This window comes from Talpa europaea (assembly GCF_964194135.1).
Source record: "Talpa europaea genome assembly, chromosome: 2".
NCBI classification, from domain to species: domain Eukaryota; kingdom Metazoa; phylum Chordata; class Mammalia; order Eulipotyphla; family Talpidae; genus Talpa; species Talpa europaea.
Genome location: NC_140068.1, coordinates 142,155 through 210,120, shown reverse-complemented (window position 1 = coordinate 210,120; position 67,966 = coordinate 142,155). Strand labels below are relative to the sequence as shown.

Below are 67,966 nucleotides of genomic sequence, written 5' to 3'. Positions count from 1 at the left end.
GGCCCAGCGCAGCCCCCAGCCTGGGGGCGCCTCCCCCACGAGGATGCACTGGGATCCTCCACGATCCCGAAATGAGGCTCATGGTGTGGCTTGAGGCCAGTGTGCTGCAGTGGACACGGGGATGACCAGCGGCCGGCCCACCCGAGCCAGAGGGTTCAGGCGCAGGTGGGGTCTTCACCCTCCGAGCGTCGGCACGCTTCCCGGACGCCGGCCAACCCTCTCCCCGAGGCACGTGGCCGAGAGCGGAGCTGCTGGGACAACAGACCAGCCCCCGGCCTTTCGGCTGCACCCCAAGAGTCAGATAATTCACAACGCTCTCCAGTGAGCACGGGGGCCCGGGTGCTGAGGATGCGCCCGCACGGTTCAGACATGCGGGAGGTGTGACTCTCCACTCGGTGTGCAGCAAATGGGGGAGGGGAGTAAGTGTCTTGCCCCTTAAATGGCGCAGCCTCGCCCCCGCCCACTGCTCGGCCAGACCCCTCCCCACCTGGCATGGCTGTGAGTCTTGTTCTCGTCTCCACACGTGTCATCCGCCTTCGCCCCCTCCCCCAGACACACCCCGTGAACAGGTGCAGCACCCCCTTCGCACGGGAGAATAAGTGCTGCCTGGGCCCAGCCTCACTGAGGAGGTGGCCCAGAGGGGGTCAGGTCCTCCTGTCCCCGGAATGGAGCCCCAGGCACCGAGCTTGACCCGCGGCCTGGCACTGGGGCAGAGCCGGGCCCAGCCCACAGCACCGGGCAGGGTTCCAGCCCCGTCTGCCCGGGACCTGGGGGCCGGCGTTTGTCCCAGCAGCTCGACACACCCGCACTCGGGGCTCAAGGAGGCCGGGGCTGGCTGTGACGGAGCCATCCCTGGGGAGACCGGAGCCCCTGTGGGGTGAGCAGCTGCTGGCCAGAGACGCGTCCACAGCAGCACAGCCCCAGGAGAGGGGTCCCCAGGTGTCCCGAGGGCCCGGGCAGCTCAGCACAAGACGGTGTCCCAGCCGAAATGCCAGAGCAGAGGGAGGTGCTGACGGTGGAGTCCAGACACGCTCGTCTGGGCTTTGCAGGACTTCAGCCCCAGCCTGGCGCTGCCCACTCCTGATGGGGCCAGCTCGCCACTGCAGCTGGTGGGCAAGAAGCCCCTCCGTGGACAGGGGCCACTCCAGGGTCTGTGGAACTGGGGCCGAGGACACGGGTGTATTCTCCCCACCGGTCTCCTCTGGCTCCGGGTCCGAGGCCCACGTCCCTAACTACGTATTTCCAGGGGGCAGCAAAAGCTCCCGACCCCACAGAGGCCGCTGGTGTCCAGTTTCTGCCGGTGGCCTCCATGTTGTGGCAAGGGGGGCAGCCAGCTTTCTCCGGTGCATCCATCCCAAGTGGACGGCGCGTCCCCACGCTGTCCCTGGTGGCAGATCGGGTGGCCACTCTGTTACGGGAGCTCGGCTGTGCAGCCCTCGGAGTCACGCTGATCGCCTTTTCCAGAGGAATCCTGGGTCACCTCGACAACAAAGCAAAATAAACCTGCACTGGGCACCTCCTGAGGCGACATCCCATCCCTCGTGGGCCTCCCAGGGCTTTTGTTCCTGTAAGAATGTGGAAACACTGAAACAGCCTCCTGGAGACAGGGCGGGGGGCTGGGGGCGGGGCTGGGGGGCAGAGCAGGGTCCCCAGCCAGCACTGCCCACGAAGGTGGCCGCTGGGCACCACCAGCACAGATGCCCGGTGGCCTCCAGCCCTCTCCTCTCCAGAGGCCAGCACCGGAGCACCCAGCCGAGAGGCCCAGCCCGGACGGATCCAGAAGGCAGGCACCCTGGTCACAGGCCTGTCACCCACAGGGACACGGAGTGACCACAGGGACACAGGCGGGGATGCTGCCATTCAGCGCTGATGTCTGGTGGGACTGGCTGACCCTCCATGCTGGAAAAGCCAGCCCGGCAGCGACCGGGCAGCTGGGCAGAGGCTCTGGACACGCTGCTGTCCACGTGCACAAGAACGTGTCTTCTCCCTTGTGTGGAGTTAGAGGGCAGAGCCCGGACAGACTCTGTGGGACACAGGACACCACCGTCCAGGCTGAGAAGAGGCGGCACCGGGCCACTGAGGGGGGGCAGCCAGTGGGCATAGCCTGGCCCGAGTGGGCGTGGGCTGTGGGCAGGGCCCAGCACAGGTCAGAGTGGGTGTGGCCGGCTGCTCGCCAGCCTCTGGGCGCCAGGTTCAACAGATCAAAGAACAGGGGCAGGAGGACACCACTGAGCAGCCGAATTTGGGAATGTCCGTGCGTCCCAGCTGAGCCAGCTGACAGGTACTGGGCAGGTCAGCGCGCGGCCACCTTCTCTGCTCTCTGGACTGTGCTGCCCCGGTGTGCTGACGCCCGAGGGCAGGAGAGCAAGGTCCGGGCAGCGCAGGCAGGTCAGACGCCGGCCAGGCCCTCTCATGGGGCATCTGCCCGCTGCGCAGCGCGGGGTGGAGCTTGGGGGCCTCCCCAGGAGAGGGGAGAAGCCCATGGCCCTCATGCGGGTGACAGCGGAGACCGAAGGGTTCGGCCCCGCAGGAGCCGAGCGCCCCGACCCCAGAAACAGGGACCCTGCCCCCCACCCGCTGCCTGGCGTGGCCCGGACAGGCCAGGCATCCACTGAAGCCCGTCCCCTGAACAAAATTGCTCTGCTGTAGGGACTTGCGGCTGGCGCCAGGCAGCGCCCCTCCTCCTCGCGCTGGCCTTGGCCTTGCAGCCCCAGCTCAGGCAGCAGAGGAGCCGCTGGCTGAGAAGCCCCAGGCCGCAGTGTCCAGTCGCCCTCCAGGCCTGTCCACGCCTGTGCCACAGGTGGTGCCCCATCAGGGTGGGGACTGCCTGGGTTTGCCGCCCCCAGGGGCCCCCCATGTGCCTCCACGGCAGTGCCCCCTGTGTGCCCCCGGTGTGGCAGTGACCACGCAGCGGATCCCCGGTCTGGGAGGAGGGGGGCGGAGGTGGCAGACCAGGTGGGCAGCCCAGAACCCTACAAAGCGCAGACGGGCCTGGGGCAGCAGGGGGAGAAAAGGCAGAGCAAGAGGGAGACGGGGCGGCCCGGTAGGCTGGCGGCCTGGGCGAGGGTTCCTGCATGCGTGTGGGCCGGCCTCGCCTGAGGCGCACCCGAGGGACCACGGCCCTGAGCTGCCACTCAGGACGGAGGGGCGGCGGGCAGCAGGCGGCCGGTGGAGGCTGGGGACGGCTGGGGCCATCTGCCCAGCGCCCTGGGTCTGTGCCCAGAAAAGACCATCGCAAACGGGACAGCCCCGAAGCACCGCCTGCAGCTGTGTGAGGGACAGAGCCCGGCCGGGCAGGGCCCCAACCATCGTCCCCTGGAACCTCAGAGACACAGCTGCTCCCCTGAGCTGCTAGGGACCCGAAGACGGACAGGCCTGAGGAGCCCGACCCGGGAGAGCCCCCGACCGGGGCGGGGCCAGGCCCGGGCTGGGGCCCGCACGGCGCCTCCGGTCTGTCCACTGTACATCAGGGCCGGGAAGGGCCGCCAGCGGGTCCTGCCCCAGGCCCTGCGGCTGTGCGGGCCCCAGAAGCCGGCGTGCTCAGCAGGCCAGATGGCCCGCGGGGGAAGCCAGGGCGTGCAGAAACGCAGGCCCCGCAGCCCCCGCCCCTCGGACTGAGCCCGGTATTTGCTTTTGAACCTTTTAGAGAAAAAGTGACTGTGGGTCTAAAACAAAATACAGTTATTAACCCCGGCGGCGGCTGGAGCCTTTACAGCCTGAGTCACTTAAAACCCAGCGATACCGGACCCAGGGGGTCCTAAAAGGACGTGACCCGAGCCCCCCACCTTCCCAGCTCAGAGGGACCGAGGTCCAAGCACTGGCCGCACCCCTCACACCACCAGAGCCTCACTCCCGCGGGACGGGTGGCCTTTGGGGCGCCCGCGGGGCTGGGGTGGACGGGGCACACTTGCCGTGGGCAGCTGCATCACTGGGAGACCCACAGGGACCGGAGAGGGCACAGCCAGCAGCTGGAGCCGCTCAGAGGGGGGGCTGTCCGCGCCCACCTGCACTGCTGCCGGGCCCGGGAGGATGCTCTCCAGGCAGCCCCGCTCCTGTCCTGCCTCCGCACTGGCCCACCAGCCCCTGTGGCCCGCAGGCTGCGCCTCGCCCGCCCCGGCGCACAGTCGCCCGGCGCTGGGGATCAAGTGAACGCGGGTCAGTGCTCTGAGTGGACAGCGGTGGCGGCTGGCACGGGGCAGGACGTCTGCCCACGGGTATTTCCTCTTCTCCTGCAGCAAGGATGCCTGCTCCTGGCCCGGCCACCGGCTCCAATGCCAGATGGGCTCCCCCGGTCTTCCCCACCTCCACCCCCAGCTCAGCCCAGGGGGCGGCCTCCCCCAGAGAGGGGCTGGCCTTCTCAGCTCTGCAGAGACCTGAGGGCTAGCGGCTCGTGAGCGCCGCCCAGGGCGCCGGGCACAAGGTGACGCAGCACACCTGCCTGGGCGGCATCCTGGCCGCAGGTCTCCCCTGCCCTGCATTCCCGCCCTCGCCTGCAGCCTCACATTCCTGCATGTGGCTGGCAGGGGCTCCCCACAGGTCCCTGGCCCAGGAATGCACCTGCCTGCCAGGGCCGGCCTGCGCCCGGGGCCCCACAAGCCCCGTCTGCTCCCCAGGTAGCTGTGACTCAGGGGGACGTCCCTGGGCTGCAGACACGGAGCAGAGCCCGGAGGCGCTGGCACCCAGCTCTGAACACAGGCAGGGAGAGGCAAGCTCAGCACGCAGCGGGAGGGGGGCCGGCGGGGGGCTGGACGCTGGCCTCGTGCGGGCATGAGGGAGGGAGGCCGCGCAGCTGCCGACGTGCAGGGATCCATCGCCCGCAGCAGTCTTTGCTGGGAAGGGCTGAGCTGGCACCAAGTGCCCGGCCGTCAAGGGGCAGCCTCCAAGAACAACACCCAGAGGAAGGCGGCTCCCGCGGGCGCAGCCACGCCCTCCCCCCAGGTGTGCAGGAGGCTCACCTGGCTGGAAACTCACCTGTCTGGTCTGCGCCCAGCAGTGCTGGCAGCTGACCCACCTGCTCATGGCAGAGGAGGGCCCGGCGGCCGGCTCAGCCCTTGCAGGACATGGCCAGGCCAGGCCAGGCAGCGCTGACCGGCTATGCAGACGCTGTGTATTGCCGCTTTGTCTTCCGCTGTGTGTTTGGGGATCACACCCGGGACCCCAGCACCACCTGCGGGCACTCCTCCCACCCGCCCACCCATGCCCAGGCCACCCCAGGGGCCTCAGCAGCTCCATCCCATGTGCCCTCAGGGTGTGAGGACTAGAGGGACAGACTTGCAAGAGGCAGAGCCACCCCGGCCACCCCCGCAGCCATGCTGCCAGGCGCACCCCAAGTCTGGGGCTGGCTCCCCACCCCCACCCCCATGACCACAGCCTCATGCCTGGGGCGTGAGTCACCGCCCGGAGCCAGGTTCCAGCAGGTTGCACGGGCCTGGCTTCCAGGCGCCGACACGCTCACACACGCTGCTGAGTTGGCACGTGCCCCTAACCCTGACCCTCACCCTAACCCAGCAGGGGCCTGAAGGGGGCAGTGCCGCCCCCACGCCCGGGCCTCAGCCCCAGGCTCCCTCCGGCGCCCTTGTTGGCCGGCACAGGCGACCGAGGCACACTGGGGCCCACCTCCGCCCGCCAAGCCCTGCGCATCCCGTCCTCCTGGCAAAGCGGGTGCCCAAGACATCACACTTCTCCGCTGTAAGGGGCAGCTGGGGTGGCTCAGCAGAGCCCCCAAGGCAGGCTGAGCGGTCCTGGTGTGGATGCCTGGCGCCTGGAAACACCTGGCCCTGGCCAGCACGCGGCCCTTTCTGGAAGGCCGCTCTCTGGTGTCTTGCCTCCTGCGGGCGTCACAGCACCGAGCTTCTAAAACCTCGCGCAGTTGCTGGTGCCGGAGGAGGCAGCGCAGCGCCCTGGGCCCCGAGCAGCAGACGGGCTCACGCTGGGGCCAGGCCGGCCGCCACTCCCACAGGCTTCATGTCGAATTCCTGCGATGCAGCCACAGGCAGCCAGCCTGAAGGGCGCGCCAGGCAGCAGGTTGGGGGCGGGGCCATCATGCATAAACATCACCCCGATTGTGCTTGCTTTCCCCCAGGGCTGGGCTGCAGCCGATTTGGCCCACCCCCAGCCGCGCAGACCCTGCAAGCGCCCTCGGGACATCTGCCGGCTCAGGCCCGGCCCCCGGCAACCCCAGGGAGGGCGGCGTGGGGGTCAGCGCACCCCACACAGCCGAGGGGCTCGGAGATGCCTGCGGCCGCCTGCCAGAGTTCCGAGGTTGCCATGCCGCTCCCCTTCTCCCTCGCTCCCCAGAGGGTGTGGGCTGGCACGCTTGGAGGCAGGGGTGCCGGCGCGGCCAGTTTCCAGGGCAGGACCTCAGCAATGCCTGGCGCTGAGCGGCAGCCGCCATCTGGCACCCCTTTCCCTGCCGCGGGGCTGGGGCCCAGGGCTGAGCTGGGAGGGCCTGGCGCAGATTCACCCCACATCTGCTCTATCTGAGACAGGGAAGCGGAAGGCTCTGTGGAAAACAGGCACACGTGTGCACACCTGCACGGCACACACGGGCACAGAGGGCAGGAGGGGGGTGCAGAGGTGGCACTGAACAGGGGACAGACCCCCGCCTGCAAGAGCAAATGGAGAGAAGAGGACTGGGGGGCGGCGAAACAGGGGAGAGACGGGAGCCAGGCCCCAAGTTGGAGACGCGCCCCGTCCCCGTGCCCCCCACGCCCCCGCAAGCACTGGGGCCCCCACGGCCCCTGCCACCCCCCATGCCCCAGCCCTCGTGCCCCCTGCGAGCCCCGGGGTACATGCGCCCTCGCCCTGCCCCACCCCCCCGCGCGCCCCCGCACTCCCGCCAGTGCCAACCCCTCCTCTTGGCCTTTTCTTGAGAGTCTCACGAGCTGAGCTCACACGTCTGCCAGGTGCTCTGTGACCCAGAACCTGGCCTGAGGAGCTGGGCAGAGACAGTGGCTGGCAAAGCAGGGCGCAGGGGTCGGCTGGCCGGGCTCGGCAGCCCCATGGCGACTCAACCCCTTGCCCTCCTGCGCTGCCCCTCCAGGCACGGAGCCACCGCCGGACGCGCCGTGGAGGAAGCCTCTCGCTCCGCGGACACAGAGCGGCCCTCCCGTGCGGGAGCCCAGAGAGCGGGTGGGAGGGGACGTGGCAGCCCCTTGCTGGGCCTGGGCTCCCCTCGTCCACGCCAGAGCCCGGGTGCCACGAGTCCGAGGGTCCCAGTGCTCCCGGGGCTCGCTTCTTCCCGCCAGTCCCACGGCCTACAGCGAAGACTGCGCCGGGGCTGGCCCGAGCTCTGGGGGCTGCGGCCTCTGGGCGGGAGCAAGGGCCCGAAGTGCACATGCTTCACCCGTGCAGCGTGTGGCAGGCGGCCCCGGCGGCCCCCGTGCAGGTGGCACCCCCCCCCCTTTCCTCACGGCCCTCGGCACGTGCCCCTCCCCGGGCCCTGGGAGCCGCCTCAGAGCTCCGACCACCACTGACCCCTGCCCAAGGGACGGGGGCTCCTGTGCGTCCGCCCCACGGGGCCTGAGGGCCAGGGCAGACCTCCCAGCCCCCAACTGCAGGACTGCCTGTGCCTGGCACGGTGCCCCCCGTGTTACCCCCCCAGGAGCTCACTCCCTGCTGGCTGGCAGAGGGGGGACCCCGGCCCCCACGAGGCGTCTCCTGGGCTGGGGCCCGACTGCAGGGCTGGCCTCAGCCTCTGCACCTCCGTGGCCTTCCCCAGAGCCAGGCTCAGCGCTTCCGGTGATGTGGCCCAGGAGCAGCCGTCACTGGGCGGCCAGCGTGGGGGCCACACACCCCCACGGGCAGGTGCAGAGCCAGGTGGGGGGTCCCACGGGCAGCTACGTGGGCACCTCCAGTGAGGAATGGCCACTGGAAATTTAAATTAAGAGGCTGAGCCGCGGCCCCTGGTCAGAGGTGGTGGTTGGAGAAGGCCAGCGTGCCTCTGCCCTGCCCCGGCTCTGCCCGGCAGGACCCGTTCCTTGAAGGGCCAGCTGGCCTGCGGGCCCCAGGGTTCTGCTGCCCTGACCTCTCTCCTACAGAGTGCCCCAGGCCGGACAGCAAAGTGCCCAGAGGTGCAGGTGGCCGAGGGCTGCTGCCCCTGCTCCGGCTCTGGCCAGGTGACCTTGTGACTATGGGGCCGGCAGCCTCGCTGCAGACCAGAGTGGACCCAGGTGATGGACAGGGCTGTTCCAACACTGGAAGTGCCCAGTCAGGACCCAGGACCACGCTGGCCGCCTCCACGAGTGCCTTTCCTGCTGCCACCCCTGAGGGGGGAGGAGGGATGCTCGGAGTAGTCTCGGGACGTGGAGGAAGGGGCGGCCCACAGAGGAGGTGGGGGGACCCGGAGGAGACTGGAAGGGGGAGGGGTGGGGCATGGAGGAATCTGGAGGGGCCGGAGGAGGCGCAAAGCCAGTTGCTGACCACCTCGCTCCCCCTCCCTATGCTGCTGGAGTGACAGACCAGTGGCCAGGTGACACCCACCCACCCCGGGAACAGGCCGGGGGTGCGGAGCCCTCGCTGCCACAGAGGGAAGGGAGGGGTCGCCAGGCCCGCTCCTCGCAGCCGGGGGTCGCAGCGCAGCCAGAGGCCCTGGAGGTCAGCGCCGGGCAGGGGCTGCTGCAGGATTGCCCCCCACATCCTGGTGCCCAACTGGCAGCTGATTCCCTGCGCACTCGAGCCTCAGCCCGCGTGTGGCCCTCGGACGCCGAGGCACCCGCGCCGTGCCCTCTGCGGTCTCCTCACCCCACACCTCAGCTTCGGGTCAGCCCCAGCGCCGCGGCCCCGTTCTGCGCTGCAGTCCGGCTCTTTCGGCCCTGGGCACAAGCTGGCCCTGTGGGACATGCGGGCTCGGCCTCGGCGGCGACCTCTGCCAGCACCTGCCGGCTTCTCTCCTCCCGCGCGTGTCCCCAGGCAGAGGGGCAGGCCCACGGCCCCGGCACTCCCTGTGTTGGGGGGTGGCCGCCAGCGCCTCAGCAGCCCGTGGGCAGTTCTCAGGTCCTGTCCTCAGAGGAAGGCCCTGCCCATAGGCAGGCACCCTGCGCTCCCTGTGGCCAGGCCCCTCGCAGGCCAGCGCCTCCCACACAGGGGCCGCCCTGCAGTCCTGGCCTCCCTGGCCCGAATGCTCAGAACTCGGCAGCTGCTCAGAGATGGCGTCGGCTCCTGATTCAGGAGGAACCCGGTCACGGATGTGGGGACGCCCCGCTGTCGAGGACCCCTCGGCCGCCGCCCTGCCCCCTGCGCCTGTGGGCAGCCTGTGGGCTCAGCCGGCTTCCCCAGAGCCCTGACTCTGACTGCAGTTTTAAAGGGTGTGACTGGCCACGCGGGCGTTGGCGCGGAACTGAAAAATCCCTTTAAAGCGATCCAATTGATCTTTCAGCAAAATTAGCTGAATTCCACGCTGACCCTCCCCTGGCCCGGGGCCGCCGTGGGCCTTCGGTCCCTGCGCCCACAGATGTGCCGGCCGGGGCAGCCGGGCCAGATACCCCTCCACGAACACAGCGGCCGAGAGAAGCTGGCCAGGAGCGCCTGGAGCGGAGCGCCCGGCCCGGCTCGCGGCCTCTTCCTCCCCTCTTCAGGCTCGCCAATTAGGTGGACTTAAAACCCAACCAGGCATTTTTTATTCAAAGAAGGCCATTTTACTTGAAGAGGAGAGGCTTTAGAGCAGAGACTCTTCCCTGCTGTGCCTGATCAGCTATTGATTAGGGGGGGCCGGGTCATCGGGCCACATAATGGGCTGGCCCGAGGCCTGGCTGCCCCTGACAGGCGTAAGCCGACCTTTGTGGGACGCAGAGGCCGGGCTCAGGAAAAGAAATGTTAATTGAAAAATTCCTTAAATGGGGAGGCTCTGAGCTGCTTTACATAAAAGGTGCGAGCGCGCAAGCCACGGCCGGGAAGAAAGGGCCGCCCGGAGTGGGGGCGGCCTGGTCAGCTCCCGCTCACCCGCCCGCCTGCTTTCAGCGAGGGACACCGGGGGACGCCGGGGCTGCCCACTAATTGGCTCCTTGACGGGAAATGAAAACAAAGAGACGTCCCATGGGGTCAGCGAGGAGCCCGCGGCCGCCATGACACCGCGAGCCGCCAGCCTCGCCTCGGCTGGTTAACAAGCTGGTTAACAAGCCACGCGGCCGCCATCGCAGTCTCCCAAGTGGGCCTGAGGGTGGCCCTGGGCCGCGCCGGCCCCGCCAGGGCATCTCTGCATCCCCGGCCTCCCGGGGGAGGGGACGGCCACAGACCAGACGCGCAGGACGGTGCCAGGGGCCCTGGGTGGGTGGCATCAGGGCAGCGACGGCCCCTGCTCAGCCAGGCTCCCGCCTCTGTGACCCTCTACGCTGGCAGCGCTGGCGGCCGAGCCCACGGAGGGAGGGCTCAGATTCCCTTTGCCCCAAGTGGAGCGTGAGGAGGCCGAGGAGGTCGAAGCTCCAGCCTCCAGGCCTGAGGTGCCTCCCAGCGGGCGGGGTCTTCAGCGGGCGGGGCTGGGAGCCTGGGCTGTCGCCAAGCGCTGGCCGCACTTGGTGGCTGCCCCCCTGCCCGGCGCCGAGAACAGCCAGCAAGCCGGGCAGCGTGCGTGGAGCCGGGCCCTGACCACAGCCGGGCCCTGACCTCAGCCGGGGCCTGACCTCAGCCGGGCCCTGACCGCTGAGCTTCTGAGCTGCAGAGCTGCACAGCCCTAGGCCACGGAAAACTGTCCCTTCCCAGCCGAACATAAAACACCTGCCTGCTAGAATGAAGTGAAATGCACAGAAGCTGCCCCTTGGGGTGGCGGGGCCGGGCATGTCGCCTCCCACAGAGGCTGAAGGTCTTTGTAACCGCCATGGACTAGGTGCAGGTTCTGCAGAGGCGAAGAGCTGTGGGGGCGGGGCCTGGGGGGGGACGGGGCCAGGCGTCCCCAAGGCCTCCGGCCGGCCGGCTCTCTTCTCCCACGGGCCTCCTCCTTCCCAGCTTCTCTCCCAGACGCACCTCCAGGAATGGGGCGTCTTCACGCCCCACGCCTGCCCCTCCCTCCCCTGGAAAATTAACCTGAGAAAATAAGGTGAGCTACTGGGGAAAATTTTATTTTCAAAGCAAGTCACACTGCGCAGCTAGGACCAAATTAATATGAAAAGAAGAAACTCTGAAAAGTGCCTTTGTCTAGTCGGTGGCTGTGCGCGGACAGCGTGGAGAGATGCTCACCTCTTCACGAAAGCAAAGAAGTCAAGATCTGCACTCCTAAGTGAGGGGCGGCTGTGGCTCTCGGGCGGGACACGCGGGCCCCACGGGGCGGTGGCGGCCTTGGAGCTAACGCGGGGGCTCTGGGACCGCGCTGGGAACCGGCCCACACCCTCGCGTAAACGCCAGCCGGATTAACAAAATGTGCAGCACATGCTCTCCTTGCACCCTGCCTGACCCGATGGGCCCGGAGCAGCCCGCCCGGGGGCGCAGGCGGAGGACGGGCCTGGGGGTGGTCGGGGCGGCCAGCGCCTCCCTCCCCTCAGGAGCGGTGACCAACGCCCCCCGCCGCGGCCGCGCTTCTACCTGACCCTGCCGCCGGCGAGCCCTGCTGCCACCATCTGCTGTTTTTAATTCCTCTGCAATATTTGGGCTGCGGCCCCGCCACAAAGGGGCCGCGCGCTGCTGCTGGCCCGGCGGCCGGAGGCATCTGTTGCGCGGCGTCCGGCAGCATCTGCTGCTATTTCTCACTTTCCCGCACGCTGCGGGGTACGGTTTCTCCCAAAGGTGGTCTCCGCACGCTGTCAAAGCGGCCTTTGTGCCTCCCACGGCTGCCCACTTCCAGGCTGCGCCCTGGCTGGCCGCTGTCTGCAACCCAAGAAGCGCGCGGCGCCTCGGTCAGGCTGGGAGGGAGACTGAGCAGAGGGCGGCTGTGCCCGGGAGCCCGGCGCAGGCCACACGGGCAGGGCAGGGCAGGGCAGGGCAGGGCAGGGCAGGGCAGGGCAGGCTGGCTTCCGAGCGGGCAGACGCCCCCAGGGCCGCCGCTCCCGCGTCCTCCGAGCAAGGGCTGTGAAAGGACACATTGTCTGCCCGCCCCACACGGCCGTCAAGCGTGTCGTGGGCGTGTGAGCGCTGCTGTGCGGCTGCGGCCACCACACGCCTTCTGCCAGTGGGCGCAGCCCGAGCCGTCAGCTTCCCTGTCCTGCTGCGGGTCCGCTGGGGGGAGGCCGGTCCCCACAGGACCGCAGGCCGCAGCTCGCGCTCTGGTGAGGTCAGGACCTGCCAGATCTCAGATGGCCTCAGCCCACGGCCGGGCGGCCCTCAGAGCAGGTCTCAACGTGGGCGAGAAAACAAGTGCGTGAAACAAGCTGGGGGGCCGGGGTCCGCCTCGGGGGGCACATAGGGCTCGGCCATCCTCGCCCTTCCCTGGGGGTGCCGAGGCCAACACAGCAGTGCTGGCCGGGCCTCCCCAGGGTGCGGGACTCCGCGGGCACGGGGCGAGAGTAGGGGGCGCAGCTCCGACGAGCTGGGCCACAGCCTTGCACGCCCACGTAGTGCCCGCCGTGTGCCCGCCGTGCTGGTCACTATCTGCAGCGTGTCCCACCCACCCGCAGGCTGCGCCCTCGGGCCAACCCTGAGGCTGTGTGTGGGGCTGCCCCAGCGCCGCTGCAGGCCCCAGCGGGGCAGGCCCCAGACTGTCCTCAGCGCCCACCCAGGTGCGGGGCCGCGGTGCTCGCGGGAACCCCCAGGAGCTGCGGAGCCGGCGAACCCCGGGCGGCAGGCTCTGGGCTCTGGCTGTGTCCCGGGAGTGGCCCCGCAGACCTCGCGCATTCACGGAGTGGGAGGACCAGGGCAGGGGCAGCGGCCCACGCCCATGGGCAAGAGGACGCCGTCAGGCCTGTGGGGCAGCCTCACACATGCCCCGGCCCAGCCTCTGGCCACCGCGCCCTGGCATGGGGCAAGGAAGCCGGTTCCCATGGAACGTGGGGGTGGCGCCTTAACCACCCTGCGCTCGAGAGACGGTCACCCCGTCCCAGTGGGAGAGCCCTGGGGGCAGAGCCAGCGTCCACCACCCTCCCAGGCCCGAGCAGTGCGGGGTGGACCAGCCCGGCCGGCCTCCCGCCAACGCGCTAGGTGTGGGGCAGAGCGGCCTGGCCAGGACCACGCAGACTCGAGGAGCGGCCGCCTAAGGCCCGGAGAAGGTGGGGTTCGGGTGCCAGGAATGGAGGTGCTTCCCTGCGGGCTGCACCACCCACTCAGCCAGGGAGCAGGTGATTCTCCCGGAGTAGGGACAGGACACGCTGCTGCACAGGACACAGTGCCTGGAGGGCCAGGCCCACCCTTGCATCACAGGAGCAGATCTGACCTGGTCACCTGCACCCCGGTCTCACCTGCACCCCGGTCTCACCTGCACCCCGGTCTTAGCTCTGCTGGTGGATCCAGTCCCTGGCAGATTTCTCAGCTCCCAAGGTCCTCACTTGGGAGGACCAGCATCCAGCACCCAACACACACACACACACCACACACGCCACACACACCACACACACCACAGACACACAGGCACTCCACAGACACACACACACCACACACACACACACACACACAGTTTCACACTCTCCTGGACTGCGGGGGGTCGGGGGGAGCCCAGCCACCCCTTCTCAGACAGCTCAGGTGCCCACAGCGCCTCGCCCAGCGTGGTCATCACCTGCACAGGGCCCGTCTCTCTTACCCGCTAGCCCAAGGGGATGGGGCAGGAGGGGCTGATGAGGCAAAGGATGGGGAGGATGGGGGCAGGGAGGGCTCTGCCCATGGCTGCTGGCTCTGACCCCCATGGCCATGCCCTGTCCCTCCCCGGCTGGCCAGGGCTGCAAGCTGCCCAGCACTGGCGCGATGGACCTGGCCTCCTCTGTGTGGGCAGAGCTGCCGCTGTCCATTGTGGGGCTGGAGGCCAGCCCAGGCCCAGCACATCCATACCACGCCGTCCAGCCTTCTCTCAGAAACAGATGGGGCACAGACACCGCTGACCACGAGCCGCTCTCCCAAGGCAGCCTCCCCAGCCCTGCTGGGCCTGTGTGGCCCTGAGCGGCCAGGGCAGCCTGGCGTAGCAGAGGCCCACTGTGTCCAGCAGTGGCGCCCGCTGCAACCAGTGATGTTCAGACAAACCAAGAGGAGGCGGGCGGCTGAGGCCTCGCTGACCGTCACGCTGGGAAGCAGCTCACCAGAGCCCCCCTTCCGCGGGCCTGTGCTGCGGCGATGGGAGGCAGAGGCCTCCCCTGCGCGTGCTGCCCCCTCCCCAGCCTCCTGCCGCTGAGGGTGGGCGGAAGGCAGCTGGTCTCGGGGAGGGGGTTCCAGCCCTCAGCTCACCCCGGGCCCCAGGGATGGGTGTGTCCACCGCGGCGGAACCTCACTGACCCGCGGGGCTCAGGCTGAGAGCGAGTCGGCGGGAAGGGAACGGCCAAGGCGCAGACTGTCCCCACTGAGGGTCCTGCCGGCCGCTGCAGGCGGCGCAGGGTCAGACGCTGGGGTCACAGGGTCACCGCGGCGGGGACTGCCGGGTCACCACGGGGGTGCTGGGGTCAGGGGTCAGAGGGGCCAGCGCGCCACCCAAGGGAGCAGGGTGGTGTGGGTGAAAGGGGCCGAGGGGCCTGCCTCACAGGGTCCTGGGGCGGAGGGGCCTGAGTGAAATCGGTGACCGTCTTCTCCCCAAGCTTGTCAGCTGTGGCCTCTGCCTGCGGCTCCTCACCCGCCCTCCTTGCCCTCCTCCGTGCGTGCTGACCCCACGCCTGGCCAGTGCCTGGTCGTGCGGGGGTGGGGGTGGGCGGGGAGCCTCGCTGGGCGAGCTAGAGCGCTCCGCTGTCCAGGCCCGCCATCGACTGTGGTGCTGGCCGAGCAGGTGGCCGTGGGCAGCAGGCCAGGTCCCCATCCCCACGGCCACGCAGGGCAGAGCTGAGCAGAGGGCGGCCTTGCCCGCGGCCACCCGGGGCGAGTCCGTGCAGGAGCTGGGTGGGCGGGGCCGGTGCCCCCACCAGACCCCTGCCTCGGCTGCTGCCCTGCTCGGCTCCTTGGGGCAGCGGCCTGTGCGCATGTTTCCTCCTGACTCAGCCTTTTTCTCTTCGCACGCACCAGCCCCGACCGCAGGGAAACACCCAGAGCTGTGACCGGGCCTTGCTGCAGGGCTCGGTGGGGCCATCGGCCGGGGCGGCCCTCCGCCGGGGCGCAGGCCAGGGTGGGGCTCCTGCTCAGCGCTGGCCCCCAAGGCTGCGAGCCGGGGGTGGGTGTGGGTTGCATGCCCCCGGAGGACGCTGGGCACCAGGGGAGGCCCCACCAGGCTGCGGACAGGCGCGCCACGGTCAGTGCCGGCTTCAGGCGCGGGTCTTGACAACCGTGCCCGCTCGTCGCTACCAAATGTGACCTCCGGGTGCTTGTTGAGGCGGGAAGATTCTTGCACATTTACAGAGTTTGCTCCATCGGCTCAGTGTCCGATGATTCTCATTTAGTGAGTGGCTCTGGCGGCTCCCCGCGGAGCCAGGCAGACCCGTGCAGGGGACAAGGCCACCGCCAGCCCCACCCGCCGGCCCCGCCCACCCCCGAGGCTGTGGCCCCAGCGGGCTCCACTCCTTCCCGCCTTTCCAGCGCTGGCCAGGAGCGAGTGCTCAGCGCAGTCAGTGCTTCTGGCCACAGGACTCCCCAAAGGCCACTGGGGAACTCCTGGGAAGGGGACGGTCCCCACCCTGTGGAGGACCAGCTGCTGCTGGGGGCGCTTCTGAGGCCACCACCCCGGACCGTGGGGATGCCAAAAATGCCTCCTGGAGATGCCTGGCCACTTGGTGCTCCTCCCTGGTCCTGCTGGGCTTTGCCATTTGGACCTTCTTTTCTCACGATGCCCCTGGCAGGAGGCCCGGCCACGCCCCAGGCCCGTGGCCAACTAAGCTCCAGCCAAAGGCGCTCAGAGGGCATCCAGCCGAGGCCACCTGGGCAGTGTTGGCCATGCGCTGCCATGCGCTGCGCAGCTAATCTGACGGTCAAGCTGCACTGACCACTGTCCCCGGTGCCTGCCCGGCAGCCTTCCAGCCCCTCTCCTCAGCGGGCCTGGACACATGGTGGCGCCTGCAGCGGGAGAGCACCGCCCAGCCCACAGAGAAGTCCAGCCGGGCCAGGGGCCGCTTCTGAGTCGGGGACAAGCACAGGGACGCAGGAAGTGGCCGGGCCTGGACAGGTGCAAGTGCAGCGGCCACATTTGTGGGCATTAGAGACCAGGGGCCCTGGCCCAGCGCCTCCGGGGAACTCGGCCCAAGGCCGCACTTCCCAAAGTGGAGAGACCCACGGCTGGCGTGGCGCTGGGAGCAGACGCACCCTGGTCCAGCTCTCCCGCCTGCAGGCCCATCCCACTCACCTCGCCCGAGTCAGCTGGGCTGGCACCCACACCAGAAGGCCTGGAACGTCTCAGAGAAGCGGCCTGCGCGTGGTGGGTGGAGGCCGGGCACACGGCCCTGTGGGCCACACATCCAATGCCAGGGGCCGGGCCGGCTCAGGGTCCTCCCAGAGAGCGGTGGACTTGGTGTCCCTTGGCCACTGGGCTCCATGAGGCCTGCAGCCACCTAACGGACAATCCTCCGACCATCCTACAAAGCGTCTGCCCGTCACCGCTCTTCCCCTGAGGCAGGGGCCCGGAGCACGCAGCCTACTGTGAAATAGCCGGAGGAGAATAATTCAGACAGAAAGCCCCTCTCCGGGCCCCCAGGGCCCGTCGTGACGCCAGCCTCGCACCCCACAAACAGGCCGTCTGCTCGGGCCGGGCGGTCTGCTCAGGAAGGGTGCATGTCCTCGCGTGTCACAGCCTTCCGCCCATGGGGCTCACCAGAGTCGCAGTGCCCGGTGAGGGGCCAGACACCAGAAGAGAAACCCTGGCAGAGGCTCTTCCGAGGCCCTGATTTCATCAGCGGGTCTGGGCCCCGGACGGCAGCCCCGGCCCTGGGCAGGGGGAGCTGCAAGTGGACGGCGACTCGGGCCCACACGGCAGGGAAGAAGCCGGGGACGTCCGACGGGCCGCCTGAACAAGGTGGAGGTGCAAGAACTTCTGTCCTCTGGGATTACGTCGGAAAGAAGGCAAAGCGTCGGGCCTGACTGAAGTTCAGTTGTATCCTGGAATCACACGCCACTGGCCGGCCAGGGACAGCCTCCCAGAGGAGGATGAGGGCCGGGCAGCCTGCACACCCTCCTGGACACCTGCCTCCTCTGTGCCCTTTGCCATCCGGCCCTGCTCCCCCACCCCTTCCCCCTCTGGCCTCTCAATGTTCTTTCTGTAAAAAGGAGCCAGAGGCCACCCCTCCTCGCCGCCCCCCTTACTGGCATCACCCCCACCCTGTCTCCAAGGCCATGCAGACGCCCGCTGATGTCGGCTCACACAGCGGACACCCCGCAGGGCCGGCTGCGGTGATGTCAGCAGTGGACACCCAGGCCCTCCGCACCAGCTGCTCCCGTCCGTCCAGCCCTGGGCACAGCGGGCCCCGCGGCCTGTCCTCAGTCCCTCAGCTCTGCCTCTGCCCAATGTGGCAAAAATAAAACCTCATGCCAATAAGTGACCAAATCAAAATAGAATTTCTTTTTTTGGTTCATTGCTGCCACACAAAGGCCTCTTTGGGACCCGCCGCGGAGCCCAGAGCTGCTCCGCCCCTGGTCCACGATGGGCCCCAAGGACAGTACAGAGGACTCCGGACAGCAGTTCAGGTTCTGCGGAGGGCGGCCACCTCCCCAGATGCCCACGAGGGCGCTGGGACCCGCCGAAAGAGCTGGCCCAGAGGCAGCTGGCCCCTCGGGCCTGATCTGGGCCTGGAAAGCAGACGGAATCGGACACAGCAGAAGGCGCTCTGGTCTGGCGAAGGCGCGGACTCGCCAGCCAGGTCATGGCCCGCTAACGCCGTGCGGCGGCTGCGCCCGGTCAGGCCCCCGCGGAGGAGGAGGCCCCTCCAGGGGACACAGCGGCCAGGGTCTCCTTCAGCCCAGCGGGGGCAGTGGACAGCTCGGAGGCCTCCATGAGCTCGGGCTCTGCCACCGGCACCGGGCACTCCTCAGCGCAGCTCCATGGCAGGCGGGACACGGCCATGGCAGAGCCGAAGCGCAGGTGCTCGGGGAACCGGAGCCCCAGGAGAGGCACCCCAGGCTCGTCCCCGGCTCATCACAGTGGGGACGCAGGGAAGGCGGCACTGAGGCCTCTATCAGGGACCCCCTTCCCAGAAAACGGTCAGAGCGCCGATCACACTTTTCCAACGGGGTGATCATTGAAAGTCTCCCAATCACAGAAGCGCGAAGAAAGGAAATCCCAGGGTGCAGGATGAGCTGCCTGGGGGGTTGTGGAGGGGGCCTGGGGGGGCGGGGACGGGGCGGAGTGGGGCAGGGCAGGGCGAGGGGCGGAAACACGCAGGCACCTCTGGGGCGGCGACCCCCTGGGGGCCAAGCGCTTAGCCGCAAGCGCTGGTTTTCATCTTTCTGACTCTCTCAATTCTTTGGAGGCAGAAAAGTTACCTGGAGGGTTTCCACGATTCCCCAAAGCTCTGAGTCCGACCGTGTTTGCACAAGTGGGTGAATTCCTACTCCTGCACCCAGGCCTGGGGTACAGGCTAGAAGAGCAACTGAAAGTCTGCCTTCCCAAACCCTGGCCCAGGGACAGGGCCTGGTGCCCCGGCAGTGCCCCCAAGTCCATGAAGGCCAAGGACGGCCCGTGGCCGGTCTGCAAGAGGGACATGGTGACGCAGACCCAAGCCCCGTGGCAGATCCACGCCGTCCAGGCTCGGCGCTGGGCCTGGTCACCAACACACAGCAGCTGCGCCCTGTCAAAGCAGAGTGTGCCTTTGTGGGCAGAGAGTGAGACGCAGCAAGGGAAGGTGGGCGGCGCTGCGGGCTTGATGGCCACAGAGGCCACCGCGGTGGGGCGACCCACAGGCCACGCTCAGGCTCTAACACAGGAGGTGGGAGGGAAGCCCCACGCCGGGAATCCAGCGCCCACTCTTGCCAGCGCCCTGCGCGCTGGGCGGGGCCCAGGCGGCTTCCATGGGGGTGGAGGCCTTGTTCCCTAAATGCAGGCCATGGGAACAGGCCCCCACTCCTAGACACAGCGGTCAGTGGGGAGGGGGCGGTATTGTGACCGCTTGCTGGGGCGGTGGGACTTTTCGGATAAACAGGGGCTTCCGGAGCGTGGGGCAGTCTTGAAGAAGGGCTGGGAGGCTGGGTGCAGCACAGACGTGGCCAAGAGTGGGGTGAGCGCTTGCCCAGACTGCCCAGCTCGCCCCGGCTTCCTCAGGAGCCCCTGGGCTGGGCAGGCCCTTTTGGGGTGCAGGGTCGCGGGCCCCGCATCCCCAATAGTCTGTAAGTGGCTGAGTCGATTTGGAGTTAGAGCTAAAATCCCCTAGCGCGGCTCTTCTTGATAATAAATCCTTAAAACACTTCCCTGCTTGCCTTCTCTTGCCCCTCTTGTGGCTCTTTGAGAACTTGACCTTCCTGAGCTTGCTGAGATTAGTGCAGCGGTTGAGCGCTGGGTTGCGGTGCTGCCCGCGGCCTCTGCGGCGCCGGTTCGATCCCCGGCTGCTCCCCTCAGCAGTGTCCCTCGGTCCTTCTGCCTGCTCTGCTCCCCGCTCTGGCTCTGGTGAATCCTCTCGCCCTCCCGTGCTTCTGACTGTACCCAGTGCCTGTATAAATACATAAATAAATCTCTAAAAAAAAAAAAAAGAGTAAGCGAGAGGGACTTGTGGAAGCAAGGGGGACAGCCGCGGCCGGCCGAGTGTGGCCCCGGGCGTCCAGCCCCATCAAGAGTACCCAGAGCCCCTCCCCGACCCCACGGGGCCTGCGGAAGTCCAGAGGTGGCGGCTCCCTGGGGCCGGGGCTTCAGAGGAGGACCAGGCCGTGCGCAGGTGGACCCGGTGCCGGGCGGGCCGAGGGCGCCGGCGGGCAGGCTGGGAACGTGGCGCTGCTGCCACGTGCTTGGAAGAGAGTCTCCGGAGAGCCCCCGCCTGCCGGCCCGGCCAGCCCTGGCCGCCCGCAAGCTCCAGCTGCTCGCGGCTCCTGTTAACGCGGACAGCGCGAGGCGGGTGGACAGGCGGGAGCTGCTTCCACCACCTGCACCCGCCGCTGTGGACCTGCGCCCGCAGGACTCGCTTCTGTTCTGGTTTCTGCCCGCATCTCCCTCTGGTCCATGCGACAGGGCCGCTCCCACGCGCACTGGGCGGGAGACCCGAGCTGGTGCCAAGACCCGAGCCTGGACTCTGGAACCCGGCTCCCTCGCCCACCACGGCCCGGGCTGCTCCTTCGGGCCGGCTGGGCCCCGCGGCAGGGACTCCACACCTGACTCGCCACTTTTCCAAGATGAATCAGGGACGTCCCCAAGGGGGACCCCGGGCAGAGGAGGAGCCGGTCTGGCCAGGCGTCTGCCCGTCTGCTGGGAAACCCCGCAACCGCTATGCCCACTGGAGGTAAGTGGAGACCCCACAGGTCCTGGCTGGCAGCTGTGGCCCCCCTGAAATCGGGAGTCCACCCGGGCGTAGACTGCCCTGGAGCTCTGTCCTGGGGGGACTCGCTGGCTCTCCCCTGCCCGTGGGGCCCCCAGGGAAGGGCTTTTCCACGGGCTTCCGAGATCTCTGCCATCTGTCAAGGTGGCTGTGCAGTTCCAGGGCATGGCCCCATCCCTGGAGAAGGCTGTCCTCTGAGCTGGGGGCCTGCCCCTGACAAGCAGTGGACACATTCTGCTTGTCCCACTCGTGTGGCCTCAGCTGACCACACGTGTGCCGGGCCCAGGCCGTGGTGGATGCCGCCCCATGGGGACATGTCCCGGAGGCAGGGGCAGCAGTGGCCCGGTGCCACCTCCGAGAGAGGCTCCCCAAGCGTGGACACCGTGTCCAGCTGCCCTCTCTGTGCATGGCCTCCGACCCCCCAGCGTCTGGGAACGGGCGGAGCGGCTGTGACATTTCAGAGAGGCCCCGTGTCAGTGTGTGTTTACTTGACGTTGTTTGTCTTTTTATTTTTTATTTTTAAACACAACTCTTTTTTTTTAAGATTTACTTTTTATTTATACAAGAACCGGGGTACAGGCCAGAGGTGTGGGGGGATTCAGCAGAGACAGAGCAGGAACAGAACAGGTAGACTGACGAAATGCTGCTGAGGGGAGCAGCGGGCGCCACAGGAGAGGTCTGCCGTGCCCGGTGGGGCCCTCGCCGGCCGGCCGGGATGGGACCGGCGCCGCAGTGGCTGCGGGCAGCTTCACAGCGCTGTGCCCAACCGCCTGCGCCACCAGGGAGGCCCTATTTGTCTTTAAAACTGACATCCTGAGCCCCCCAACTCTCTGTGTTTGGGACCAGGGGGCGGGGCCGGCCACAGGCCCCAGGACCGGCGGCTGCTGAGGACTCGCGTCTGCCCCTCTCCGCTGGGGCCGCGTTGGCGCCAACGTGAGCGCCTTCTTGTTCATTTTTCAAAGAGGTCAAAGGTCGGGGCTGTGGGATGAAGCCACGAGGCTTCTGAGATTTGGTTTCTGGGGAAACGCAGCCCCCCCAGGAAAAAGTGCTTCTGTCACGAAGTACCGGAGCCGACCAGATGTCACCCGCGTCCTCCATGTGCCCCGCAGCTGGCAAGGACGTCGCTGAGGAGAGGACTCGCCATAAGCACACGCTTTTCTGTTTGTCTCCAGATAAAGGGATTTAAATCCTGTTTGTCAGGAAGGGCCGGTGAAAACTGTGGAGTGGATTTTTCTAGGCCCAAAGTGAGAGCACTTTCTCCCCTGCCTGGTCCTGCAACAGGGGGCGGGGGGTGTGTGGGGGGGGGTGGGTTGTGCTGGCCAGGCGGGGGGCGGCCTGCACCCAGCCCCTCCGGGTGCTGCAGTGCAGAGGAGCCTGCCAGCCGCTCACAGCCCCTTGGCCAGAAGCACACGTCCCGCGAGCTGGCCCTAGGCCTGGCCTGTGCCGTCCTATGAGACAGTGGGCCTGGGCTGCGGGAGGACACCTCGGGCTGTCCGCAGGGTCTGGGCTTCCCGCTGCTTCTAGGGCCTCCCCCGCCTCCCATGCCCCCGCAGGGAGGCTGGTGCCCAGCTGCACTCAGCGTCCCATGGCCAGGGCGAGTTTCAGGGGCTTGAGTGCTGTCCACCAGGACCCATGTCCCCCTAGCACGGCAGAACCTGCCCTGTGGAGATCACGCTGCGGTCATCGCCTGGCTGTGGCTCATCCTTGGGAAGGGGCAGGCGTGCCCTGCAGGCACCACACCCTCCTCACCATACCCCCCCCCCAGGTGAGCCTGGGGGCCACCCGCCAGCCTGCCGGGGCAACTGGACCCAGGCCTGGGGAGCCCCATGCTCCGGAGGCCAGCCTGCCGCCCAGCCCCGCATGTGCACCAGCAGCAGCTGGAAACCGTGGAGACCAGCCACGCGCTGCTCGCTGCTGGTCTGGGAGGCGCTGGGGCTGCGCACCCCAGCCTGCAGGCGCCTTGGCACACACACCAGCACCCCCAGGGAGGCGTCCCCAAGAGCAACTGAGCGTGCTGTGGGATTCATGGAGCCTTTGCCTTTCCCAGAGAGTTGATGCAGCAGGGAAAGGTGAGACCAGTGCCCGCCCTGGCAGGCAGGGTCGGAGATTCCATCTGCGGGGCCTGCTCTGACTTGTGGGGAGGCGGATGGCCCTGCCCCAGGGCTGCGGGGGGGGGGGGGGGGGGGCGGGGGTGTGGCCTGCACCCTCCCGGGGGACATTCCTGGCTAATCTCAGGTCTACCTGCTGCCAGCCAGAGCAGGTCAGGACACAGGGGACAGCCATGCCGTGGCCACGCGCCGAGGTCCTGCCCTGGACGCGCTGCCGCAGGGCCGGGCACGGCTGAGTTCCTCCGCGCGGGGCGTGCACAGTGAGGGCCAAGCGGCTGGTGGGCGGTGGCTGGAGTCTGAGCCCGACTGAGTCCTCAGGCAGAGCCTCCTTCCCGCTGGCACAAGGGCGTCTGGCGGCTCCAGGGTGCAGCTTGCCCAGGACGACGTTTGTGCCAGCCCCACCGGCACCCCGCAGCCGGCCGGGCCGTCCCAGGAGGGCACTGGTGACTCAGCCCTTCCCACCGCCTGGCCCTCCGCAGGCTGCAGCTCGTGACTCAGCTCCAGCCCGCGGAGCCGGTGGCAATAAGAAAAGGCACATTCCTTGAATATTTCAGAGCAAAACGCCTCTGAAAGCCCCTGGCTCCCCCACAGAAAGCATATTTAAAAAGAAGAGTCATGAACGGCAGCAGCTGCTCCGGCACCTGTTCCGTGTTCCCAGCACTGACGAGGCCGCGTGGAGAGCTGAGCCTCCCCGGAGCGGCGTCTGGGCCGTGAGCACGGCTCCCGCTGTGGGCAGGCGAGGGCGCGGGCGCGGGCACGGGCGCGGGGCTGCCCCAGACCGCCCCACAGCCGCAGGGAGCCCGGCCGTCCCAGCACACAGTGCCGAGAGCCGAGGGCCAGTCGGGGGCATCTGTATCTGGGCTGCACCACTGGCTTCACCCCTGCCCCCTGCGGTGCCGGGGGCACTAGGAGCATGGGGGGCCCCCTCCCGTCTCAAGAGCCCCAACCTGACCCACCTGCAGGTCCTGTGGCCGCAGGAGACAGGGCAGGGACAGGCTGGGGCGGGAGGCAGAGCTGGGCCTGGGGAGCAGCCTGCCCTCCCCACCCTCCAGCAGCCATCGACCTGGGCACTACCTGACGTTAGGGCCACAGTGCAGCCAGTGGTCAGGGCCCCGAGTGGACTCTCCTGGGGGCAGCCAGGACAGGCTAGGAGGGGGCCACTTACCCTACACAGGCTCCAGAGGGCGGCCGGAGACCAGCCAGGGTGCCTGAAGCTCCCACCCAGAGGCAGGCCTGGAGCAGCAAATGCCCCCGGGCAGCCTGGGGCCGGGCTGTGCTGGCCGCTGGCTGGCCGCCCCAGGGTGGCGCCGGCAGTCTCCCATGCACAGCCCGGCCCAGAGGTCCTCGGGGCCGTGGGGAGACCAGGGCCATGGGGAGACCAGGAGGAGGGACATGGGAGCCTCAGTGGCCAATGGGGGCAAGTCCAGCTGGACAGCCAGGGTCTCTGGAGGCTGCACCCAGGGGGGTCTGGTCAGCTCAGCCCAGCTGCCGCCCTCACAGGGCCAGCAGCTCAGAGCTGGGGTCACCTGGGAAGGCCCAGGCGTGCGGCTGCACTCAGAGCCTCTGCGGGGAAGAGGACTGACTGGCAGTGGCCGTCACGCCTGCCGTCCTACGGGAGGAGCAGCCCCCTCTGCTCCACCCCGACTGCCCGGCCTCGCGGCCTGCTGCGGCCCCCGCCTTGGCTGCCCTGAGGGTGCAGGCGCCCACAGGTAAGTGGGAGCCTGGAGGGGAACTGGGCAATTCTAGGGGTTGGGCGGGCACGGGGCACACTGGCTGGGCACACACATGCTGTCCCTGTCCCTGGCATCCAGCACAGACGTGACGGGCCTGACATGCGCCGGAGACAGGCGCGAGGTCCTCTGAGGCACCCAGAGCGGTCCTGGGCTCGGCCGTCTGGCTCTGTCCCTGGGTCATGCGCTCTGGGGGCTGCATGGGCTGCTCGCCCAAGGAGGTCCAGCATGGGGATAGCTGTGGGGACCCCGCGCTATGGAGGCCTTGCCCCTTCCCCCGTTAGCCCCCAGCACTCCCCGGCGCGGCCGCACACACTCTGATCCCGATGGGCGTTTGCGAAGAGGACACACTCAGCGTCACCAGGAGATGCCCGCGAGTCGAGTGTTTGAAGCGCCCGATGCCAGCAGGGCCTCGGTGCTCCAGGCCAGGCGCGGGAGGGCGTGAGCTAAGGGCAACGAGAAGCCTCCGCAGCGTCCAGCCAGAGGTGGGCTGCGCGCCGGTGTTGACCTCAAGCAGCAGGCGCCGGGTTTCACCAGCAAAATGGGCTTTTCAGAAACAAAGAGTGACGGGAACACATGGCCCCGGGAGGACGCCGCACCCCGGAGCGAAGGGCTTCCTGTCCCGAGGGCGGGGGCCATCCACGTCCCCTCCGGCCAGCACGCACCGGGGCCTGAGGCACATAAACGCGGCCCCCACGTTTGATATCACGTTCGCTTCTCCAAGCAAATTAGCAAATGAACCTTTAAAGCATCAAGCGTGTTGTTGGTGAGGAGCAGCTGGTGGAGTCATCAATTGGTGCAGACTTTCTAGTGGGAGCTTATTAATACATCAGCGTCTTTAAATGTTTGCTCTTGTTGCAAAACAATCCCACTTGCAGGAATTAGTGGAAAGAGGCGACACGGGTCTTTGTACAGGACACGCGATGAGTTACCACCTGGGCTGTGAAGACGGGGCTCTTCACGTGTCTGCAAACAGGGGAACCCCGAGCACCAGGGCCCGGCCCAGGACTGACCCCAGGGTCCCTGCGTGAGCCGTGCGGTTGTGTCAGTCCTGGGGCCCCGTCTGTGCCTGTTCTGTTGCCAGATCTGCCCCCACGCTGCCCGTCTGGCTTGAGGAGCCTGACCCTGCCCTTGGGAGAGAAAGCACGGGCTGCAGCGGGCAGCCGGAGGGCCGAGCCGGGGACAGGTCAGGTCACTGCTGGCGGGTTCTCACCTATGCAGACACTCAGGGCAAAACCCACAGGGCTTATTGACAAAGGGGAGTGGGGGGGGAACGAGTCTAAGGACGCAAATGGCCAGTTGTCCCATCCAGGGAGTATCCACAGCACCCAACAATCCAAAACCGAAGCCGACGGGGCTTGGAAGTCTGCGGGGTCTCTGCGGGGTCTCTCCGGGAGCCCCTGAGTCTGCTCTGCAGGGTCTGGCTGCCTCTTCCTCAGGGCTCCCCATTTTGTGTCCGATGGGTCCATTTATACCGCCAGCTGTGTGATTATCAAGCTCAGATCAGATCGATCCAGCTGTAACTCTCAACAGCCTCAAAACCCTTGAACGGCCCCGGGGAGCGGTCCGCGTGGCCGGCCTCCTGGCCAGTCTGTTCAGTCCTGGCACCATGTTCAAAGGGGAGCCCCAGCCGGCCTGCCAGCCTGGGCTGCCCAAGCTGGGCAGTCGTGTCGTCGGCGGGTGCGGGGGAGCCGGTGAGGCCGGCTGAAGTGGGGCCGGAGGCTCGTCTGAGCATCCCCAAGTGGGCGCTGCTGGCTCAGGCCTGGCCCCCTCGCCTGGGCTCGGGCGGCTCCAGAAGCAGCTCTGGAGGGCGGCGCCGGAGAGCGGGTGGGGATCTCACCACCTGTTTTCATGTGGCCTCAGCAGGGCGGGTCAGCCACTCCCGGTCGCAGGGAGACCTGATTGGATGGATCCAAGAGCAAAGGAGCTCTCCAGAGAATGACTGCAAATGGGGAGCCCGGCCAAGGGGCCACACGGCTTCAACTGCTTCCCTCCGCAGGGTTTGCAGGCCAGTTTATCAGAGTGACCAAGAGGCGCGTCGTCACCCAAAGCCAGACGCTGTTCAAGAAGGAAGGAAAGACCTGCCTCTGAGCCTGCCCACAGTGCATGCCTCCACGCACCCACACGCACCCACGCACACACACATACACGCACATACACATCCATGCGTCCACACATGCACACGCACCCACATCCACCCGCACCCACATCCACTTCCACGCACATGCACCCATGCAGCCGCACCAGCATACGCATCCATGCACATGTGCAGCCACACACCCCCATGTATGCACACACGTGTGTGCGCACATATATGCACACATGCACACAGGTGCATCTCTGCACCACTACAAGTATAAGCACACAAACTTATGAATGCGCATGTGCGTGGATACACATCCACGCACGCGTGCACATCCGAGCACGTGTGCACACGCGCACGCGCACACACCCATCTGGAGGGACCCTCCTGACCCCCACAGTCACCCACACCGCCTGGGTCATGGAAGCCACCGCGGGCGGGGGCGCTTCCTGGGCTCCAGGCGTCCTGGGGGGAGGGGGCCTGGCCTCATCCTGAAGCTCAGCGGCCCAAGCTCCCTGACCCAGAGAGAGAGGAAGCGGGCAGGGCCACACCCTGGAAGCGCAGGAGGGGGTGGGGGGCAGACCGGGCCAAGGCCGCCGCCCAGCGACCACCGCCCTGCAGGCCCCGCGGACACAGCTGCCTTCTCCGCGACCCGCTTCTCCACCGGCCGGCCTGGGGTGTGGACTGTGGCGAGACCGGGCCTCGCTCACCCCCGCTGCCGACCTGGCCTCTGTGGGGAGGCCTCCGGAAATAGCCATTAAAGTAAAAATAGCGCACTCAGCGCTGGGAGCTGCGCGGTGGGGAGGAGAGGGCAGCGCGGCTGCCCGCCCCACTCTGCGGGGCCAGTTTGTCAAAATTAGCCCGTTCTCCCAGGGGGTCATCGCCCGCCCGGCCAGCACCAGGGAGCCCGGGCCTCCCGACCTCAGGCAGAGCCCCCGGCGCATGGCCTGGGCCTGTCGCCGCTGGGGGCCTCCACGGTGTGGGGCAGGATCAGGGAGCGGCCCTCAAAGCCCGAGGCCTCCCCAGGGTGGACTGGGCACCCCTGACCTCACTGCCTGCCCTGCCCCTCGGCCCTGCTGGCCGGCCCATCTCCCTGCACAGCCTCCTCAGACAGAAGAGCTGAGTAGCCACCGAGCGGAGTGAGGGGCGTTTCCACCTTCACTGCAACGCCCAAGGTTAGGGTGTTTCCCTGCCAAACACGCCCTTTTTAATATTGCAGAGAAGTGACCTTTCATGCCAAATTTTTTTCTAAGCTTCTAAGAAAGACTGAAATTCACAAAGTCAGACAAAGCCACGTACTCTCCTGGCCCCCCGAGGCCGCAGCCCCAGGCCAGGGGGGCGGACACTGAGGGAGAGCAGCCTGGAGGGGCTGGGGTCCACCAGTGCTGCCCCAGGGCCAAGGGCCTCAAGGCCCAGCCCACTCTGGTCAGGCCTCAGAGTGGCTCCTGGAGCGTGCCCCGCCGGTGTGCTCCAGGAGCCACTCTGAGGCCTGACCAATCTGTGGCCTGTGCACGCTGGCCAGGAGGGAGGCCGAGCAGGGCCGGAGGGCAGAGTAGCACGCAGGGCACCAGCGACCGACAGCCCTGACCTGCCGCCCACCACTCACCGGCCAGCACGATCCACCCAGCTCTTAACCACATCAAAGTGCCTCCTGCTCCCCGCCCGCCCAGCTCTGACAGGGTGACGGCGCCCTGGTCGCCCGCCCTCACCCGCAATCCCAAGGCTCGGCTCTAACCCGCCCGTGGCCTCTGCAGCCTCAGAGCCCCCTCCCCCGCCCCGCCCCGCCTTGGCCAGCCTGCCTGCTGCTCTGCCCTGGGTCCGGGGCCACTCCACGGGGTCCCCAGAACCTGGGGAGGGGGTGGTTAAAACGGGAAGAAGGAGGAGGAGATGAGCTGGTTTTAAGGCCTATTAGCCAAGAAAATGGAGGACGCCGCCAGGAAGGACGCGTGTCACGCAGGCGCCTCTAGGATGTGAAGATTTGTTTATTTGAGCAAATGAAGGTGATTTGTTCAAGATTATTCGGGGGAAATGCTAATCTCTGCATGGACACAAATCTCTTTAAAAAGATTATCACTGAATTGCTTCCAGGCCACGAGAGCCTGGCACTGCCCGGCCCTGCCCGTGGCCCTCCGGGCGCAGGGCCCCCTGGACCCGAGGACCCCTGGACTCAGCTCTGCACCCCCCCACCCCCCGCGGCTCCCACGGGGTTCTCGAGCTGGAAGCTGCTCTTCATCTGATGTCGCCACGACATTCTGCCGCTTTTGAGGAAAACCCTTTCGCTCCTGTGCTTTTCTGTCAGTCCCCGGAGCCGCTGTCTGCATATTGCTGTCTGCAGAAGCAGGCAAACGCCGCGCAGCCGGCAGTGTCCGGCTTGCTGTGGCAATGACTGGAGCCCCCGCTCTCCGCTCGGGCCCAAGGATGGGAGGCGCCAACAGAGCTCCCTGGCCGTGGCTCCCACTGGAGACCGTCCCGCCCCAGGCGGGCGCCCTCCCACAGGCCCTGCCCGGCAGCTGCGGCCTCCTGGGACACAGGCCCTGGGGGAGGCGGGGAGGCTCCCGGGCCTGCTGCCTCCGAGGGGGGTGGCCAGGCGGAACCCTCCTTCCGGCAGATGGACAGTCATGTGGGAAGAAGTTTCAGGACTAGGGAGGTCCAGACACCCAGGCCAGCGGCGGCGCCAGGAGCTGCAGGGGCCCGGAGACCGCGGGGACCCAGCAGAGACGGGCCGGCTGACGCCAGGCCCAGGCCGGCAAGTTAAGGGCTTTGAACTTTATGTTTAAAGCATTCGAAAGTTGTGAGCTGCCCTTCAGCAGAGAGTGACAGGCTCAGATGCCCAGCTGGGAACAGCCCCGGAGCGGAACACGGGGTCCCAGCCCGCAGAGCCCAGCAGCTCTGGCACCCCTGCCCTCCCGCCACCGCCCTTGCTCGGCTCGGTCCTGCAGGATCCTCATCCATGTCTGGATGTGCATGTGTGAGGCAGGAGCAGCCCGCCACACCCACACGGCTAGCACTAGCCGCTCCCGCTCCCACTTATGCGAAGTCCGCTTGTGGAGCCAGAGGAGACAAGAGCAAAGTTCCGGCTCAGACCGCCCCCGCCCCCGCCCCGCGCCCGTGGCAGGTCAACTCGCAGCAGAGCCCAGACGTGGAGGCATTTCACCGCCAGCGCCCAGAGTCTCTCTCCCAAAGACTCTCAGTGTAGCTGCATGATGACCACTCGCACATGACCAGCTAACAAGACACTGCGTCATGGCGTCCATCAATGTCCATGTCTCCAGGCGGCTTGGGGACCTTTCAAGCTGCTTTTTGGCTACGTCTTCTCTGATGCACAGGCCCCGACCCCATCACCCTGCACCTCACGTGCTTGCTGAGCTCCTGGGTCCACGCGAGCAACCAGGTCAGGGGCCGTCCAGCATGCCGTGCAGGCAATGCCCTCTGTGGACTTGGGTGCCCGGGCCAGGCCGGAGCCTGACCACACTTAGGCCTCGCCATGGTGGACTCTGCATGGCACCCTCGCCCTCAAGCATTATTTCCAGGAGCAGCCCCAGGAGGTGGTGGCTGAGCAGCGCCAGGCGCAAAGCCCAGCCGGCTGGTGCTGTGGCATCTCGTTTTCACACACAGGACAGCACAGGTTTGAGGGCAGCTCATCACCCACACTGTGTCCCCTCCTGAGCCTTCCAGAACTTCCGACTGCCCTGGAACCCAGGCACAGGCCGGCGCCGTCACTGGACAGGGCAGTTCCTCAACTCCTCCTCCGCCTTTGCCGCCCAGCTCTGCCCACAGCCCATGCCCCTCCGGCCCTGGGGGTCAGCACCTCTCAACAGGCACCTGTCCTGGCTGCCACTGACTGGCAACAGACCTGAGCCCGGGCCACGTGGGGCCTGCGTGTCCCCCGCTGTGATGTGGGGCTGCAAGGGCCCTGCCTGTGCTACCCCCCCGATGGTGGCCGCAATCTGACCCCACAAAGAGGTGGACAGAGGCGACTCGTGCTTTGCCATCAGCCAGAAATGACCTACGAGCCGGAGTCAATAATCACTGTCCTGAAGTGGGCGGTGTCCGCCAGCGATAGCCGCGAGGGGCCGCTGAGCTCCCGGTCTCTCCGCAGAGGAGGCTGGCGGCCCTGGCACAGGCGGCTGGAGCAGGACCCGACAGCCCAGAGGCTGGCGCACTTGGGAAGCCGAGGGCCACGTGTGCCGAGGGGGTGCGGCCTGCAATCCACGCCGGCGTCATTCATAATATTTATTTTGGAAAAATATTTTAAAAAGGAATTTCTTCGTTAACAAAACAGTAAAAAACTCAAATAACATTTGCACAATATTCCATAAATACATTTATATACAAAAAATATAGTCACAGACCCGAAGTGCCTTTGTACATATTTACCAAAAATTTAAATTATAAAAAATGAACATCACAAAATACTCAAGCTTTACAGATATCGTGAAAAATATTTTTACAAATCCAAAAAATAACACACATTTTTTTCATCTAGAAAAAACACATTTTCGTATCAAAAGGACGATAAAGGCCGTGTTTGTGATTCTAGCTCGGAGGAGCGGGCGCCGGGGCCCGGCGGCGCTGGCCGCGTCTCCTCCAGCAAGTGTCTTAGTGCAGCGGGCGGCGCCCAGCGGCCGGGCCGGGCCCTCCTTTCAGCAGCATTCGTGGGGGCATAGATCCTTGGAATTTTAGTCATTTCAAGAGAAGCGGGAGTTTCGCCGAGTCACCTCCGTGTCACACCTGAGGGCCACAAGAGGGAGGGTGAGGCCCCGCCCGCGGCCCGGCCGCCCGCCCCGCCCGCACTGACCTCAGTCGCTACGACACACTCGTCCTTCTCAGAGATGACGAACACCGACTGGTACTTGGTGTCCTTCGACGCGGGGTACACGGGGTCCGGCCTCCTCCTTTCTGACACTTCCCCACTAGGAGGGAGGCAAGGGACCCTGATGACTCTCCAGAAACGCTTCTCAACAGCCCGCGACCGGAGCTCTCAGGGGGACACCGGCTGACCTGCCGCCCACCTCACGGCCCCCAGGGTGGGCGGACACCCTTCCAGTGGGCCTCTGCCCAGCCCTGAATGTGGGGGTGCCACGCCCGCAGCCCCTGGGTGCCAGCGCGCCCCCCCCCCAGGCCACCCTCTGCGCCCCTCGGCCCTCAGCACACACCCCCTTGTCGTCAGGCTGCCCTTGTCCTCCCCGGCAGAGGCCTGGCTCTGGCACTTGGGGTCCCGCTGGCTGTGGGGGTCCCTGGTGGCCGGGTCCTCGCCCTTGAGGTCCTGCACCAGGTTGTAGTCCACGGAGGGGTAGCGCGCCTTGAAGCCGGCCTTGTCGGGGCCGAGGTCGCCGTGCAGGTCGGCCTTCTTGTTGGTGTTCTTGATCTGCGGGGCCCCGATGACGCTGACCGCAAGGTCCTTCTCGCGCTGGCAGTTGGCCAGGTTGTTCATGGTCTCGGCCTCGGCGTGGCCGGGCTCCCCGGGGGGCCGGCGCTTCTGCAGCCGCAGGCGTGCGCAGACCACGGCAGCCGCACAGCCCAGCAGCAGCAGCAGGACAAGCAGTACGCCCGCCCCGACGGCCGCCCAGGGGAAGGGCCCGGCCTGGCCCTCCGCGTACTTCTCGCTGAGGTCCACCACCACGGGGCCGGGGGGCTCGGGCAGCAGGAACTGGCAGTTGGGGCCACCGTAGCCGCGCGCGCACTCACACAGGTAGCGACCCTGGCGCTCGTGGCAGGTGGCCCCGTTGTGGCAGGGCGCCTGCTCACACCTGCGCACGGGCGCGCTGCAGTTGAGGCCCGTGTACCCGGGCGGGCAGGCGCAGGAGTACGCGTTCACGCCGTCGCGGCAGGTGCCCCCGTGCGCACACGGGGATGAGGCGCAGTCGTCCACGTTGTCGCTGCAGTGCCTCCCGGAGAAGCCGGCCGCGCAGCGGCACAGGTAGGCGTCGCCCAGGTCCACGCACTGCGCACCTGGGACACGGGAGCCATAGTCAGCGCGCTGCCGGCCCAAGCTGGTGCCCACCCCGCCCCCAGAGTCCAGTCCCGCTGGAGTCCCCGGGCACCGCCCATGCCCTTGGCGGGCACGTGCCCACCGCTCGGCCTCCGTCCCCCCGCAAAGGACCCAGCTCAGAGGAGGCCGTGGCGCTGCCCGGGCTGTGAGGGGGACGAGCTGGGCCCGGAGACGGAGGACAGGAGGGGCGGGGAGGGAGCTTCTCTGTCAAGTCCACTCGCTGCTCTGCCCCTGCCCAGGGCCTGCCCCTTCTGCCCAGAGCATGGAAAGCAGGTGGAAGCGTCCAGAATGGTCTGGCCGGTCCCGGGCCCTGGAGGTGGCGGGGGGGGGGGGGGGGTGCCCTGCCTGGCCGAGGAGTCACCTCCTTCAGGCCTTGCTCCTGCCCGCCAGACTCGCCCGCCCGGGGCTTCCAGACTCAGGGCCTGATTCCCACAAAGTCTCTGGCCTCCTGCTGCGGGCGGCAGCAAGGCCAGCCATGGCATTGCCAAGGCCGGCCAGCGGCGCTGTCCCAGGTGCCCTTACCATTGGCGCAAGGGGCAGAGCTGCAGGGCCCCGTCTTCTTCTCACAGTTGAAGCCCGAGAAGCCCGGGGGGCAGCGGCAGGAGTAGCCCCCCTCTGGGTTGTCCGAGCAGCGGCCGCCATTGAAGCAGGGGCCGTCGGCGCAGGCCATGGCACTCAGCTCGCACACCCTGCCGTAGAAGCCAGGCGGGCAGGCGCAGGAGTAGCCGTCCTCCAGGTCCTGCAGGGCGGACACGAGGGACAGCTCCGGGAGGCTGGTCGGGGTGCCCGCAACCCCATGCTCCACCGGCAGCTGCCCGCCGCTCACCGTGCAGCTCCCCCCGTTCCTGCAGGGGCTGGGGGCACACTCGTCCACCTCGGCCTCGCAGGTGGCGCCGGTGAACCCGGGCCGGCAGGAGCAGGTATAGCTGCCCTGCCCCGTGTTGGTGCAGGTGGCCCCGTTCTGGCAGGGCTTGTGGTGCGTGCAGTAGTTGAGGTCTGCGGAGGGAGGGAAGAGCGGGAGAGGGACGCTCGGTGTCACACGCAGGAGACTTTCCCAGAGGAGCAACAGAGGGAAGCCGGGGGTGCCGGGGTGGGGCTTACCCTGGTTGCAGAAAAGGCCCCCCCAGCCCTCCTGGCAGGTGCACTGCCAGGGCTGCTGGCAGGTGCCGTGGAGACAGCCCGGGTAGCGGATGCACTGGTCGCAGTACCGGCCCTGCCAGCCCACCCTGCACCTGGGGAGAGAGCAGGACGGTCAGACTGGCGCCGTGCTGCGGGGCACGGCGGGGCCCCCCTTCCCGCGCTCAGAAAGGATCTTCCGGCCCCACCAACAGCTCAGCTCAAGTGAGGGACGGCAGCGGCTGCAGGTGCTTTCACATGTGGTGCCCGCAGCCCGCCCCGCGCCTGCACTTCCCGCCCTGTGCCCCATGGCACTGCGGAGATGCCCGGGTGACGCTCGGGGGCGCAGGGCCCAGCACCCCTGGAACAAATGGCCACTTTTGTGCCACATCTCCTTAACCCGCGCTCCGGGAGGTCGCGCCACGGAAGGGCTCAGGGAGGGACAAGCCCAAGAAGGGCAGCGGCTGCAAACTTACTTGCACTCCCCTGGCTTGTCACAGAACCCATGCTGCTCGTCACACCCCGGCAGACAGATGGCTGCAAGCGGAGAGAACCAGGGTCAAGCCCCGCCCGGGGGCGCCCGCCAGCACGGGCGCTGCTCTGCGTGGACGCGGCCAGGGTCGGGTGGAGTTCACCTCCGGCGGGGCCGCCTGGTAACCTGGCTCCCCTCCGCCAGGACAGCATTCTTCTTAACACAGCGGCCCGGACAAAAGGGCGAGGAAGCCCCTGCCCCCACCCACCCCCTTTTCTTCTAAGAGAGGGTCAGAAGTCCTTCCCCGCCTCCTCCCCCACTTCCCAATTCTAAGCACAAAGCTCCACCTCTTAATACCCAGAAAGTGTGTGTGCAGATAAGGGGACAGCTGGTGTGCAGAGGGGCAGGGCAGACAGCTGCCCTATTGTCTGTCCTCTCCCAGCAGCTGCCCCCGTGCGACAATACCAGCCTCCCACCCCGTGCCCCCACCTCCACACGCCCCGGGTGCGCGCGCACTCCCCTCCACCAATGGCAGCGGCGTGTGTCCCTGCCACCTACCCCCAGAGAGAGCTAATCTATGGCACGCGCGAGCGGGGGGCGGGGAGACACTCCAGTGTTTGAATAAGAAGAAAAAAGTTTTAAGTTTATGGCTACCCCATGGCGAAGAAGCAGAGGACAGTGGAGACGAGAGGCAACAGGCCGGGCCCAAGGCCCGGGGCGCCGGCCCTGAGGCTGCGGTGCAGGCAGCTTCCTCGCCTGGTTATGCGACTCATTAACTGCCAGCTCCTGGGTTCTAAGGCCTCAGAGCGCTCAGGCCAGGCGAGCCTCAGGAGGGTACCAGCGGGTGCCGCCCCGAAGCCACTCGCAGGGCGAGAAGCTCTGACCTGAGGGAGAAGAGCAGGCGCTGGCCCTGCTCAGAGCAGACCGACCGGTCTCTGGGGCCTGGGGCACTCCTGGGCCAGCCACCGGCCGCAGGACCTCCAGCCAGGTGCCCGCTGGGTGCGGCTGAGCCACCCCGGCGGACCTCTGCCTGAGCGCAGGCGCCGCGCGGGCCGGGGGGGCCTGTGTCACTTCTGTGTAGGTGTTTCCTTCCCAGGCGAGGCGCATGCGAGCACGCAAAGGGGCAGAGGTCCTGGCAGGCCCAGCCCACACCCTCCAGTGTCCGAGACCCACAGGTGGACGTGTCGCCAGCAGAGTCGTCAGGCCGCAAAGGCCCGACCGAAGTGCCGGAGGATCCCCTGCCCAGCTCTGGGGAGGGCTGCCCCTCCACACCCTCTCCGGCCCTCCCTTCCTTCCTCCACCCCCTCCAATGCCCACGCCGGGCAGCGCGGGCCTCCTTCCTGACCCCTGGCCCTGTCTCCAAAATCCTCCCTGAGGATGAAAAGCAGCTTCCCACAGCGGAAGTTGGGGCGTCTCGGCCGCCCCCACACATGCCTGCCACCCGCAGGGAGCCCCCAGGCCTCAGCTTCCCCCCAGGGCGCCCTGGACTGAGCCCCAGGAAGGCCCGGGCCCGGGCTGGGGCAGGGTGGGACTCACGCTCTGTGCAGTACGGGCCTTTCCAGCCAGGGTTGCAGACTTTCTCGCCGCGCTCCCCGCAGGTGAAGTGGCCGAAGGCGTCATCCCGGGGGCGGCAGAAGACGGAGCAGCCCTCCCCGTAGTAGTGCTCGTCACACACGAAGCGGTAGGAGTACTTGAGGTCGGTGCGGCCGCTGCTGTGCAGGTCCTGCGACCACTCCTCGCCCACGGCCAGGTGCCGCTGCGTGGCCAGGCGGCTGATGAGCCGCTCGGGGTTCTCTGCGGGAGAGCTTGGCTGAGGACCTGCGGGCGGGGGCCAGGCCCCTGCTCTCCCCAGGCCCCGAGGCCGGGCTTTCCGGGGAGACACGGAGTCACAGGTGTGTGCGCAGGGCAGGCGGCGGCTGCCTTTACCTGTTGTGAGGTCCTCGGGGGAGTCCGTGTGCAGCGCCTCGATGATCAGAGAGAAGGTGCCCTGGGGGGGGGGGGGCGGACATGAGACCAGCAGAACGTGCCAGAAGGAGCCCAGCCCGGCAGCCCCGCGGCCTGGGGAGGCGGCCCCTCTGCCTGCTTCCACTTTCCCTAAGGAAACAAGAACTTCTGGGAGCAGCTTCCTGGCGTGCTTTCCAGCCTGCAGCACAGGATATCACGTTTTTAAAGGGAAAAAGGCCGCGCCGGCGGGCGGAGGCTTGTCCCAGCCTTCCGGGCCAGGAGGCAGCGGACCGGCGGCCCGCCCGGCGCGCGCCCGCCCGCCCGCCGAGGCCCCGGCCCGGCCCTGCCCGCCCGGCCCTGCCCGCCCGGCCGCCCGCGGAGGGAAGGGGGCGCGCTCACCGGCCAGGTGAAGCCGAAGGGGAAGCGGATGGGGTTGCTGAAGGCGGAGTCGGCGCCCGCGCCGTCGGGCAGGCTGAAGGAGCCGACGCCCAGCACCGGCGTGACGGCGCTGCCGTAGGTGCAGGGCGGCTCGGGGGACACGCTGGCCTGGTAGTGCTTGAGGCACACGCGGAAGAAGGTCCTGCAGGCGCACGGCGGGCCCGCGCCCCCGCGGCAGCAGTTGCGGTTGCCCAGCAGCCCCTTCTTGTTGACGAACTCCTGCAGCCGCAGCTCGAAGACCCCCGAGCTGCACACCTGCGGGAGGCGGCCGTGGGCGCGGGCGGGCGGCCGGCGGCCCCCGAGCCCGAGCCCGAGCCCGCGCCGGCCCCGCCCGCCCCCCGCGCGCCCCGCGCCCCGGGCCCCGGGCCCCCACTCACCTGGCACAGCAGCGCCGACACCACGGCCAGGGCCAGGGCGCAGCGCCGGCCCATGGCGCCCCCCGGGCGCGCGCCCGCGCCGCCTCCCGTCCTCGCCGCCGGGCCGCGGGGCGTGCGCAGGGCCGGGGCGCCCCGGAGCGCGGGCAGCACGGCGCCCCGCGCCGCCCCGGGCCGCGGCGGCCGGGGCCTCTCCGCGCGGCCCGTCTCCGGCGCCCGGACCCGCCTCCGGCGGCCGCGGCGGGCGCGCGGGGCGACTTTCGCTTTCCTCGCCGCGCCCGGGCGGGGGGCGCCGCGCCGGCCGGCGGGTCCTCGGCGCAGCCCCTCGCGCGCGGCCTCGGGGGCGGCGGCCCGGCAAGCCCGCGGCCGGCCCGGCCCGGGAGCGGCGGGGCGCGGCGGCGCCGGGACCGGCCGTGTCAGGCGGCGGCGCCCGGGCCCGGCGGCTCGGCGGTCGCGGCGCGCGTGTCTGCGCCGGGGCCGGCCAGGGCCATGCACGCCGCGGCGGGCGGAGGCGGCGGACCCGCGCGGGCCGGTGTGCGGCGCCGGGCCGGGGAGTCGCGGGTGCGCGCTGGGGCTGCGCTCGCCGGCGCCCGCGCCTTATATCCCGCCGGCCGCCCGCATGGCTAATGAGATGCAAATGCGCAGCCCCCCAATCTGGCGAGCGCTGTCACAAAGGAGCCACTTTTCCAAGCCCTCCTCTCAATGGCTCGCCAAATGGTCAGTGAGCTGTAAAATGTGCAACCCTCTCCCCGCCCCCACGCTCCGCCGGCCCCGCGCCCGCCCCCCCACGCCGAGCGCGCTCATTTACATTCCTGCGAGCGCCGCGGCCGAGCCCCGCCGCCGGCCCGGCCCTGCCCGCCCGCCCGCCCGCGCCCCGCGCCCCGCGCCCCGCGCCCCGCGCCCACGGACGCGCCCCGGGCCCGCGGGGCGGGGGCGCCGCGAGAGGCCGAGCCCCGGGGCCTCCGCTGTCCGGCCGGCCTCTGCCGCGGGGCGCGGGGCGCGGGGCGGGGGCGCGCTCGGCGGGGGCCGGCCAGGGGCGGCGAGCGCGCGGCGGCGGCCCCGGGAAGTTTGGGGCGGTCGAGCGCCGCGCCCCTCGGGCGCAGGACGGCCCCTCGGCCCGGGCGCGGCGCCCGCCGGACCCCAGGCTGCGCGCGCCTGGCCCGGGCCGCGGGGGCCGGCGAGTCCCCGGGGAGCGCGTCCCCCGCCGCAGCGCGCGAGGCTCCCCGCGCCCCGGGCCCGCGCGCCCCTCCGCGCCCTCCGCGCCGCCGGCCTCCGGGTGCCCGGCCTCCCGCGTCCCCCGCCTCCCGCGCGCCCGGCCTCTGGGTCCCCGGCCTCTGGGTCCCCGGCCTCCCTCCGCGCCCCCGGCCTCCCTCCGCGCCCCCGGCCTCCCTCCGCGCGGCGGCCCGAGCTCGGTGTGCGTCGCGCGCGTGGCTGTCATTACGCGGCCGGCATTGTGCGCGGCTGAATCGCTGGCTCTTTGTGCGCTCAGCTGTATGGTAATGCGCGCAGCACCTGCTCCGGGCACAATGCGCGCAGCAAGCGCTCCCCTCCGCGCGCGGCCGGCCACAATGTCCCGCACAGGCCCGGCGCGGCCCCCGCGCCCCCGCACACGCCCCGCCGGCCCGGCCGGCCGGCCCCGCAACTTCTCTTTAAGGGAAGCGAGTTTACGGCGAGGGCCGGGGACACTCGCGCTACGCGGCGCACTATCGCAACGGCGGGGTCGGGTGGGCGGCCTCCCGAGGGCCTGGCTCCGTGGGCGCGCGCCGCACCCCAGGCCCGGGGATGGGGGTGTCGCCAAGGTCCCCGCACTCCGGGGCGCGGCCACAATGGCGCCGCCGGGGCGTGTCACAGCGCCTCACCGTGGGAACCCACGGCCCTCGGGGGGTCGCCCGCGGCCCGGCCCCAGGCGCAGGGAAGAGGCGCCCGAGAGGAGCGCGGGGCGCCCGCGACGGCGCCCGGGGCCCCGCCCGCCGCCCGCTCTGGCCCCAGGGCCGGACCCCGACTCAGAGGCTCCCGAACGCCTCAAACTTCCAGGGTGGGCGGCACCTGCACCTCAGCTTTCCGCTGCAGCCTGGCCAGAAGCAAAGAATTCACAGAAAGTAGCGCGCGAGAAGCACGTGAGGCTGGGGCCAGGGCAGGCTTGGCCCCCGGCCCGAGCCCCTGCTGTTTGCTTGAGGACAAATGGAGGCTTCAGAAGAAGCTGCCGCCCCCAGGGTGGGGGCGCCCGGCCGCCTGCGAGGCCTCTGTGAGGGCTCGCTGCATCCCCGGCCCGGCCTGCGAACCCTAATTTAATCTTGCCACCTAGTGTCAGCTCCTTTCTTCACCACGTCCTGCTGCCCTGAAGAGCCGAGGCCTGAGGACTCTGCCCCCCCCCCCCGTCAGGTGGAAGCGGGTGCCTGCGTGGGAAGGGAGGCTGCATGGGGGGGCAAGGGCCCGAGGGGCGAAGGAGGACAGGCGTGGGAGCTTCACAGCCCCCATCCCTCTGTCGCCAGGACGAGTAGATTTCAGAGAGCAGCGACATATCAGGAACCTTTTAATTAGACAACTGGGGTGGGGACCAGCCTTCTGAATGGGAGCGCAAGCTCCACGCACGGGGCTGAAACCTGGGGGGAAGGCTTGCCCCAAATCTGTAACAACCCCCCTCAGGATCAAGTATTTGTTAAATTGACGTGGCACAGATTTCTCGATTACAGCGGCAAAGCGGAACTGAAATGCGTCGTAAAATCCATCAGAATCCTGCCCAAAGCACTCATTCTTTTCCGACTTAATTTATGCCACGCGATTCTGTGTTGGGGAAATCAAGCAGAAAGCCCTTTCTTCTCCTCCCTCCTCCTCCTGTTCTTCTTTCCTCCGCTTTCTCCCCCCCCCCCATGGGCTCCTCTCCCCTCTCCCTTTCAAAGCGCGGCGAACGGGAGACTGTTTAACTTCACTGTTTCTGTAGGGGCTGTTGTAGTTTAACTCCTGCACACCAGTAGCTGGGACGAACAAAGGGGAGACTTGAGGTCCGACTATTCATCCTTTCTTTGCACTTTAATTTTCATTGATTGGGAAGACAAGGGGAGCCCTTGGGGATTCAGGCTGAAGGGGGATGACACGCCTTTAGACGCCATCAGCCCCCTAGCCAGCCATCTGCTCCAAACCAAATGGCGTTTTTTCACTCCCTAACTGCATGTCTCTATACTCCCGCAACCAAGCGCTCTGAACCCCCTAAATGCAGGAGGGACTTAAGCCAGGGCATGTTAAATAGACTTGCCTCCGCCTTGGCCCCAGGAGCCAGATCCCTCCTCTCCACACACCATAAATCCTCTCCTTGCTCATTAAGAAAAAGCAGGAAACTTTCTTTTAAATACTTTTTGATGTCTCAGCAAATTTACTGTACAAAGTGGCTGATTAGCGCTCAGAGGCCCGGTGCCCCAGACCAGGAGGGCGCGGGCCCGGCAGCACTGGGTGTTTTCCTTCCGCGTGAACAAGCCCAGCGCCTGGGTTGTAGAATCAGAACCCCGAGCACACGGCCACCCGCAGCGCCCCCGCCTGCCGGCAGGTCCCACTGGGCCTGGGAATAAAGGCCGCAGGCCCCAGGCCCCAGCGTGCGCGTCCCGGAGTGAGCGTGGCTGAGTGCCCCCACCCAGGCCCGGCCCCAGGGTGTGGAGTGGGGTGGGCGGTCTGGCCAGGCTGCTGTCAGCAGCGCCCAGGCAGGCTCAGGCTCTAAGCCACCGGTTCAGCTCTCCTTGGCAACAAGTCTGGGGACCGAGCGGGGTTGTGTTCCTAGACAGGGTGAAGCTGCATCCCCACCAGAAAAGGGCTCTATTCCCAGGAAGAGTTAGGGTCCTTGTTCAGAGCAGCAAAATGAAAGACTTCCAGGCAACAAATCTGGTGTTGGTCAAACATGCCAGCTCACTTGAAGCGGAGGGGGAGGAGGGAGAGGAGGAGGGAGAGGGAGGGCAGGGGCGGGGAGGAAGGGGCGGGTGCAGAGGGGCGGGGAGGAGCCCGAGGAGCACCGCTCACCGAGAGCGGCCGTGTCAGGGCCTTGACCCCGCGGGCGCAGCTCCTGCTTTCCGCGCGGTGCCCCCGCCGTGGCCACTGCCGCTGCAGGGCGCGCCCAGCCAAAGGCACACACAGACGTGCCCACACTCGACGCGCGCGCCTGGAGCTCTCTGGCTGAAGACCCACTGGGACCTCGGGCCCTTCACCCACGCCAGGAAAGAGCAGCCCGTGGGCAGCGGAGCTGACTTATATTTAGATGCTGGAGGTTCCCCTCGCTCAAAGGCACAGTCGCCCCCCGCACCCCCAGGTGCCCCGCCAGGCCCGCAGTCCAGCTTCTCCCTGCCCCAGCAGCCTTTCAAAGTGAGGGGTGGCGCAGGGCTGCGGCTGGGCAGAGGCGATGGGGACAGGACGGAAGAGATGGTCAACCTGGGCACGCCCTGGGCCTCTGCCTCCTAACCCCGCTGCGGCCCAGGTCTCCTGCCGCCCCCCCCCCGCCCCCCTGAGGGGCCACAGCTGTCACAGAGCCTTCGCGTTGGTGGTGGGACTGGTGGCCTTGCCAGGAAGGGAGGACGGTGCCCCAGCAGCCCCCGCCTGGCCCTGCTGTTTCGGGGAGCGCTGCACTGGGGACACGCCACCCTCGGGGTGTGGAGCGGCGCGGCCGCAGGCCTGCACGAAGTTGCAAAGGCATGTGCTGATTTGCATGAGAAAGGCCGAGTCGCGTGGCTCAGCTGGCGGCCCCAAGCGCAGATGACGGATCGCCCCTCACCCCGGCAGCCCCCCTTCTTGGGCCGCGCCGCGCTTCCCCCCCAAACCGCGCATCATCTGCTCCGGGCTGTCCTGCCCTCATCTCCATGACAAAGCTCTGTTTACCTGGCCCGCCCCGGCGGCCGCCTTTGTCCTGGATCAGATTACCCGGCAGCTGCTCCGCCGCCCCGCGCACCGCCCGAGCGGCCCCTCGGAACTTTCCACCGATTGAACGTGCCGGGACCGGGCGGGGGAGGGGCGGGGGGCGCTAGGTGGAGGCCGCTGGCGGGGGGGGGCGCGATGCGCGTTGCGGGGCGCGGGGCCGGAGACGCGGACGGCGCCCCGCGGGCTTCCTGGAGGCGGCGGCGCGGGCCGCGCGCCGGCGACGGGGCGGGGTGCGGGGGCCGCGGGCACGGGCGCTGGGGCCGCGCGGGGGTCAGCCCGGCCTCCCCACGGGCCCGCGCGCGGCCCCGCCAGCTGCGCCCCCTGCCCCGGGAGGGCGCCCGGGCCCCGCGGCGCAGCCGCCCAGGTCGGCGAGGCGGGGCCGGGCGCCCCGGGCCTCCGCAGCCGCGCGCGTCGCACCTGGGCCCGGCGCCGTCGGGGGCGGGGGAGGCGCCGGCGCCGGGGCCCCGGGACGCGCCGGCCGGCCGGGGGGCGCGGCACCTGTCGCGGGGCGCGCGGGCCCGTCCGTCCGTCCGTCCGTCCGTCCGTCCGCGGCCGTGCGCGTGGCGGCGGCTCCGAGCCGGCGGCCCCCGTCACGCGGCGCCGCGCCCCCGGCCGCGCGTGGGGCGCCCCCGCCCCCAGGGCCCCCAGGGCCCGCCCGGCCGCGGGGCGCCGTCCCGCACCCGGCGGAGCCGCGAGGAGGCCGCGCTCGCTCGCGCCGCCGCCCGCCCCCTTTCTGCGAGCATCTGCCCGGGAAGAACAGATGTGGCACCTGCGGTGACGGGCCGCATATGCTCCGTCCCATTCACGGGCATTCAGACGCGCCACAATGAGCGGCCTTTGTGCGCGGCCACTAAATATATTAATCTGCGCTCCCCAGAGCACGGGCTGTTTAATTTTTCACCAGCAATAACATCTGATCTAATCCTTAAACCGGCTCCCAAAGCCTCCCTCCGCCCCCCTCTTTCTCCTTCTGCCCGCCCCGCCCCCGAAAACGTGTGAAGCTATTCAGCCTCCACCTGTTGCCCGCGCTGGGCGTGGGCTCCTGCCACATCTGACGTGGGCGCGGCGGGCGGGCGGGCGGGGCCTCGGCCGCTCTCGGGCCACATGGGCACAGCGCGGGCATGTTTGTCAGGAGGAAAATAAACACAGTGCAGAGCGTGGCTCCCCAAATGTTGTGCAAACAAAGAGGGGTAATTATTAAACAGCCTCCAAGCCGCCCAGCACACCCAACCTTCCCTGGGAGAAGCGCCTGGGAGAGCCGGCCGGGCCGTGCCTGCTGTTGGTCGGAGCCCAGGGTGGTTATAAACACGGTCAATAGGCCACACAGCCAAAAGGTGACATAAATCTCAGATGTAAGACTTGGATTTTGTTAGCGATCTTGTGGCACGACTCTTTCAGCGTGGCCCCCCCTATTCTGTTTTGACTTGTTCTCAGCCACAATGCCTCCTTTAGTGCCATTGTGGGCGTCACAATGCAGACGGACATCAGGCTGTGAATGAAGACAGAGGCCGTTTAAACAAACCAAGCTCTTTCTTCCCTTCCCGCCCATTGTAATATGAATGGCCCTCTGCGTTCTGCTGCTAGGAGACCGGCTTTGCAGAGCCCGCTCCAGCAAACGGGCCGGGCCAGAGAGAAAGGGACCCGATAAACAGCCTAAACATTGGAGGAAAGAAGAGGCCAAATGTAGGCAAGTGTTTTTTCACTTTCAAATCAACACGTTTCTTCCTCGCAACCGTCCTCGAGCCCACGTCCCAGCCCTGTCTCGCTTCTCGGCAGCTTCCTTCCCGCTGACGTTTTAATTCCCACTCCATCCCTCCCTCCGCCGCCTCCCAGGAATCGCCCCTGAGAAGCAGACAGCCCTGGGTCCCCTGGGTCTGTTTCCAAAGGAAGGGGGGAGGGTTAGGGATGTGGGGGATGCACGGTGGGGGCGCTGTGACCAGCCCTGAGACAGACTTGAAGTCCTTTCAAAATGTCAGCTTTGGGCATTTAATGCCAGGTATGCAGGGCAGGTGGGTGAGTCTGGAGTTTTCAGGACTGGTCACTGTGACTTGTTTGGGTCTGAGCTGAACCGTACCTATTAACACCTGGAGGCCGACGGAGGCAAGAGACGTAGCCCCTTCCGGCCGGCCGGCCAGGGCCCAGCCAGGCCCCACGCTTCTCTATGGCCACAGCTGAGTCACAGGCCGCCCCTGACCCCACTGTCCAGCTTCTCCACCACGCTCGCCCCCGGCGGCAGCGACAAAGCCCCTCAATTCTCACCACCCACTGGCCCGGGGCTGGAGGCCACAGGGAAGGTGGAAGCGCGTGACAACACCAGAGAGAACAGCCCTTCTCCCTTTTCCTAGACTCTGTGTCAGGTCGGTACATCTTCCTTAAATGCTCGACAGACTCCACCAGCGAGGCCATCTGGGCATAACTTTTTTCGCGGGGACATTTTAATTCCATGTAATAAATAAATAAAGGGCTTAATGTACACCGAGTTACTCAGACTTTTTATTCCTTGGTCAGGTTTGATGATTTGTATGGTTCAAAGGAATATCTTCATTGAGTCTAATGCCCAGACACTCGCTTAACCCTTTTGTGCAGGGAAAGCTGCAACAGCATCGTCCTTGCTAGGGAGGATGCCGGTCTTCTCTCTGGCCCACCACTGCAGGCCCATCAATTCTAGCAATGTGACCACCGCGAGCCGGCCACGCTGCTCCCTGCTGCCCGGGGTGGAGACAGGCCCCTCGGCCTCACATGGGCCTTTCTTTCAGGGTTCCCCATGCCCTGCCTGAGTGTCCACTGTCTGAAACAGCCACCTGGTACCTTGTGTCTACTTTTCTAGTTAGAGCGGGAGGACAAACTGCAGGAACATTCCTTCGTGGGCAGGAGCTGAAAGAGCCAGCATCCTTTCGGCTGCAAATAACAGGAAACTGGAATTCGATACTCTTAGCTATGAAGAAGATTCCTTTTCCCATCTTCTCGGTGTGGATTTTTGGCTCACTGCATCATCAAGGTGCAAAGTCCTCCCCCTTTCTTGCCCCCACTCTTGGCCTATTGGCTTCAAACATGGTGGCAGCCCCGATGGGTTCCAGCAGCACGGGCACCACAGAGGCCAGCAAAGAAGAGGATGTCTCTCCCCATGTGTCTCCTTCCATCACACCACACACCGCAGAGCGGCTGCATGGGCATCTCCCAGGTCAGTCAGCACGTCCTGAGGGTTGAGACGTTCTTGTTCCCCAATCTCTGGATGGTAAGCTGTTCTCACAATCTGAGCGCTTTCAGTTTTTGATCAAAGAAATTCAGCTGAACTCACTAAGTGAAGACCAATTCCAACTAAATCTTGAACGCTGTTTCAAGGGTCAATCTGTTGCCAAGAGAAACCTGTCCCCACCCTCCCCTTCTCCTGGTCCCTTCTCCCTGTTCTTTCCTTCCTCACAGTCGACGTGGAGTCTTCTCCTCAACAATTCACTCTCTCTTCAATGGACTCCCTAACCCTGCAAGGTGAGGCTGGAACTCTTTGCCCGTTTCCCAGACACATGCCCATGGAAGACCCTCATCCTGCGGGAACAGCAGCGCATCCCCGGGGCTGACTGGCGCTGACCCTGCTGAAACGGATCACTATTTATAATGGAGGCGCTGGTGATGAGTGTTCTCTTTTCTGTATCATTCCATTGTCTTTACTGACTCAACAGTTGCTGAAGTTATTGCTTACTGACTTTTTCATTACTTATCACCACATGCTGAAGATGCCCTTTTAAAATATCCACACACGGGGTGTCTTGTGGGTGTCTCTTCTCCAGGATACCTCCTGCTTCCATCTAGATGGTTTCTGCCTGTGTCCTGCATCTCCTCCTTCCTCCTTGCTCGAACTCCCTGCTGTCTTGGCCCTAAATAGTCTCTTTCCTGACTTTCAATTTCGAAGAAAATCCTCCACTCCGTCTCTGAGTTAAAGGACTTGGTAGATAATATTTTTGAGCTGCACGGCTGAAGGTAGTTTACCCTCGAACTTAACAAACATTTCAATTGAGAGAACTTCATGTCAGAGCCACTGTGCTCCGATGCCGAAGTTAATTCTCCACGGCAAAGCCCAGCTCCTGGAGGGGCACTGAGAGTTTCCTGCCGCTGACTTCCAGCCCCTTGATCTGATATTTTACTCTTGTTCTAAACTACAACGAAACTAGTTTCGCTCTGTATCAACTTCCAAACCTCTTTTCTTTCTTGCGGGAATCCTGAAACCCGACGGGGCCGCGCGCGGCGGGGCTCCCAGGTCTGCGGCCCTCTCGGGAGGAGGGCGGGCCCGCGGGGTGGGGCGTCTTCCCGCGCTGCTTCTCGCGCCGCTTCGCTCCCCCGCGGTCGTTCCTGCCGCGCCGTTTCTCGGGCGCCCGCCTCCGAGTCTTCTCATTTCCTGGTTCTCTCTTCCCTCGCCCGCCGGGGCTCGCCGTCCCGGGACGGCTTCCTGGCGTCAGCACCGAGGTCCCCGCTGCGCCCTTCCTGCCTCCGGGGGCGCCGGGGCGCAGGGAGCTCCCGGGAGCCTGCTGGCCGCGCCGCCCGGGCCCGGCCGCCCCTCTCCCCGGCCCCCGCGACCCCGACGCTCTGCGTCAGCCCGTCGGCGACGCGTCGCGCCGCCTCGCGCCCCGGGCCGCCGCCGCCGCCGCCCCCCGCGGTCTCCGAGGCAACGGGCGCCGCGCCTGCGCGGACGGGCGCCGGCGCGCGCTCCCCTGCGCCTGCGCGGGCCGGGCCGGGGGCGGGGCCGGGGGCGGGGCCGGGCGGGGGCCGGGCCGGGCCGGGGCGGGGCGGCGGGCGGAAGCGCGGGCGGAAGCGCGGGCGGAAGCGGGCCCGGCGGCGGCGGCGGCGGGCTGGGCCGTCTAGGTAGGGCGCGTCGGCGGGGCCGGGGCCGGGGCCGGGGCCGGGGCCGGGCGCGGGGGGCCGCGCTGCGGGGGCGGCGGGGCGCCGGGTCGGGGCCGCGCGCGGGGGCCCCTCGGGGCCGACGCCCCCCGCGCCCCGCGGCGTCCCCGCGGCGCTGTGGGGCGGCCGCTGCGCGACGGGCGGCCCCGCGGGCGCGCCGGGCCCGGACGTGGCGTCGGAGGTGCCGGCGCCGCCAGCTCGAGGCGGGGCCGGCGGGCTCTGCTGCGGGTTTGCGGCCTCCGGCGCGGGCGCGGGGGCTCCCCAGGCGCGCGGGGCGGCGCGGGCGCGGGCGCGGTGAGGGGCGGCGGGGGCCGGGAGGTCTGCCGCGCCGTGGGGGTAGCTCCCCGCCGGGCCGAGCCCGCGCTGCAGAGGCCGCGGCAGCTGCACGGCGCGGCGCCCGCCGCCGCCCCACGAGGGAGCCCGGCCCGCTGTTCCTACGGCGCCGTGAGCCGGTCTCCGCGCGGGCTCTGTCGGGGGCGTCCCGGGCGCAGACTCGGGCTTCTCAGGGCGCTGCGGGCGCTCGGGTGGCTCCTGACCGCGGCGCCTGCCCCCAGGACCCGCCAGTAAACACCAGCCGGAGAGGCGGCGTCGGCCCGCCCGCCCCCCTCGCCTGGCCCTGCCCCCCAGCGCCCCGCGTCCCTGCGTTGCCCGCACACCCGCGGTCCCCGAAAGGGGCCGTTCCCGGTAGTGCTGCAGCCGCGGGGGCTCACCCCGGTTCCCGGGAGCTCGGGGGTCTTACAGAGGGGTCGCTGCCAGCCGGGGCGGGGCCGGGGCTCTTCAAGGAGCAGGTTTCTGGGCACTCCACCTTTGCTTTTTGCTCATTAAGCACCAAGAGATCCCGTTCAGAATGACGGCGTTTCTAAAATACAGTGTTTCTCTGCTTTTTTAGTGGCAACATGATAGAAACTCTCCCTGCGTGTTTTGAGGAACCGTCCAGGCGCACCCCATGTCTGGCTCATCAAGGCAGGGACAGCCACTGCCCCGTCCCTGGTGGGGTCTCCTGTCTCAGCCTTGCTGCCCAGCTTCGGGGCCTCCCGCCTGTGCCGGCCCTTGGCTCCTCGCTAGACCTGAGGGAGGAGGTCCCTTGTGAACAGGTGCCCTGCCCCAGCTCTCCCTGGTGGCCTTCTGTGTGCCAGGCCTCCCTGCTCCAGCCTCCAGTGGCCAGGACCCTCACTTTGGGCTTCACCAACCTGAACAGGGCCTCTCAGAGCCATGGGGGTCCGGAGTTCTGGGTCGCTGCTTCTGTCCTGATGCTTTTGTTGGGCCCCTGCGGTGGACGGGCCTCGAAGGAGAGCGTCAGGGTTCAGCATGGGCCCTGGCTCTGCAGTGATGAGGCAGGTCTCAGCGCTGACATGCGGCCGCCTGTGGGGGAGGGGCCTCGAGAAGGGACCTGGGCTGCAGGGCTGGGGGATGCCAGTGCCGCCTCCCGTCAGGCCTCGCCTGTGGGCCTCAGCGGGCTGGTGCGCCTGCAGGAGCTCTCCCTGCCTCCTGGGCTGTCCACAGAGAGAACCAAATTGGAGTGAGCTGTGGACTGGGGGCGCCTGGGGGGTGTAGGGGAAGGCCAAGTGTGGATGCCCTTTGTCCGTCTGCAACCCCTTTCTGCCCTGACCAACCCACTCCTTCCTCAGGGTCTGGGTCCTTTAGGGGACTGTGTTTGCTGCTGTGTCCACAGCTGCCTGCATGGGGCCTTTCGCACAGGAAGTGCTGGGGGACGTGGCGCCAAGCCTGTCTTTGCAGTGAATTGGACTCCGCACCCTTCCAGTGTTAGGGCTCATCCCCAAGGGACGCTGGGCGGCGGCATCTTTCTCATCTGGCCTGGCTGCAGCAGCCGCCCCTTCTTGCTCTTGTGGCAGCACAGGGCCTTGCTATTCCCTTGTTTGAAGAGCACATTTAAAATAAAGTTGCAGGGCCTCCCTGGGGGCGCAGGGGTTAAGATGCAGCCTGTGAAGCTACTCACAGCCTCTGCAGCACAAGTTCAATCCCCGGCCAGGGAGCTACCCACATGGCACAGGAGACCTCTCCTGTCTCCCTGCTGCTCCCCTTAGCAGTGTACTTCGGTGGATCCGCCTGTTCTGCTCCCTGCTCTGTCTCTGGGGAGTCCTCTCACCCGCACACCTCTGGCCTGCACCCCAGCTCTTGTATGCATAAGTAAAGTAAATCTTTAAAAATGAATGAAATGAAGCTGCAGGCTAAGATACCTAAGAGCATGGGCAATTTAAGCACCTTAGAAATATCCACTTAATAACAAAGACGCCTCAGACTTGAGGCTGCTGCGCTGCTTCCCCTCCCTCTCCTGGGCTGCGCTGCCCGGCTGGACCTTGGCCGGCTGGGGCTCCCGCCGGCAGCCCTGGGAGCATGGCCCTTCCTCCGGCCTGCAGTGGCCGTGGGGCTGCAGTGCAGGCTGAGGAGGAGGCCGGGGCTGTGCCATTGTTGGGGAGCCCCAGAGGGACGGGGCACCCTTGCCACGACTCAGCAGTTTCCTGAGCCGCTCTGGAGCTGGTCAGAGGCGCGCTGGGGGCGCCCCCACGAACTCAGGGCCTGACGACCGCCTGGCAGGGTGCTCAGCCCGGGGGATGCGAGAGGGCGTGATCCTGGGTTTTAAAAACACGGGGAAGGTTTTCTGCAAAGAACACGGCCGCTTTTTTTTAAGATTTGTTTATGCCACGAGAACTGGGGTACAGGCAGGAAGTGTGGGGGGTGAGAGGATTCACCGGCGACAGAGTGGGGAACAACAGGCAGATTGACTGAAATACACTGCTGAGGGGAACAGCGGGGAGACAGGAGAGGTCTGCGCCATGGGGGTGTTACAGGGCAAACCCCGATATAAAATGGGGCTGCCTGACCGTGGGTCCTCACCCACGCGCTTCAAGGGGACTTACGAATGCTAAACTGCAGACACACACAAAAGGTTGATAAAAGGTTTATTTACAAGGGAAGGGGAACTGGGGAAGGAATAACTCCGGGAGAAAAAGGAGATATGTTCATCAACGCGCGCGTCCTACCCGTCCCGCTGACCTGGAATCCCAATGACCCGCCAGCCTGGCGAAAACCTAGCAGGCCTCATGGCGAAGCCAGCGACCCCCCGGCCATTTGGCCAGTTAAATACTCAAACTGAGAGCCTTGTTGCTTAACTCCGCACTCAGGTCCTGGCAACTTCCCTTTGGTGATCATGGGGTTCGTGGTTCCCAGCGTCGTGGGGGTGGCGTCTACAAAGCCTGTATGGAGTTTGCTCAGGACGTCCTGTCCCCCCGTCAGGGGTAGCTCCCTGGCCGGCCAGGATCGAACCAGCACTGCAGAGGCTGCAGACAGCTTCACAGCGTGGCGCTCAACCCGCTGCGCCACTGGGGAGGCCCAACACAGCCGCTTTTGAATCAGAAGAGAATTCTTTTACAGTTACGTTGCTAATGTTTAAAGCTAGTTTATAAAACCGTAGAATAGAATCACCTAAGACTTAATGGCTCTTTTATGGCTGTTTTAAATTTTGAGGTACTTAAAATTTTTGGGTTTTTTATCTATCTTTAATTTTTTGAATTTTTTAATCTCACCTTTTGGCCACCTTTGTGTTGTTTTTTTTTTTTTTAGAGATTTATTTATTTATGCTACAAGAGCAGGGGTACAGACCAGAGGCGCGGGGGGTGAGAGGACTCACCAGAGACAGAGTGGGGAGCAGAACAGGCAGATTGACTGAAACCCACTGCTGAGGGGAGCAGCGGGGAGACAGGAGGGGTCTGCTGTGCTGTGTGGGTTTCTCCCTGGCTGGGCTTGAACTCGTGCTGCAGAAGCGGTTTGCTTCATAGTGTGGTGCTTAACCCCTTGCGCCGCCAGGGAGGCCCTAACTTGACCACCTTTGTACAGTGATGTTTCTCAGATGCGACCCCACCGCCAGCACCTGCCCCGCCCCCTCCTCCGCGACCACTCGCCTGCTCCTGGCTGCACCCTGCATCTGTGGTTGGCCATGAGCTTGTCCTTCTCCCAGATGGGGACCTGCGCTCCTGGACCGGGAGACCAGGCTGCCCAGCCCTGGGGGCAGCTGCGGGCAGGTGGCCAGGCAGAGCCAGTCGGGAGTCCTGACTCTGGGACCTGTCTCCCCGCCAGTGTCGGTGGGCGCCCCGGGGACACACTCCAGCCGGGGGTCGCCCAGCTCATTGTCTCTTCCTGCCTTCCAGCTCTGCCCTGTGTCCCCGGTCACAGCTGGGACAGGAGGGGCCTCGCCCAGGTTGCCGCACCCCTGCGCTGGCCGGCGTGTTGTTGGTGGAGCGCGGTAGGCCCCCGCCAGCGCGTCCGCTCTTGGCTCTTGGGGCTCCGAACACGATTCTGCCGCCCTCTGACGCCAGCTTCCATCTACCCCTCAGCTCCTGGAGGCGGCCCCGGGTCTGCCTAGCGGGCATCGGTGTGAACTGGAGGCGGAGCCAACCTGTGTCCCCCGCCCTTTGCTGCCCCCCACATGCCTAGGGACCCGCGCTCCACGGTCGAGAGCCCAGGAGTGGACTGGCTCCCGCAGCCCGTCATGCCCTTTCTTCAAGGCTTTCGTCCGGCTGGGCAGATTTTACTAAACCAGGCAGTGAAATGCTTGATGAATAAGTTAGAATAAAGTTGGGTCACGACGACCCACGAGGTAAGCCTGTGGAACCTCGCTTTGCGGGTTAGAAAGGCACAGCCCGGACAACGGAGTGACGCGGTGCTGCTCTGTTCTCGACCCTCCTCCTGTCGTGGCGCTGCTGCGGTGTCCCTGGGGCACCCCCAGCTGCCGCGTGCCTGGCCAGTCCCGAGCCTGTCTCACAGGCTCTGGTGGTGGAGGTTGTCCAGGCAGCCTGAGACTGGACGGCTCATCTGTCCCCGGCTCTTTCAGCATCTCGCAGCTGGCTTTTTGCTCTCATTTGAATAAACGTCTTTGAGGCGGTGGTTTTAAAGAGAAAACCACCTGACACTTGTTGAAACAGTGAGCGGGACTCTGCTCCAGACAGCTGTGGGCGCCGGCCTGCCGCCTGGAAGGGGCTCAGGTCCACGGGGCGTGTGAGGACAGCGGGGCCTGAGCCTGAGGTGGGTGGGGCTCTGGCTGGCTGGAGGGAGACCCTAGCGGGGGTCTCCTTAAAGCTGGCCCAGCAGGAGCGAATGCAGAGGCCGGAGGCCAGGCTTGGTCGAGAAGCAGGCTCAGGGGTGTCTGGCCAGTTTGGTCAAGGAGCATGTCCAGGGCCCGGGGAGGCGCCTGCGTCCTCAAGACCAGCCTGTCCCAGCACCACCGTTTCCCACCCTGGCGCTTCATGGGCCGTCCTGGAGCCCTGCCGGCTGGACCGGCTGCTGCCCTGGGGCTTCCCGTCCCTGCTCTTACCTCACTTTTGGGGCGCCGTGTCTCCCTTCTAGGGGCCGCGGGGAGGAGAGGAGATGGCGCTCCGAGCCGGGAGCTGGCCGGGGCCTGGACGTGCTGGCTCCGCCCGTGAGCAGGTGACCCAGGAGGCGTCATCCTGGCGGCTGTGCCCCAGGCTCGGTTGCTGGCTCATGTCTGCGCGGGCGTCACGGGTCAGTCGTAGCCATTTTCCCGTGGGGACAGGTGGTCACTGTTTGGTGAAGAGCAGCCCACGCTGGCGCTCCATGTCTGTAGGACGAACACAGCTTTGCCTCTGACTCAAAAAGCTTGTTTTAGCCAAGTCTGGCCCCAGACGTGTCTGGCCAGTGCCTTCCTGACTGCCCAGCAATCCGCGCTGGCCGGGCAGGTCCCCTCCGCTCTGGGAGCTGCTCTTTGACCTGGGGGCTGGGTGTGCCACGACCCAGCCCTGACTGCCCAGTGAGACTGGAGGCGCCCTGGCTGTGGGGAGGCGTCTGCCAAGACAGGCCGGGCCGTCGCCGTGGGGCCGGGAGGGAGCGCCGCCTCGCCCGCAGCGTCACTGGAGTCTGGCAGGGCCTGCAGGCACAGAGCCCTCCTGGCCGGCCGCGCCATGCTCCTGCTGTGCCAGGGTGTCTGGTGTCTGCAGCATCAGCTCCTGACCTCCCCCCACCCGCCTCTGCGGCCTTCACTCCTGACCTCAGTGCTGGCGCCTGGCGCCCACACTAGCACCAGCACCCCCGCCCCCCCCACCCCAGCCTGCCCAGTGCGGCTCTGTAAGCAGCAGCAGCCACGCGACAGGCAGGTGGAGCCAGCGACCCTAACGTGTGTCTGTGATCACGGGCCATTTCCTTTGGAAAGTGAGAGGCTTCAGAGTGTGCTCCTCACAGTGGGAAGTGCAGGCGCAGTGAGGAGGCCGGGAAACAGGTCCACCGCAGCAGGCCCGGCCCCGCACCTGTACCCTTGGACTCCCTGCTGGGCCCAGAGCCCAGGTCTCTGCCGCCCCCAGACGCCACAGGAGAGCGAGGCTGCCAGATGCCCCCAGGGGATCTGTGGTTCAGAAGGCGAGAAATGGCCGTGTGGAGAAGCCACCCGTGTCTCGGCAAGAAATGAGCCGCTGTTGCTGCGGTGAGACAGGCGAAGCCCCGAGCAGAGCACAGTGGTGGCCGAGTGTTACTCGTGGGGAGGCAGAGGACGCCGTCTGGGAGGCCGAGTCTGCAGTTGCAGTTTTAGTAAAATTAGGCTTGCAGCAAAAATCCCTTTTCCTCGGGGCAGGACGGCAGCCCCCATGCGGCCGCTGCTCAGTGGCCACACTGGTCCTCTGTCCACTGTCCCTACAGCTGCGTGCGTGTGTGTGCACAAGCGCAAGGGTAGGCATCACCGTGTGTGTGTACAGGTGCATGCATGTGTGTGCGCACAGGCACGTGTGCCAGCGTACATGGGGGAAGGCTTGAGCACCTTGAGCAAGTCCGCCACCAACCCTGGAGATCCCCAGCACTCCGTGCTCTCTGGGCCCTCACACCCTGCACGCAGCCTGGTGAGGTCCATGCCATGCAGAAGGGAGTCAGAGGGCACGGACTGGCCTGTGGCACATGGACGCTGGAGCTGTGAGGCCCACCCTGCCCGGCCGTGGAGCAGACAGCGACTGGGGGCTGTGCTGGGAGGAGCACTATGGAGCTGGGCTGAGGACCCTGGGGCCCGTGCTGCCCGCTGATGAACAGGGCTCGCCCAGATTTCAGTGCAGTCTGTTCTCCATCCGCTGGGCCCGCGCGTCTGTCAGCCCTGGCAGCTGGGCAGTTAACTCCAGGCTCTCCTGTGGGGCCCGAATGCAGTGTCTTCTTCAGAGGTGGCCCCAAGAGGTGCCCTCCATCTCGAGGCGCAGCTGACAGTTTCCCGCCTTTTTTTTTTTTTTTTTTTTTTTAAGAGTTATTCATGGGCCTCTCTGGTGGCGCAGGCGGTTGAGCGCCGCACTGTGAAACTGTCCGCAGCCTCTGCGGGGCGGGTTCGATCCCAGCCGGCCAGGGAGCTGACCCACATGGCACAGCAGACCTCTCCTGCCTCACCCGCTGCTCCCCTCAGCGGTGCATTTCGTTAAATCTGCCTGTTCTGTTCCCCACTCTGTCTCTGGTGAGTCCTCTCACCCTCCCACACATCTGACCTGTACCCTAGTTCTTGTATAAAAATAAATCTTTTTTTAAAAAAAGGATTTATTCATGCACACAAGAGCTGGGGTGCAGCCAGAGGTGTGGGGGGGGTGAGAGGATCACCAGAGACAGAGCAGGGAACAGAACAGGCGGATCCACTGAAATGCACTGCCGAGGGGAGCAGCGGGGAGACAGGAGAGGTCTGCTGCGCCTGTGGTTTGGCTCCCTGGCCAGGGGTCGGGCTCATGCTGTAGTGGCTGCGGGCAACTTCTGAAGTCGGAGGGTGCTGGCCTGCAGCCCGGGCCATCCTTCTGGTGGCTGCTGCTCCGTGAAGGGTTTGTGTGTGTCCATCAAAGGATGTCCAGTTCCCAGGGCGTCCAGCTGCCCTCGTGGACTGCTCTGTCCGCCCTTGCTGCCCGGCCTACAGGAGGCGCCTTGCCCCATGTCTGCTGCCGAGCGGGCCACTTCTGGGCCACCCTCTGGGGTTTGAATCAGCGGCTCTTTGTGTAGCACCTTGTGCGGTTTTAAACATTGAGGGTGGGAAATTTTCTGTTCAAAGTCAGCCATTCACCACCTCAGATGTTGCGTCTAAAGAGTAAATGTCAGGGTGTTTCCTGACTCTTTCTCTGAGGGGTGTGGGCTGGAGGGCGCGTCCAGCACAGCAGGTGTGCGCCTGCAGCCACCGGCACCTCCTTCGGGGTCCCCGACCCCGCCACAGGCCGCCCAGCCCCGGCCTCGTGTTCACATCTGTGCAGCCGTGTGCACTTTTGGGCCAACTTCCTCTATTCAGTGACGTTGTTTTGAGAAATATCCAGTTACTAGTATTGATTTCTCTGGGGGTATTAAAAATAACTTCCGTTTGACTTCTAGACGGGAAATACTTCTTTGAAAACCTCACACGTGACTGGAAGTCTTTGGCGTGCTCATAGCCCACGTCCTCCAGGGTCGTGACATCACTGTGTCCTGGAAGTTCAGCTCAGGTGGCTTCGACTGTGCTGCTTCTGGCTGCGGGGCCCCGGGCCAGCCCCAGGGGGATGAGACTGCTCGAGGACAGAGCGCCGGTGCGTCCGTGCCGGCTGTGACGGCGACGACGTGTGGCCGCTTGCTCACTCTCCTCCCCAGGCCCTCCCAGAGCCGTGATGGGCGTGCGAGGATTGCAGGGCTTCATCAGCAGCAGCTGCCCCCAAGTGTGCATGGTCGTGAACCTGAGGGAGCTGGCCGAGCAGCACCGCAGCAGGCACCCCGGCTGCACGCCCACCATCGTGGTGGACGCCATGTGCTGCCTCAGGTACTGGTACACCCCCGAGTCCTGGGTCTGCGGCGGTCAGTGGCGAGAGTACTTCTCTGCCCTGCGGGACTTCGTTAAGGCTTTCACGGCCGTGGGCATCAAGCTGGTGTTCTTCTTCGACGGCATGGTGGAGCCGGGCAAGAGGGAGGAGTGGGTGAAGCGGAGGCTCAAGAACAACAGGGAGATTGCCAGGATCTTCCAGCACATCAAGTCCCGCAGGGAGCAGCCCGGCAGGAACATGTTCTTCATCCCCTCGGGGCTGGCCGTGTTCACGCGCTTCGCCCTGCAGAGCCTGGGCCAGGAGACCCTGTGCTCCCTGCGGGAGGCCGACTACGAAGCAGCCGCCTACGGCCTGCGGGACGGCTGCCTGGGCGTCCTGGGGGAGGACACCGACTACCTGATCTACGACACCTGCCCCTACCTCTCCGTCGGCGGGCTGCGCCTGGAGCGCCTGGAGACGCTCATGCTCTGCAGGGCCCAGCTGTGTGGGGCCCTGCGCCTGCGCCCCGCAGACCTGCCCCTGCTGGCCTGCCTGCTGGGCAACGACGTCGTCCCCGAGGGCCTGTTCGAGAGCTTCCGCTACAAGTGCTTGTCGGCCTACACAGCCGCCCGGGAGGGCCCCGACAAGCGGGGCAGCACCATCCTGGCCGTGGCCGACCACATAGCCAGGGTCCTGCATGCGCAGCAAGGCGAGAAGCGGCTGGAGGAGCTGCTGCCGCTGGGGGCGCACGCGGAGCTCTTCTACAAGGGGGTGGCATCCTACCTCCTGCCGGGACAGCAGTCCCCGTGGTTCCTCCAAGCACCCGCCGTCCCCACCACCCCCACCGCCACCGTGGACCCGCAGGGAGCCCCCGTGTGTGCAGACCCTGGGCCCGCACCGCCCTCGCCTGTGGGGGCAGCACCCCCGTCCGAGCTGGAAGCTCAGGCCGCACAAGAGGAGCCCCAGGACGCGGAGCACGCGGCCCAGCAGCCGGCAGCCATGGTCTCGGACCCCGACATTCTAAAGGTACGTCCGGGGGACTCGCCAGCCCAGCATTTGGGGGTCGCAGCTGCACACTGACACGTCTGTGGGGAGGGGGTCTCCAAGCGGGGGGTTGCGGTCTGGGCTCGACGTTGCCGCTGTGCCTTCCTGCCATGTGCGCTGCTGCCGGCGCCTAGTGTGGCCACCGCCGGCTGACATAGAGCCTTTCTTTGTGCTCCATGACCCAGGCCGGAGCCTCGAGCCCAGCGTGGGCGGGAGGGTCTGCGGTTGTCCTCAGGGTGCTGACCAGGGTGGTCACTGGGCCTGTGCCCCGAGGCGCAGAAGGGGCCTGCGTGGCCGCAGCTGGGGCTTGCTGGTGGGTAGACATGGTGGCCACTGAGTGGGGGAGGGGGAGGGGCGGGGTGGGTGGGGGAGGCCCGGGCAGTGGGGGAACGGGGCAGGGATGGGGCCTGGGGTTCCCGCAGCTTGGGTGCTTGAGTGGACCCCAACCCCGCGGGCCGCATTGGGGGCGCACCGTTGTCTGCACCTGACAGGTGGCCCGAGAGCAGCACGTGCGGGGTGAGAGCTACCTGGTGTACAACATCCTGAGCCGCGGGGAGATCGAGTGCAGCAACACCTTGGAGGACGCTCTGGACCAGGCCCTGCCCAGCCAGGCCTTCGTGTTCCGGCCTGTGCGCCAGCGCGTCTACGCGCTCCTGCTGGGCGCCGGCGCGGGTGAGAGCAGGGCGGGCTTCGGGTGACTCAGCTGCGTGTGCGGCGGCCCCGGCCCCGGCCGTGGCCGTGAGAGGCCCCAGACGGGACCTCACTCCTGGGGCCCTTCGCTGCTGCAAGGCAGTGTTGTTTTCCCTCAGATGCAGTTTTCTTAAACTAGTCTCATTAAGTCGAGTAAGTTTCTGTAGAAGCAACCTGGATTCTCCCTCAGCGTCTGCGTCGTGGGGTCTGTCTCCTCAGCTTGTCCCAGTGGCGCAGCAGCACCGGCCAGCGGGAAAGGCGCCTGTGTGGCCGAGGCCAGAGGCTGGAGGCCCTTTGACACCAGTGTCACGAGAGCCAGTCCTGGACCCCTCTCAGGAAGGGTGGACTGGAGCGTGGCGGAGGGCTCCGTGGTGCCGGCCAGCGGTGCCCGCACTTGCCAGCACTCTGGCCTGCCTGGCCGCCACGGGGGCCAGTGAGCAGGCTGCTGTGGGCTTGGGTGCTGACCCGGCCCATGGGGTGTCGGCATGCATTTAAAACAAGCTGAGTGGCCTGTAGAGTACCCCGGGGCCCAGCGCCATGGTGTCCTGCCCCAATGCATGCATCCCCCGGGGCCCACCCCAGGACAGCAGAGAAAACAGCGCAGGCGTCTTGGGAGGTACCCTAGGCGGGCAGTTGCTGCAGGCAGTGCCCCGTCTTCCCAGGAGGAGCATGGGAGGAGGCCCTGGGGGGACAGGCCAGCCGACGGGACTGCCCGGTTTCCGTTGGGACCACACGGGGTGGAGAGAGCAAGGCCGGAGGGAGCAAGTCTGCATCTCTGCGCGCTGGGCAGGCAGCACGCAGGTGGTCAGCCTTTCTCCCTGCAAGCTGCAGGCTCAGCTCCTGCTGCGGTTCTTGACGTTCCGGAGGGTAAACTAAGGCGGGCCTCACTGTGCGAGTGTTGTGCTGCTTTCAGAGCTCGTGCAGGGGGAGCCTTTGGAGTCAAAAAGAACGGTCAGGAGCTCAGGGACCGGCAGCCCTTGGGCAGCCCGGCGAGGTTGTTCATCCTCATGCCTTGCACGGGCTCGGGTGGGAGAGCAGCGCCTCCATGGGCTGCATCTGCAGGCAGCGGTCGCCCAGACCATCCTTCCAGCCACGGCCTCCCTGGCCCTTGTCCTGAAGGAGGAAGCTAAGGCTGAGTTTCCCGCAACAGCAAAGGACCCAACACACAGAAGCCCCAGAGTCTCAGTGTCCCCCAGTGCTTTCTGGACAGGGGGCCCACGGGGCTGCGCCGCGGGACTGCTCCTCACCCCCCCCCCCCCCGCAGCCCCACTCCGGGGCGCCGGTTCATTTCAACGAGATCAGGAACCCCAGGCTGGGGGCAGCGTTGAGTGGCCGAGGCCCCCTTAGCGACTGGCCTGGACACACTCACTGTGCTGTCCGCCTTGGGGCCCCATGGGCAGGGCTGGGGTGGTGGTGCCGCACCCCGGCCTCGCCCCAGCCCACTGTCCTCCTCAGATGGCTCCGGCGCCTGCCCCGCGGTCAAGGAGTGGTTCGTGTACGCAGGCAACCCGCTGAAGCAGCCGGACCTCGTCAGGCCCCTGCAGGTGAACCTCCCAGGTATGGCGGCCGTGGCTCGGTGGCATCTGGTCCTTGGCTGTGGGGCCGTCTTGGTCATTTCCTCCACGCGGCCCAGCCCGGGCCGGGGCGTCTGGTCCCACTGAAGGGACCGCCCAGGGCTGAGGCGCGCGCTCGGGCCCGGAGGAGGGTGGGCTGCGGCTGTGACTGGGAAGTGAGTCTTCGTTTTGCTAGAGGTGAGGGCAGGGTCTGGGCAAGGAGGGGCACGGGAACTTCTGTGAGTTTCTGCGTGGAGACGAGACAGGAAGTCGGGGAGTTTCCAGCAGGGGGGGAGACACGGGGCAGGCGAAAGGACAGGGTTACCTCAGTATCGGGAAGGGGGAAGCGAGAGTCCCCCAGGGAGTAGAAAGGCAAAAGCCCTCCGTGGGGACGGGAGCCCCGCCCTCAGCGGCACCCCTGGGCCAGCCGGCTACGGCGCCCAGAGCCTCCTGTGAGGCCGCCCAGGGCCTCCGCCGTTGCGCACCACCCACCGCGCCCCGTGCGCGTCCCTGTGACCGAGCACGCGCTCTGGGCCTGGCCGGCTGTCCCCTGCGCGGCACGCACCCCTGCACAGCCGCGTCCTGTGAGGGGTCTCGGACTAAGCGGCAGCAGAGCAGGTGACGCGGCTCATCCCCTCGGGACGAAGGATGGTGGGCTCTCTGCTGGGGGTCCTGTCTCAGCAGGCAGCAGCCTGTCCTTGTCGTAACAAGCTGGGGACGCTCGTGGCGTGCGTCGGTGATTGTCCACGGTGCCTTGTGCGGGGCTGCGGGAGTCGGGCAGCCTCGGGGTGACCAGGGCGTGGGGCGTGGGGCTGGGTGGGGATGGACGGCAGGGAGAACCAGCGCTGTGGGGCCGCGTAGGGGGCGGGTCCTGGGCCGTGGCGGGCAGGTGGAAGGGCCCGAGGAAGCACCAAGGTCATGGGGGCTGGGGCTGGGGCAACGTTGAGGCTGGTGAGTCCATGCGGGCTCGGGGCTCAGCCATCTGCGTGAGCCCACAGTGACCCGCTGGCACGGCGGACACAGCCCGGGACACGGTGCCGGTGACCAGACGCCACGGCTCAGCCTCTCGCACAACCTGGGAGGCATCCCCTCTGCTCCGCCTGTGGGCAGGAAGGCTGGGGACACCCCACGCCCAGCCCGGTGTCTGCGGCCCCTGCTGCGCCTGGCGCGTGGGTGTGACACGCACTCGGTCCTCCCCTCTGGGAAAGCGCCTGGCAGAGCCTGAGTGTTGACCGGCACGAGGACGGGTTGCGGGCCGGTGGCCGAGTGCCGTCTGGGCCACTGCCTGCCCCCGGAGCACGTGGAGACGCTCTGGAAGCCCCTGGTGCCCCTGCTTCCCCTGCTTCCTGTGCTCAGGCTGCAGAAACGCCGCCCCCATCCCTGCCCCGGAGAGTACCGGCTGTGCCCCGCGCTGCTGCCTGCAGATACCTGCCCGCGCTGCTTCCCGCCCCTCTAGCGCCGGCGCGCTGCCCACGGGCAGCGACAAATGGACACCCCTTTCTGACTAGGGGGGGCACCGGATCTGAAGCTGCTGTGGCTGAGCCAGGAGCCCGAAGTGCAGGCCCAGCGCCTGGATGCCCTGCTGGCCTGCTTCGACCTGTCGTCCGCCCGCGAGGAGCTGCAGGCGCTGGAAGGCCCCTTGCAGGCCCTGTGCTGCCTCCTGATCTACCTGTTTGTGCAGGTGAGCTGGCCAGTGGGGGCCTGGGTGGAGCCGACTTGGGCCCATGGCCGGGGCTGTTGGAGCCCCAGAGGCGCCTGCTCTGTAGGTGGGCCTGGCCGCCCCCTCGTGGCATGAGGCACCCAGCACTGCGGCCTGTGCCCAGCTGGGCTGACGCTGCCAGGCACAGGCATCCACACCCCTGTCTGCTGGCCTGGGCAGCTACCTGGGGGCCCGGGGGCTGGCCAGACCTCTGCGCCCCACCCTTGTCTGCTGCGTGAGCGCAGGGCCTTTGGGCACCCGTCATGGGGCTCACACTGGCCTCTGCCTCCCACAGGTGGACACGCTGACCCAGGAGGACCTGCACGCCTTCCTGGCCCAGGCACTGTGCCTGCCAGGGTGGTCCACAGCACAGCTCGCGGACCTAGAGGTAGGCAGCAGCGTGGCTGCGGGCTCGTTGGGGCAGGGCCCATGTCCAGGGGCCAAGGTGTGTGCAGTGGTGGCTCTCCCTCAGACAGCAGCCCCGGATCCTGCAAGCTCCAGGGGGCCCCGGCTGGGTGGTTCTGCTTGGACATGGGCACCCATGCAGCAGTGGTGGGCTGGGGGCAGGGCTGGAGGGTGGAGCTCTGTGTTTGCCCAAGGCGGGGGTGGTGCCCAGGTGGCCCGAGGAGGAGTGGGCGGCTGCATGAGACGAGGCAAGGAGGGCCGAGGCGCCAGGTGCCGGCCCCGGGATGGCCATGGACACCAGGGAGGGCCGGGGGTCCTTGAGCTTGACCACGGGGGCCTGATGCTGCAGCTCCAAGTGGCGCCCGTGAGGGCCTCGGGCCAGCACTGTCCAGCGTGTTCCCAGGTTGGACCCCCCCATGGCTGTGACACAGTTCCCCGGGTGGTGGCGGGACCTGCATCGGGCCAGCGTGGGGTCGCGTCGCTTAGAAGTTCCCGAGCATGGGCCCGCCGGTGCCCCTAGTGACCAGGCACCCCCAAGTGGATGCGTGACCTGAGCTGTCCCTGCTGAGCGCTGACCACGAGAGGCTGGTCTGCGGCCGCTGCTCCTGTGCAGACGCGCCGTGCCCGGCAGGAAGCCCCACACTCACTGTCCTGGCTCCACGGCCAGGCCCCTGGCTCCTGCTCCAGACGACAGCCATGTTTGTTGGTGGGTTTGTCCCGGTGGATGAGCTGAGGACTCTGCCGCACGGGCGGCCCCTCCGTCCCAGTCTGTGTGCTCAAGGGGCGGGCTCAGGCTGCGGGGGTGAAACCAGTTAAGGGCCGGCCATGTCCCATGGGGTGCTGGTGAGGGCGCTGACCCATGTCCCCATGCTGGCCACCTCGCCCGCCCCTCAGCACCTGGTCCCAAGCGGCGAAGCCCCAACCCTCATGGCCGCCCAGTCGCCCTCTGGTGCGGAGGGCGGAAGGGCTGCTGGCATCAGGGCTTTCAAGGCAAACGAGCCTCAGAGAAGAGGCCGCTTTGGGGAGGACAGCGGCCGGCTTAGCACTTGACAAGATTCAGCGCCTGCTCACGCGTGGTGAGAATGCTTGTCACGGCCTCACTCAGGTTGCTGGGATGTCTCTGAGGACCCACAGCTGACCCCTCACGGCCGTGGCCAGCCACCCCGCTCTGGGGCGCTCACAGCCCTTTGGCCGCAGCGTGGGCCTGGCCAGGCGGGAAGGCAGGACAGAGGCCGGCAGGTCACGAGCCAGAAGCAGAACTGACTCCTTACAGAGCAAGTCGGGGATGACCCCAGAGCTGCCAGAGCTCGTCACTGTCGGGGGCTAAGAGGCCGACACGCAAAGTGGCTTCACTTCTGCTAACGGAGATGCCGAGAGGAATAGCATCAGCTGCCATGTAGACAAACCCCAGGCGTGGGCCCAGCATGTCGGCCAAGAACGGCAGCGTGCTGGCGGGAGGAGCAGTGAGGCCGGTGGGCGGAGAGCGCAGGCTCGCTGCCGGGAGCCCCGGGAAGAGGGTGCGGCGTCCCACGGGTCCACGAGGCCTTTGTGGACGAGACAGGCCCCCGGAGTGTGTGGGGAGGGGAAGGCAGCAGACGGCGAGGACGGCCGGGCCAAGAGCCCCGTGCGCATGCCGCCTCCGGCTCTTGGTGCTGGGGCAGTCGAGCGCTGCAGACAGAGAGGAACCCGACCTTCACCGCGCACCTGCGTTGGCGTTCATGCAGAGAGTACTGGACTGGATGTAGCCTTGGGATCTGGGACCCGCCAAGAATTCTGAGACCGCACAAAAGCATGATCCATAATTGAAAGAAGTGGATGAGCTGGACTTCATGGAGTTCAAGGCCGATCCATTAACAAGGTGCAGGCTGGGAGGACCTAGGCGCGGGGGGCAGGGCCTCACAGGAGTAGCTGCAGGAGGGGGCGTCCCAGCCGCACCGGCCACCGGGCCACGCAAGTGACAGCTGCTCCCAGGCTTCGCTCTTGGTGACGGAGTCAGGCGCGGCGACAGCCGCGTGGAAGGTGGGTCGCCAGCCTCCCTGGCTGGGGGTGTGGCTGTCACTGTGTTTGTGACAGCAAAGGCGGGGATGGCCCGGCTGTCGCAGGGGAAGCTTCAGTGCTGTCCACGAGGACCAGACGGCGAGGACGGGCTCGCTGTCCCCCACAGCTGGGACGGGGTGCAGGGGCGCCGCTGAGTCCTGTCTTTGTGATCTTGTTTATTTTGTGACTGACTTTATTCCCAAAATGGCCATGCTGTGGAGATGAGGAGGATACGCTGGTGCCAGGCTGGCGCAGCGGGGAGGCCTGTGTGGTAGCCCCCATGGCCATGGCGCTGCGAGGAGCGCATGGAGCCACAGCGTGTGGCTTGGTGCGGCCAAGGTGTCCTCAGGCAGGCAGGCCCGTGCTGGGTGTCTGTCCCCGTGCAGAGGGGCCGGGGCTGCCCAGGAGGCTGCAGCAGCAGAAGCTGTTCGGTGCAAGCGCCTCTGTTTGCAGACCCTGGCCCTGAGACGGCCTCTGCCCCTGAGCGGGAAACGCGAAGCCAGAGGGCGCACTCCGGAGAGGGCGTGTGGCCTCTGCAGGACGCTCGAGGACCCTGGCCAGTCTCAGGCCCCTTTCTGTTCTGCAGCGTGAAGGGGTGGCAGGGTGGCAGGGAAGGCCCCTGCCGCATATGTGCCCACGCGCCCGCTTGTCTCCACAGCTGGACCACGTGGACTCCAGGGCAGTGCAGCTGGGCGCCCTGCTGATGCGCGGCCTCACCACGCTGGTGCTGGTCAACAGTGCCTGCGGCTCCCCCTGGAGGACGGGCCACTTCATGCCCTGGCACCTGTTCGACGGGAAGCTTTTCCACCAGAAGTACCTGCAGTTGGAAAAGGGCTACACGGCGGAGGAGCTGGTGGAGCAGAACGTGAGTCCCCGGCCTCGTCCAGAAACAGTCAGTCTGGCTCAGGGGCGAGTGCGGCGGGGTCTTGGCCTTGGCTGGAGGTCACAGGTCAGCCATGCTGCCTGCAGAGGCCCTGTCCCAGGGGCCTCCTGTGAGGGCATGAGCCCTGGCCGGGGGACACAAACCCGTCCCTTCCAGGTGACGGGGCTCCTGGGCCAGGCCGCGCGGCTCCGACGCGGTGGGTGGGACTTGGGACCATAGGCCACAGGGCCTGCCGGCACCCACCGGGTCCAGACCCCGAGGGGTAGGCTGACCGGGGAGGGCACCCCAGCCTCTGCCCCCTCCTTGGATCAAGGCCGGCCCCAGGTATGGACCCTCCTGCCAGCTGCCTACTCTGGCCCATCCTGGCAGGCGTGGCCGGTGTTCAGGGTAGGGCCTGCTGCCCCATGAGGAGGACACGTGAGGCTTTCCCCTGTGTGCAGCGCCCTGAGGTGGGAGCACCACAGGAAGGACAGGGGTGAGCATGGCCTTTTCCCCTGGTAGAAGGTCTTGACTGCTGCGGCATGACCGGCCCTGTGGGGACAGGGCAGGTGCGGAGCCCACAGTGGGAGCCCAGCCAGGAGCTGGTGCCGCCCGCGGGCCGTGTGGTCAGCACCCAGGGCCAGGAGACCTGGCCGGGAGGCCCTTTTCAGCAGCATGGTGGGGAGGCTGGGCGCTGCTGGGCAAGGCGGGGGCGCGGCTCTGACGCTCGGCTCCGCCCACAGAGGGCTCGGCTCACCCAGTTCCACGCTCTGAAGTCCGCCGTGTGCAAGGCCTGCGCCAAGGAAAACCGGCGCATCGTGAGCGGGCAGCGCTGGCGGGCACACCACACAGGTGGGCGCAGCCTGGGGTGGGGCCTGAGGGGGAGAGGCTGGGTGGGTCCCCGTCCCTCAAGACTCTTTCCAGGTGGCTTCAGGGCTGCATCCCACAGTGGCCCCTGCAGCCCATGGCCTGGCCTTGCTGGCCCACTTGATAGCATTTTGGTTTATTACAATATAAAGAAAATAATTTAAAAGGCACAAGGACCCTTTCACGCTGTTAGCTAGAGGAGCAGGTGTTGGCGGCTGTGGCTCCGCTGTCTCTGCCCTCTGCCCGCCGGGCACTTGCTGGACCTCACCGAGCGCCCTGCTCTGAGCAGCGAGCAGGCTCCCAACCCCCACCTCCCCCCCACCTCCTCACGCCACCCCCATCCCCTCCCCCTCCCCCACCCTCCTCACCCACTTCCCCGCCCCCTCCTCCCCCCCTCCCCACGAGCGGCGCCACCCCGCCAGGATCACCCAGGGCCGTGGGCCTGTGTGGACAGTGGCCAGCTGCTGGTGTCCCAGCTTTGTTCAGTCCTGCCAGCCGGAACGTCAGGCTGTTTTTAAAATCCCCTTTAAATGTGCCACGACCCTCTGGTGTTAAATCCTGGCAGAGGCAGACGGTGGAAGTGCCGGGCAGGGCCTCCAGGAGGGGGTCTTGGACCTGGCCGGTGGCGCCAGGGAGTCTTGCCCACTGGTCTGTGGGCTCCGCGGGGCCAGGACATCCTGCTGGCCGAGTGGGGTGGGGGCACCGGCTGCCAGGCAGATGCTCCTGCCGCCCTCCCTGTCCTCGCCCGGCGCAGTCCCGGGCAGCAAGGAGGCAGGGCCCGTTCCCCGCCTGCCCTGGGTCCTGGCCCAGAAACACACGAGCTCCACGGGTCCTGTGATGGAGAAGGGGGCGGGGCCGCCCGCTGCACCCTCAACGCGCCATCGGGGCCAGCTCTAGAGGCCTGCTGACGTCCTGACCCGTGTCCCCACAGGGCGGTGGGCACGACAGGGGTCCAGTTCCCACCGCACGAGCTCCGGGCACAGCCGGTCCAGCCCAGGACAGCACTGGAGAGACCAGGGGCCAGGTGAGGCGGTGGCCGTGCCGCAGCGGCGCCCCCGGGCATGCTCAGAGACGGCGTGTGGGGCGAAGCAGGAGCCTGCACGAGCCGCCGCGGGAGGAGGCAGGAGTGGGCAGCCCCTGGGCGCTGCCGTCTGCCCCTTTGTCTGCCCAGTCCCCAGCCCTCGGGCAGGGGCTCCTGGTAGCAGCTTTGGGGGCGCCAAGCCTGTGGGGCTTGCTAACCCACGGCGCCTCACACCAGTGAGCCACGTTCCTTAGGGATTTGAGACCCAAAATGGATGCTTTCAAAGGGCCTAAACGTACTTTTTACTTTGGCGACTTCAGATATGTAGACTTCAGATATGTAGACTTCAGGAGCCCCCAAGTTGTCGCCTGAAGTCGAGCAGGTCTCTTGCATGAACTAAACCAATGTTTCTGGGTTTACCTCCCTGCGAGTGGCCCCTGCAGGTGACCTGTGCTGCTCCCGAGTGTTTGTAGGGGGCCGTGAGTGCGGGGTGGCACGTGGTCCCCTCCCCAGGCTGCACACGCAGGTGTCAGCAGCTCCAGTCACCAGAGTGCGGGCTTGTAGGCCAAGGCCTTTCCAGGATGGAGGCCTGTCCAGAAGGCTCCAGATGTCCGTTCCGACCTGTGGCCTATGGGGGCCCTTGGCTCGGGGAGCTGTGGACGTCTCAGCTGCCTAGCATGAGCTCCTGGGCAGAGGGCCCCCTCCTGTAACCCTGGGACAGCCCTGAACTCCAGGAGCTACTTGGAACTCAGGGTTTTGTTGGCCTGGATACCAGGCCAGGGACCATGTTGTGGCCACTCAGAAGCATAATGTTACAGGACGAGACAGCACCCGGGACCTCCAAAACCTGCCCGCTTTAGTGGGCTCTGCCGCTCGCTGTGTGGAGACAAACATGTTCTGTGCATCAGCCTTTAACAGAAAATGACTTTTAATACAGCGGGTGCACAATGGAGAGAAAAATAGAGTCAGATGGTTTCCCACAGAGCTCCCAAGGTCACCTGTCCCCTGGTGGGCAGATGCCTGGCCAGACAGGTCGGCCCAAACCAGAACATTGAAACCCAAAATCTTGCCCCACCATCTAAGGCCCCTACTGGGGACCCCCCGGACAGGGCAGGAACAGGCAGGGCTGGGAGGGAAGGAGCGAAGTCAAACCCCAGTCAAGGCAAAGGCCACCCTTGCCAGCCTCCCCTAGGGCTCTCGCCGCATCTGTCTCTGCCAAGTGTCCTTTCCGGGCCCCTTGTCCCCCATGCAGGCCCAGGGCCCAGAGGCCAGTGCGGCTGCTCCTGCTGGCTCTGCGCCACGCGCCGCGCCTCCTGCTCTCTGCTACCTCTCCCCTCTGCCAGCTTCCCTCCTTGGGGGCAGGGATCCCGGAGCCGCCCCTTCCACGGACCTGTTATAATAAAACCAGGATGCCTTTGCAGCTGGAGGCTGGAAACTGCCTGGGGGGGCTGCACCCCCAAGGAAGTCCCTACCCACTGGGGAAGGCCTCAGTGAAGTAGTGGAGGGTGGGGCTGAGAGCTCAGTGTGGGAGATCTCTGATTAAATGCAAACTAATAAATGCTGATTTCTATCAGAATGCCGAATTTGGGGGCGGTGGGGGGGGTTTGCCTGCTCCTCTGCAGCAGGTGGGGCCTCCTCGGGCATTTCTGGGAAATGCAGCCCCCTTAGGAGCACACTGCTAGGGTCAGGCTTCTGCTTCTTGTCCCATCACTGCAGCTAACGGCCACCTCTGCCTGCCACCATGGCTCTGAGTGTCCCTTTCAGTACCGGCACCCTTGGGGTAGCAGTGCGGTCTTCTGGCTAGAGTTGTTGCCTTTTCCAGGACCGGAAGGGCAGGGCTCCTTGTGAGTGAAAAAGCTGGAAGCCTCATGGGGAGCCTGGTCAGTTACTGCTAAGGGGTGGGCCAGGGGAGGCCTGGCCTTCCTGGCGGGCACCTCAGCACCTCTGGGCCCTGCTGCCCCACAGCTGACAGGAAGGCAGGTCTCTGTCCCCCGTCGCTGTGGCCCCTGGGAGGCAGCCTGAGCTATGGGCAGCCTCTTCTGGGCACACGGGGGGTTGAGGCTGCCTTCTGGGCAAAAAAGGCCAAAAGGTGGCAGCTGTACTCAGGCGGGAGGGCCCTGGGCTGTGCCTGCAGTTGGGAGGCACGTGCGGGCTGGGCTGGACCTGACTAGGCTGTGGTGGGGCGCAGGAGCCGTGCTGAGGAGAGGAAAACCTGCCCTCCAGGGCAGCTTAGCCGGCGCATGCTGGGGCAGGACGGGCTCGCCTGTTGGAACGTCTTAGTTTGGTTTTCGTGTGTTGGTGCAGGAGGCAGACCCTACGAGCCCGACCAGTGGAGGAGACACTCGTCCTCGTCCGGGTGAGTCGCCCTATTGTCTCGAGAACAAATTGGGTTTACCCGAAATTGAGGTGAAATATGTCTTTGGCATAACTGGCATACCAAGCACCAAGCTTCGGATGGTATATCCTCCCAAGGAGGCCTGAGTTAGCTTTGTTTTAGGTAAGTTTGCTTCCTCCAGAAAAAGCGATGAGAACAAGATGCAGAGCTTGACCAACAGAGCACCAGGGCTGTGGGAGAGCAGCGGCTGAGGCCTTG

General features: G+C 66.8%; 2 protein-coding genes across 2 annotated transcripts; one reads left to right on the top strand and one right to left on the bottom strand.

Moving 5' to 3' along the window:
• Positions 1-30,880: 30,880 nt before the first annotated feature.
• Positions 30,881-36,737, bottom strand: DLL1 (delta like canonical Notch ligand 1; the record flags this gene model as incomplete). Its single annotated transcript, XM_084257250.1, has 11 exons — positions 30,881-31,023; positions 31,143-31,257; positions 31,501-32,296; positions 32,859-33,075; positions 33,163-33,332; positions 33,438-33,568; positions 33,929-33,989; positions 35,461-35,718; positions 35,851-35,911; positions 36,268-36,561; positions 36,684-36,737. The coding sequence occupies 11 exons, from the start codon at positions 36,735-36,737 to the stop codon at positions 30,988-30,990; spliced, it is 2,193 nt and encodes a 730-aa protein (XP_084113376.1). The 3' UTR covers positions 30,881-30,987.
• An 18,329-nt stretch (positions 36,738-55,066) lies between these two features.
• Positions 55,067-67,733, top strand: FAM120B (family with sequence similarity 120 member B; the record flags this gene model as incomplete). The annotated part of the gene is made up of 9 exons (XM_084228778.1): positions 55,067-56,221; positions 56,731-56,911; positions 58,385-58,486; positions 59,991-60,163; positions 60,477-60,569; positions 63,282-63,488; positions 64,229-64,337; positions 65,284-65,376; positions 67,678-67,733. The coding sequence occupies 9 exons, from the start codon at positions 55,067-55,069 to the stop codon at positions 67,731-67,733; spliced, it is 2,169 nt and encodes a 722-aa protein (XP_084084904.1).
• Between the last annotated feature and the right edge of the window lie 233 nt (positions 67,734-67,966).